Raw genomic sequence first — 72,089 nt, forward strand, 5'->3', positions numbered from 1 at the left:
TGTGAGCCATTTTTAATCTTCATAGAGGTTTAACAAAAGCAAGTGTAGAGTCTTGCACCTGGGAAGGAATAACTGCAAGTATCAGTACAGATTGGGGGATAACCTGCTGTGGAGGAGCTCTGCGGAGAGGGACCTGGGGTCCTCGTGGACGACAGGTTGGCCATGAGCCAGCAGTGTGCCCTGGTGGCCTAGGAGGCCAATGGGATCCTGGGGTGCATTAAAAGGAGCGTGGCCAGCAGATGTGGGGAAAGTGATCCTTCCCCTGTACTCTGCCCTGGTGAAGCCACATCTGGAATACTGCATCTAATTCTGGATTCCTCAGTTCAAAAAAGACAGGGATCTCCTAAAAAGAGTCCAGAGGAGGGCAACAAAGATTTTGAGGGGCCTGGAGCATCTCCCTTATGAGGAAAGCCTGAAAGACACGGGGTTGTTCAGTCTGGAGAAGAAAAGACTGAGAGAGGATCTCATCACTATTTATAAATATCTCAAGTGTGAGGATCAAGTGGATGAGGGCTGACTCTTTCCAGTGGTGAGCAGCAATAGAACAAGGAGCAAGGGGCAGAAACTGGAACACAGAAAGTTCCACACTAACACAAGGAAGAACTTCTTTACTATCAGAGTGACAGAGCACTGGAACAGGCTGCCCACAGAGGTTGTGGAGTCTCCTTCTATGGAGATATTCAAGACATGACCATACACCTACCTGTGCGACCTGCTGTAGGGAACCTGCTTTAGCAGAGAGCTGGACTGGGTGATCTCCAGAGGTCCCTTCCAATCCCTGCAATTCTGCAATTCTGTGAGGGATCAAAGAAGAGGAAGACAGGATGAGTAAAGGAATAAAAGGGGTTAGCCATATGTAAACAAGCTGCTGATCAATTCACTTGTCCAGACACTTCTACTGCCTTTGCCTGTAGTAACTATTTGCCCTTGTCTTCTCATTTAAACCCATTTGTTACTATTTTTTCTGGACAAGAGGACTCTGTGTGCAGGTGTGTCTCTGAAGGTCTGGGTGCCAGCAGCTGCCATAGGATGCACGTCTGGAATGCCAAGAACTGGGGAGAGCAGGGTGCAAGCACATTGGTGGGTGTAAGCCAGTGTGTGCAGGCATAGCGGGCGTCTGTCTTTGGTTTGAGAAGTCCCCTTCTAAGAACTTCGATGAGTGAACAGGTAGTGCACGTATGTATATGCCCTTCATTATCTCTCACATATCTCAAAGGAGCAAATTTCTGAAGAGTTTAAATGCAAGCCCCAGTGCACAAACACACCTCTTCCAAAACTACCAGCCCACCACCCTTGGCAAAGAGTGGCTGGGAAAAGACTGCTGCATCAGGAGCACACAGGCTGGCCACAGAAGTCATGTAAAGCACTGTTCTCAGCTCTGATGAATAGCACTTCTGAATTTAAAGAAAAGTGAAGGCTTACAAGGGCTTCCAGGCTGAAGTGCCATTTCCAAATACACAAACAATTTTCACCTAGTGAGATGTATGTGTCCTTTTATATGCAAAATGCCATGAAAAAATAACACAGGCAGAGTACGTGCAGCCCCTGGGATCCCTTCCAGCATGTGTGCTCTGTTATTTCTGTAAGCCAAAAGGCATTACCTTTCTGATCTATGCCATACTGATTTTGCTCTAGGCTGTTAACTCTCATGTCCCCTGAAAATCAGAAAATTCTGGTCGTTGTATCACACAAAGGTAACCTATTTATTTCTAAAAGCTTGGGGCTAGGTGCTGAACAACACCACGGTGAATTTATAACAGTCCAGTAAAGTTACAGAAGTGAGTCTCGTTTTAAGTTACTGCAAATGTAATTAGAAACTGTTGCAAAGATTTCTGTTTACAGAATGTGTTCTCTTCACACCAATTTTCTATCCATTTCTTTTTTCCAGGCATATGATGAACCAACAATTAGAATATGAAATGATCACGTAAGGATTATTGATTGCCAACTGATCATTCTGAAACATTCCTATTACAGTCAGCAAGAAAAATTATAGTGCTATGTAACTCAGAGACAATGCCTCTGCTCACAGTGGAAGGGAAAGTATAGGAAAACTTTGGGAGTTCCTGTGGAAATGTTCAATATTGCAAGTAAACTATTTATTACATATTTTTTCCTTCTTGGACACTAAGTATCTGTCATATAATGGAAAACCCTGGTGGCAAAATTAACTTGTAATCTGACCTTTCACTTTTACTTCTTCCCTCTTCAGCTTGACCTACTCACAGCCTCAGGATCACTGTATGAATATACACAATTCTAAAAATCCCTTGACATTACAAGCCTGTTCTCTAAATAATATATTTTTTGCATGAATACCTCATGGCTGTGCAGGCTTGTATAGACCTTTACCTTGCAGATCAAAAAATGCAATTAAAAACAAATGCTGTAAGAAAGAAAAAAGAAAAAAAAAAGATCTGTGGCATTTAAAATGTTATCTGTTTATAGAACAGGTATGGGAAAAGAAGTAAGGACTGGCTGATGAGAATTTTGGCAATACTGGGCAGAAAAGGCAGGTGACTAGGAAGGGTATATTACAGCACTCTGTATGAATTAGTAACAGTAGATATGCAGCATGGATTGCGAAGGTTGATAGTGCTGTCTTGGATCTTTGTGTTGTTCTGTCTTAGTCAATGCAGAGCCATCAATTTGATTCCTTTAGAAAAATCCCTCCTTTCTATTAGGCATGAGGTAATTCTTGGAGGCAACAGGAAATGTTACATACATGAAGAACAACCTGTGCTCAAATCCATTATAGATTCCTGGATATTATCAGCTGGTATATTATGCTTGCTTGTGTAAAAGCTGTACCCTTACTCCAACTTAACTATTTCCCTCTACCCTCTTCTTTTATTTATTTTTTTTACTTTCAAATACAAAGATCATACCAAAAAGATATCTTTGTCAGTAATCTGTTGTTGTTTTTTTTTTTTTTAATTGTTTCTGGTAGAGGTCGTGGCGCTTTATTTTGCATATATCCATGTGGTGCAAATACAACATGTGGCTCACTGTTTTCTTCCTATGGTTTCTTCAAGGCATCAAGGACTTAAATCCATTTTCAGACTTTTCTGACATTCTGAGTGATACTGTGTGACTGATAATGCAAAGAAACAAAGAAACAGAAAGAAGTCCTGTGATGCAAACATGCAGGTAGCCAGCGATGCTGCAGATGCGACTTCTGCTATGCTGCCCAGATATTTTGACACCTCAGAATCCTACTTCCTCACTTCTTTTTGGACATAAGCAGGCAATTTCTGATTGTAATTGGTACATAAATACATGTCCCTATGATTTCATTAAGCTCATCACAAGTAAACTAAGATAGAAAATATTTGTTTAGCCTAATAAATTTCAATTTAGACCTTATTTCCTGATACCTATGGGAGGTATGAAGGTAAAGGGAAACAGATATAATGAAATGCAGGAAGCAATCAGTGACATCAAAGAAAAGCCTTCTGGAACCTTCAAACCTTCATGTGCATGTCCAGCTTCACAAGTCTTTTTTAACACATTCTCAGTAGAGAATGTCAAGCTTTAGGACTCACAGATAAATGATATGACAGAGCATAACCTCTGCTTCTGAAATATTCTGCCCCTTCATTAAAAGGAACCTCCTTAAGCTGGAGCAGAGCACAGGAAGGAGATAAATGGGAAGACATGATATGAAGAAAAAGAATAATCAAATTTTTTTATTTGCATTTTGAATGTATTATGCCCTGCAATTCTGATTAGTCATTGTTCAAACAGATTATTGCTATTTTATACTGATTCCTTTAAATACCAAAATTAAAACTGGAAGAAAGCAAAAAAGTACTTATGATCAGTTGAGTAGGTGACCTTATTTTCCTGACTCCTCTCTTTCCATACTCTTCTTTCTAGTTCATTGAAGTTCACAGACTATAGGAAAAAAGAGTCAGACAGTAATTGCAGCTCACATTTTCTTTCCTGATCAAGGCAGTATCAGGAGTTAAGTTACAGAGTTTACTGCTCCCACATCTGCTCATCTTGTAAGAAGGAATAGAAGATGGACAAGTGCTGTGCCAGAAATGGCTCAGATGAATATCAACAGGAAGTTTGTAACCTGTTATGGTTTCTCTTTATTTAATATGCTGAATTAAATATCTATCTCCAACAAATCTCCCAAGGCACGAGTGCTTCCTTTTCTAAATTTGCAATACATTACAACTCTTGTGTCACGTCCTCATCTCTGAAAGTGCAGGGAGATGCGTGAGTGTGTTTGAGCACACTGGCCAGTAAGACACAACCAGCAGTCAGGAGAAACGATAAGAAATTAGGAAGGTTGTTGGTGAAGTCTATATATTTAGCTGTGAGGATCTAATCTCCTAAGGCTCCTTCTGGCACCAAGGGAGAGGTTTCTTTCAGGGATAGCCCTCAGCAGCAGAGCAACTGGTGAGCTGGGAGTAGCCCCCAGGCACTCTGTGAGGGGCAGCTCAGAGGAGAGCCACCACCAAGCAGTTTTCCTTGCAGGACTCAGCTTGCTCAGGTGAGCTCACATGTCCCTCTCCCGCACAAAAAGGGACAATCACAGAGCAGTAGTGCTTCATGTTACAGATTTCTCTGTCAATAGGACTGCAATACATCTTCAAATATAACTTAATTTGTTAACTCAAAACACCGCCTTTGAACATGATTACATGTTAATTTTACTACGTAATCCACTAAATTTTGATAATTAAATGTACTTAAAGACTTTCCTCTATTCCCCATTTTGAATGATTACTATGATTTAATTTTAATTCCTTTTCCAGGGCTAATCTCCTCATGTTTTGAATTATCAGTACCCTCAAACCTTGTTCCTACTCACTAAGTCTGAATTAATACAGTCCTCCCTCCTCTCCATGCAAAACATCACATTCTCAATTTCTCTTTATTCATTTTTCTACTGTTCGGGTTTCCTTTCCGCCCTCCACCACACATGTTCTAACAAACAAGAAAAAAAGCTGCATTCAACTGGAATCCAGGCTGCTGTGATGACAGCAGTGACAGTGACAAATTATGAGCGGCGTTTTGGCTGCATGTCTCAACTTGCCAAAGATGCACCAGCTGAACTGTGCTCCTGACAGCTGCCTTGGCCTCAAAAGGTGAGAAACCACCAACTCGGTAACAGGGTACTTCAGATCTGATTAGTTCTGCAGTGCTGGTGCTTGATTACGCCCATTTTTGCTGGCTGAGCTAAGGAAATCACAATTTCCCTTCTCTTTCACTGTCTCAGCTGTTTGTTGGTGGTCCTGCTGTCAGCTACTGTTTCCTCAGAGTCGCTCATGAAATCACTGCAGTAAAAACAAGGAGAATTATCAAAGAACAGCTATTTAAACTGCCCCCCCTCACGTATGCAGCTCACCACTGGATCTGAGTGAGTAGCAGTCTGCAGTGGAAGGTTGGCGATGAGGACCTGGATTCATGTGAAGGTCTGTGATTGCAACAAAACAAGAAGCAGTGCAATTTGGCCATGTAAATCACAATGCCCATATCCTTCATCTACTGTATCGCCTTTGGAGGTCAAGGTTTCAAACTCAACCTCAGACATTCAGACTGCATTATCTACAAGGACTACTGAAGTCACATAATGGGGCAGGGGAGTTTTAGATGCACAGCAAGGGGTAGATCAGTCAAAATAAATAGTCTGATTGTTAATTTTACCAGAAAAAAAGTTGTGAAAATAAGACTTTAATTGTCATAGCCGTGAAAAAACTCACCCATGACTCATTCACATCAGACATGGCTACACAAGATGGTTGAAAGCTAGGAGAATATCCGTGAGAATTGAACTTCCCCAGTTGTCTCAGCAGGGCTTTATTCAGCTGCTTCAGGATCACTTCAAGTTCATTGTGAATAACAATTGTATTCCTCAAGCTAATAAGTAAAAATAGCAAAAAGCAAAGGGCAATATTTTACATGCCCCAGTAGATACTGGAGGGCAGACACCATTCCTTACAGATAAGAATGAGAGCTCAGAGAAAGGATACTAGGCATAGATGAGAGAAGGCAGAGTTAAATACAGTAGGTCCAAAAAGTTTATACAGCTTAACTTAAATAGCTACCCAATACACCATGAGCTATACCCAATCTGATTCCCCTTCTTCTCTCAAAGGAGTTTAATGTCTGTGTACATTGAAACATCCACTTGCAAGAGGCAATGATAAGTTCAAATTCTATAGAAGAATGACAGTCCTCAGCACCACTGTGTTAGTAATTTTGCATCACTCATTCATATCACTAACGGTCACACTTTTCCTGGACTTCCTGCATACTCTAGTATTACACAGCAAAAACTTCAGGATTGATTCTTGACCATTCCATGGCCTTCCAGTAGCAAATCAGACCAACCACTTATTTTCTCTATGATTCAATTCCCTTTATGAAAAACTCCTGTTATGAAAAATGATGATAATATTACTTTCATGATTTGCAAGCCATGTTGAGACTAAATGAAAGAATGGTAGCACATACACTAATAAAATACGAAGGAAATTGCTTAGTTTAAGGATACTGGGTCTAATTTCACATTTTGATTAAGGGAAAACTTACAGCAAAACTACATAATGCAATAATACTTCTAAAAATTTATGAATTTCTTACTTCAAGCAAGACTTAATGGTTTTCAATGAAATAAAACATTACTAATCCCAATTAAATCTCTGCAATTGCTACTGATTCTATCCAACCATTGTCTATACAACCTCAGCTGTATAAAATACATTTGTCTAAAAAGCCATTATTTTGTGAGAAACATCTCAAATATGTGCTTTCTTTCTAGCAGAAATATACATTACAAAATGATGTATTTTTAGAGTGAACTACATGCTTAGCATAGTAGAATAGCAGTAATGTTGACAAATCATATTCTTTGTGACAAAGAATGCCTGCAGTGTATCTCATAGAATCACAGAATCCTTAGGAAGGGACCTCTGAAGGCCATCTAGTCCAGCTCCCTGGCAATGAACAGGGATACCACATCTAGATCAGGTTGCCCAGGGCCTGATCCAGCCTCACCTTGAAAGTCTCCAGGGACGGGGCATCAACCTCAACACTAGGTAACCTGTTCCAGTGCCTCACCACCCTCACTCTAAACTATTTTTTCCTTATATCCAACCTAACTCTACCCTCTTTGAGCTTGAAATTCTTTCCCCTTGTTCTATCACCCAGACCCTGCTAAAGAGTCTGATCCATTTCTTTCCTGTAGCTCCCCTTTAGATACTGAAAGGCCGCTCTCAGGTCTCCCCAAAGCCTTCTCTTCTTGAGGCTGAACAGCCCCAGCTCTCTCAGCCTGTCCTTATAGGGAGGTGTTCCATCCCTTGGATCATTTTTGTGGCCCTCCTCTGGACGCACACCAACAGGTCCATGTCTCTCCTGTACTGAGGACTCCACATCTGGACGCAGTACTCCAGGTGAGGCCTCACCAGCTCAAAGGGGGAGGACCACCTCCCTCACCCTGCTAGCTATGCTTCTTCAGATGCAGCCCAGGATACGGTTGGCTTTCTGGGCTGCAAGGGTACATTGCTACTCGTGTCCAGCTTGCCATCCACCAGTACCCTCAGGCCTTTTTTGGTGGGGCTGTGCTCTATCCTTTCATCCCCCAGGTTGAATTGGTAATGGGGGTTGCCTCTACCCGGGTGCAAGATCTTGCATTTGCATTTGTTCAGTGTCATTTCTAACTAATCTGCCAGTTTAAAATCTCTCGGATTTTTTTTTTGCTTTTTAAATTTTTTTTTATAACAAAGAACTGCTGTAAAAGCATATATAGTGAATGCAGTTCTGCCCAGAGATGTAGTGGATTCTTTTTTTGTTGTTGTTAGGTCATTCTGAAAATTGATTCAAGTGACGATTTTTCAATAGCTGTCTACAAATTAAGTAACTGCAAGAGACAGATTGTCCAGAACAATCAGGTTAGTGCACTAACAGACACATAGGAGTAGAATATAAGATCGTATCAGCTTTTCTACTTAGAAACATTTTGTCTCTAGCAGTGATCAGCCACTTAATATTAAAATTTATTGAACAATTAACACTGTAATATCCTCACCAAAAGATTTGTCAAATCTCTGCCAGCTGGCATTAGCTGCATCTCTTGTTCTCTCTCAAATACAATACATATTGTTTTTAAACAATATATGTTTAGAAATAGAGTTTTGTTTCAATTGTCATTGCTCTTCTATCCCCCACTAACTTAACTTCTAATTTCTGTTTTTGGACTTATTAAATATCCAATATGGATGTCCATTATTTTACACAAATGAGTTTCCTCGGTTAACTATAAAACATATAAAAAATCATTTGTTCTCACAAAAACTCAATTTGAATTTTCTTTAAATTCAGCAAAACCTTACTGCCCTTCTTATCTTCTTTGTCAGGCTTGATTTCTACCAGCTCTTCTCTCATCACTTTCCCAGGCTAAACAACATGTTGATTTTGTTTTTCTTGATGTTACTTCAACATCCAGACTCCAGATAACAATTCATAACCTGGCTATATTTATTAAGGTCATTTGTTAGCTACATCTTTAAACTCAATTGTGTCATAACAAATATTGTTGTCTTAGTTTAATACAACTTTTAATATGAATTAATACCCTATTTGCAGTTAAAAAAAAAAAAGTAAATTATATCAGAAAACAGAATTTGCTTTAGATTTGGACAAATATTTGCCCTGCATATGGGCAATAGATCAACAAAATTTATTAAAAAAATTTATTAACCTGGTAACCTGGGCTGAGACATATGTGAGCATATATTCACCCTGTATCCAGGGACAAAAGCTTAAGTCCAAGGAAGTGTCATACCATCTGTGTCTTGATGGCACCTTGCTTTTACTCAGCCTAAAACCTATAGAGGAAAGCTTTGCTGAATGCATATAGTTGCGTTTGATGGTTTTTGTTTTCTTTTTTTGCTTTTTTCTTGCAGTATTTTACAGCAGTTGAATTGCATCACACTCCCCCATGTCTGACTTCTTTTGCAGTCCCAGCTTGTAGACACCTGTGTTTGATATTTTGTTGAAGCAGAGCATTAACTGTTTTGCTTCTGGCTGCCATGTGGACTGGCCAGGTGGACATGCATGCATGCTCATCCAGACAGGTGTGGGGCTGTAGGAACAGAGGGTGCTTCCCTTGCATGTAGGTGTGCATAGCACGGAACAGCACTGCTGCCTTCATTTAACTCTATCCTAGTTCTGGAAGTACCATCGTTCCTCATGTGCATTTATTTTTGGTTTATAACTTCACCAGCAACAGTGCTGTCATCTACCCATACTGCCAGAGGGAGAATCAGGTGAAGAGGGTCCAAATGTCCCTGCCTGCACCAACAACACTGGGTGTTTTTGGAAGGTACCTTAGGAAGCCTTCCCTCCTGAACAGAGCTCTGTTGCTCAGCACCACTTCCCCAACCTCCCACAGAGCACTGCAGTTTCAGTTAAGGTTACTGACACACCAATGTGGATGCCCAAAAGGTGAACTTACTCTCACTGTAGTAAAGAGAGATTTTTAGGACTCTATTCAGTTGCCTAAATACGGATATCTTATGCCATTGGAGATGTCCATTGGAGATGACATTCTGCAAAAGTGGAGATGTCCTCTGTGCTTTCAGTCATGTCTGCCAGCCCTGTGTGAACACTTCAGGCACTAAGGAGTACCTCAAATGGTACCAGGCCCTTTGCTTAGGCACCTGAATAGCTCTTATGTACACATGAATTGTAATAAGAGCTTAGATAACAAACTTGCTTGTAAACACATTCATTCTGGGATCTTCAGCCTAGAGATGTAGCCCACAGTTAATCACTGTAAATTCACATTTAATAGTTAAAGGAAACAAAACCAGAAAATAAAGCCAGGAAATGAACCAGTACTCGGTGTTTTCTGCTCTAAGGGCTTTGGCCCCACACTTCCCAGCTCCCTGGGAGCCCACTGCCCCAGCCTGCTGTTGGCTATACTGACATATGTGCAGGAGGAGCTGAGACCAAGCCCTGCTCCCACCCAGGCTGCAATCAGGCTTCTGCCAGGGAAGCAGTCAGGGGGAGATATCTGTCTCAGCACTGCAGGCCTGACAGCTCTTCCACTCACAATAATGGCTCCAGTAGTAAACAACCTCTTGCTAAGCAACAAGAAACAAAATCACTGGAGCATAGACCAGAATACGGTACATCCTGTCTTAAAGGGCGATTTACCTTCTCGGATTCAGTGTTTGTCTCTCACTTGTTCACTGTCCCATCCTTTATACGTCATATTGTGCCCTGTTTTCTCACTGCTCCCACATTCCTTTGTATTTGTTTTTCACATGCATACTCCCTCTATGTACTTCTTTTTGACAGCACAATTGTGTTTGGCATCCCTCAGACAATTTAGCTCTTAACATGCTCCAACTGGCTGAGTCTGGGCTTCTTATCCAATCACCTGAAGAATACAGCAACAATTCCTCCCCTTTGACTAAATACTGGCATCATCTTTTTTTTTCCCTTTTCTTTTTTTTCTTTTTCTTTTTTTTTCTTTAAATGTTCCAGCAGCGCATAATGTCCTTAGGGCCCCACTGTATGAAACCCAATACAGATATCACCAGAAATCACCTAGGTCTATTTATGCTAAGTTATCTAGGGATAAACAGTGTAAGAGAGGAACTCCTTCTGCTTCAATTTTGCAAATGGAGAATAAAGAAAAGAATGAAAATATTCTGGCACATTCAGATAGTCAGCTTGAGGGACTATCAAAACTGACTGACAAGAAATTTGGGATAGATGTTACCTACTTCACTGCCCAAGGAATGAGCCCATGGCACCTCTTGCATTTCTCTTGCTCCACCTCCCCTGAGGTCAATAAGTTATCTGTCTTCCCTGCAGACTCTGCCTCCAAAACTGACTCTGTTGCTAGTATATCCAGATGTAAATATTGATCATAATATAAATATTTCCTCTGAAATGCTAGCTTTAGTCAATTTCAGATATCACCTATTTCCGTGTGTCTGCATGGAGTAAATACTGTTCACAGAGGCAGCACAGGAAAACAAGTGTGACCTTAAAAGTATTAAAACTCTCCCATCCAAAACTTTGAGTTTAGTAAAAAAAATCCAAAGATTCCCATTCTTTTTGGAATTAAAATCAGAGCTGTGGTATAATTTTTTACAATTTATTCACCAGAGGACCAAAGCAAAATCTGGCCTCAAACTTTGCAAACAGTAGCCATTAGCCATTGTTACCTGGAAAATTTTTGGAACAAATTCCTAAACTTACCCAACTATAAATACTTGAGGGATAATAATGTAATAAAAAAATATCAATCTGGATTTTTCAAGATCAGTCATATCACTCCAGTTCCCTATCTCCCTGGAGTAACAAGTTCTAGTGGATGGGATCGGAACAGCAGATAAGGTATATCTTGGCTTTACTAAAGCTTGTAGCACAGTCCCTGCAATATTTTCATATGCAGATTTGGAAAATACTGTTGAAGTGGATTTATCAAGAATTTGCTTTCAAAATGGAAGGCCCTGACAAACTGGAAGACTCTGCAGAGGTCACTCCTCATTAATACTCAAAATAAATATCAACAATGGGATGATGAAATATGGGAGGTAATCCCTTAAAATTTGCAGATAACAGGAAGGTGAGAAATGCAACGTGCACTACAATGGTCAGAAGAAGAATTAAGAACTGTAAGTTAGAGGACTAGACTGAAATCAATACAGTGTACGTAGTTTAATAATGCCAGGTGAAAGGTTCTCAGGAAAGGAAACAAAAATTAAGTTCATAAATAGAAAATGAGAAAAAAATGGAGTGGGTAACTAGCAACACTGCAAGCAAAGCTTGGGGCATGTGGGGGATACACACAAAATGAGTACGGGTTTGAGATTCTGTCACAAGAGACATGCTTCATTCTGAAATCTCATTACACCGAAGACATTGCTAGTTAAATATTAACACAGAGGTAATTATTAATGTCCTGATAGTTATTACACAAATGGTAGAGTCTCAGTGACAACACTGTGTCCCAGTTTGAAAAACATCATTTAAAATATGTAGAAACTAGAGGGAATGTCCTAGAAATGAACAGAAAGGTGATCTAAAATACTTTACAGAAAAAAAATATGAAGAAAACATTCAATTCAAAAAAGAGAAAACTGAGACAGGATATTATAATCATGCTAAGATATTTGAGACTGTTAGAGCAATAATCAACTGTTCTCAATGGTCGTGATCAACAGGATGAGTAATTGGCTTAATTTATTACAAGCGACATTAGATTAGATATTACAAAAACTTCCTTGCTGTCAATATTTTTGAGCACTGGACTTAGTTGTCTCTGAAGGTTACAGAATTCCTGGTACTGGAGATTTTGAAGAAAAGTTTCAGTTAGAGAAATATCTGTCAGGAGTAACCCAGAAACTGGGTTTGACCTTGCTTTCAAAATGGAATCAATGACCCTCCAAGGTCTCCTTCTAGCTTTTTGTTTCAATGGAGTCTACGATTACTTTGAGGGCTTAAAGAAACCTCTCAGTGTAGAATATACAGCTGCCACTTCATCAGTTAAAACAAAATTTTTTAAAAAATCAGATATATTCAGGAAAAATGTTTAACGTCCACTTGCCAATATCTATGACTTGTGTCACAGTTATATCAGTGACTGATATAACTGTTTGTTTTCTCTGGATCAGTTTGCAGCATTTTCCAACCCCACATGCTTATTCCAAGTCCTTACACACAGTCATTTGCATCTTTTAAGGACCACTGGTTCATTGATTTATGTCAGTTCCCATCTGTTCATGTTTAACTGGCCATTGTCTTGAACTGTTTGCCCAGTCACAGTTGCACAATTTATTAAGATATAATTTCAAGTGGACATAGCAGCCATGACACATAATTTTGAATCTGATACCCTTGCATAACCATTTATCACTAATTGTTTCTCCCTAGTGGAAAGCAAACTTAAGAAAATTTGAGCTCATGCTGAACTCCTGAACTCCCCATTTTCATGTGAGCTTGTACTTAGCTGACTACTGAAGACTAAACAATACTTTGTCACTCGCCCTTGACATTTTTTGTATAGGTCAGAACCATGATTCTGGACATTTTGAATAATTACAGCAATGAGAGTGTTCCCCGAAGATTCACACTTAAGTAGTTGAAAAGTTATGGCAGAAATGAAAACAGCTACTCAAAACCACTCGTTTGGAAAAGCTAAAAGAAAAATCTGAAAGAGTTAAATATAGCAGAGGATTAGTGATGGGAGAACATTGAGTGTACTTATTAGTAGAAGAAACACTTGTTGACACCAACTGAGCATTGAAACTGTATTCCTTGGAAATAGATCATTAAAGAGAACTCAACCTAGAACATCTAGAAAAGTCAAGGTAATGTCTCTTGATATTAGTGTTTTGTTTATTGCATACTTGCATATTGCAGAGGTGTTTTTCTGTTACACCTTTTTGTTTTTTTCATTGCAAGATATCACTTGTACTGTCTTACATCCTGAGTTAACAACTCACTGGTTAAAAGTCTGAGAATTCTGGCTTTAAAGAGTGTTTATCTTCATGTGACTTGGCTAGGAGGAGCTGGGCCAGTCTAAGTAAAGATCTGGGTTGCCAGGCATCGTATTGGATGGGAACACAAATCTATAAAGGATATACAGTGTGCTGTGCAAGTTATATTTCCCTGTATGCTCTCACAATTACTCAAATCTCAGTTTTCCAAACTCTGAAAAAAATATAAAGGAATCATGGCATAAGAAAGCTGGCCAGATGATTTTGCTGTTGTGTGAGTACATGTTAGCAGATCCAGATAGCTCCATTGCATTTTATGGAACCAAATGAAAGGAGAAAACAATGTTTTATTTTTAGGAAGCAAGTAACTTGGAACAATATGTAAGCACAAGTTTAACTTCCATTGGAAAGTAGATTTTCATTTGGAAATGAGGGAACAAATCCATTTACATAAGGAACTAATATAAATAGCCCATAAAAATCCAAGAGATGACTGTTTCTCATCACAAGTGTCTATGTATGGATAAATGCTTTTAGCCAAGAAGGTTCAAAATTTGGTATGCCTGAATGTGAAAATGATTGTGCAATGTGTGAATGTGAGAATCTTAATACTATAAAAAGACTATAATCACTGTAATAAAAATGTAAAACAATGCTTATTAGACTTAGACTGTAGACTTAGTAGCTGAGGGCTAAGATCTTTTGAACTTCTCTCTAAGCATCCCAGTGAGATAGCTACAATTCAATATTTGGCTGCTTTAAAACACTGGAAAAGAAGACAAAACTTTCAAAACCTTTCCCTCAAAGTCACTAAGAGAAAAAATACAGAAGACATCAAAGAAAATAACAAGAAGTCAAGTTTTTCTGGATGAAAGTAAAACTGGTTATTCAAAGCGAGGGAACAAAATGAGGTGAGCTAGACTGAAGACAGCAGGATATATTGAGGGTGATCTAGAAGTCTTCTTCTGCTTAGATATCAGTATCTGCTCAGTTTCACTGAGCAGAGTTTGTCAAGTTTAGAGGATAAGAACTGGAAAGAAATTTCATCATTGATAATAGTAGTTGAGGACCTCCATTTTCTGACTGTGACTGCATGTAAATAAAAAATGGCTTCAAAATCTTCAGTATCTGATTGAAAAACTGAGTCCTTTGCTGTTGTTCATTGCTTATCCTTTGATAAGCATTTCTTCCATTTGAAGTGTCAAAATACCAAGTTTCAAAAAGAAAATAACAAAATGCCCCCAAATTCACTGCAACTCTAGAATAAAATGAACATTATAGAGGTAATTCTGAAAGCTACAGGCCTTTACCCTGTTTGCATTACTTTCATCTACCAATATCTGACTGCAGTGTCTACCCAAACATGTGCCCCCTCCAGCAAAGCTGCCTGCCTCCTGTGCTCCCTGCTGCAAGCTCATGCAGCATCTCAACAACCGTATTCCACCTGGTCTCATCCAGAGCTACTGAGCATAGAGAAAAACAGCTAAAATAAGTATTTAAGTCAAAATTTTAAGTTATTTATCTTGAGGCGTTAGGTTACCCTTGCAAAGACATGGTTGCTGATCTCACCAGACTTCTTTCATGGCAAACATGTTAAAATGGAAAGAAAGAAATACTGTGCTTGCATGCAGCTACAAGGGACCTGGCACCCAGCAAGAGACCTGTGGATCTTCTGCACTGCCCAAGTAGGAGATCTTGGGTCTTCATTGTGGGTTTTGGTGCATCAGATGGGAAGCTACAGCATTTTGGCATCCAGAACAATGTCCTGTCTGGCACGTGGCTGCTGATATTATACCTGCAGATGGAATCCCTCAATATTCCTAATCCAGGTTAGCTGGCTTTTGTTCACAGAGTGAAACAACAGAGTGCAAAACTGGGATTCTTAAATTGGCGACTGAAAATAAACCCTCAATCACATACAACAGATGGAGAACAAAGGCCTGACTTCAAAAAGCATTATTAATATCAAATGCCCAATGTGGTTGTCATGTAAATTGCACAGAAATCAGGCATGGAGAACTCTCCTCGCTATTCAGTAGGCATTTGATAAAATAAATCACAGCATACCAGATTTCCTTGTTCTGTCTAACTGAAGCCATCACCTCAGCTAACTGGATTTTCTCTACTTTCCAAGCCTGACTGTGGAAAAAATTGTGTGAAAATTGATTAGGTTAGAAAAACTTGCATAAAATAAATAATAGAGAGAAATAAACTGCATAAGAATGGTAATCACTTAGATACTTTCCCTGTTATGTAGGAAAATGAGAAATCTTGGATATCATTTCCTAAAAGGAATTAACTTTACACACAAAATAGCTATTCCCTGAAGAGCAAATGACACAATGGGCACACTGCAAACTGGTATAAGAAACTGTGGAATCCATAAATAAGGCAGATGCTGTTTTAGGAAAATCGAAGACTCCATTTAAATGTAATTAATAGTTAGCACTAAGTGCTTGCTCTTTTGTAATTTTAAATAATTTATTAAGATAAATTTAATGATTTATTAATGATAATTAGCTATGACATTTATTCCTACCCCACCATATTTTTTCTTTGCTGAAGTGAGATCAATTCATTCTTTTTGAATTTTATATAAGTATTATTAAAAAAAAAAATAAAAAAATCTAATTTACTATATTTGAATTAGAGCAAGTGTGTAGTAATAGAGGGCCTGAACTACAAAGCTGTTGAGGAATGTAGCTGCTGTTGAAATCAGACTCAGTGAAGGCTGCATATAAAATTGAAACTGTGTAGGTCACTTTGGGGAAGTTAACAGAAATTCTAAGTAATGTTAACAACCTTTTTGAAGTGCTAAAAAATCAGTCATTTTTTAAAAAGACATAAAAACAGATAATAACTCATTCTAGTCCTGTCAGCTCCAACTCATTTAATTGGAAAACCTCCCAGACACTAATAGAAATTTTATCCATTCCTAAGATAGGTGCTAGAGCAGAATGACATTTGGGAGCTGCCAAACAACACAAATTTCTGCTGCGGCTGCCATTGAAAAATGCATGAGACTTTATGTATGCAATGGCTCCTGTTAACCAGCAGGAAAACCGTGCCGCTGCTTAACGAACCATTAGCATCTTGTTTCACAAAGAAAATAATTATGACAGAAAAATGACCTACAATATAAACTGTGCTAAGAAAGAAAGCTCTTTGTTCAGCCGATATGTGTGTAAAAAAGATTTGTGTCTTCTAAAAAATTCCAGTTCAAAATCCACATTTTTAACTATGTAAGCACACATGGATGGAGTTGTTTTCCCAAACTATTTTTCAGACTAATTCCCTTTTGTTACTGATGTGAAAAAGATGCATCTCTTACAAAATTTTTATATAGACAAGCAAAACATTAATTTTCTCCATTCTTTTATGCAAGTATCAAAACAATACATTCAGATCACCAGCAGTAGATACATACTGCAGCTATGATTGTTACCTACTATTGCAGGAGCCCAAGACCTAGAGCTGCACTGTATGAATCAGAGTGACTGTCACTATTCCTAAGCCAGACAGTTGTAGAAGGTTGTCTGTCAGAAACCTCAATGTCTGTCTTGTAGGGAAAGCAGCAAGTGGTGGGTTAACATCTGCTAAAGGTAACATGAGTTCTGTCTTCACATTCATGAGAGTAGCAGAGGGACCAGAGTACTCTCCATAAGAAGACTTCTGTTCTGAAGCCAACAGACATTCCCATTAAGTACTTGCTCTGTTGAATTTCTAATTACTGGCAAGAATTTGTTAATATAATGATGATAAGCCATGTCATACAGACAGTGTAATCTATTAAGGAAATACCACCTCTTTGTGACTTTATTACCCTCTCCTAATAATTAATCACTGGAATAGGTTACAAAGTGACAGACTTTAATTTGAATGTAATGTTTAGATGCTTATCATCCAGACTTAAGCACTATTATAAGATTATAGCAAAGCTCCTTAATATTAATTTCTGCAAAATTCGAGTTATCTTTTCATTGCACTTTAGCCACCATCCACTACATGACTTTGGTTACATAGCAGCTATAGTTATTGTTGTATTGTGTCATTTTTATCAAGCTGGAGAAATTTTTTTAACAGTCACTTGTAAAAACATTTCACTTTTTCAGTTTGATGTCCAAACAGTAGTTCATATTTTCTATTTCATAAAAAAAACAACAACAACAACAACAACAACAAAAAAAAACCAACGCTAACACTGCAGTGAGGACTAAACTGAGTTAATGAAAAGATCTCAGCTGTGATAGCTCCAGTGGACTTGGTTAGAAAGATTGGTACAGTCACACGAAGAACACGCCCATTGTTAACTCTTAGAGAGCTCTTCTGAGAAACATCTCTGTGACAACAGTCCAGTCTGGAGTTTTCCACCTGACCCTAAACACTTAAGTTCCACAAACTCCTCCATCACAGGCCCCTGGGCTCAAATGGACAACTTAGTAAGTTCCTCTTCTTTCCCATCCCCAGCGAACTCATACCACGCACACCTTGTGTGCACAAGCATGGGAATCTAGTGGTGTTTGTTAAGTCTCTCAACAATAAATGATTTACACTGCAATGAGCACAGATTTCTCTATATTCTGTGTTAAAAATTCCAGCTTACTGGATATCTTGGATTCTCCAGGACCTCTCCATTGGCATTAGAATTGTACGTGAATTATTTCTTACAACCTTGTCACTGGACCCTCACCATCAACAAAAAAAAAATCCTTTTTCAAGTAAAGGAGCCCAAGAAATGGTGAATACACTGGTTTCTATGCAGATCTGGGCTGCTTGCAAACCCACATCAATATTTAGCCAGCAGGATCAGAAGAACTCACAGAGGTGGAAGCTAAATCCCTGGCATAAGTGCTACAATCATACATCTCCCAGTATAGCCCTGCGTTGGGGATTGGCATGCTTTGGGTGCGTTTCTTGGCTCCAGGCTGACAGCTGACTTTGAGGATGGAAAAATGAGACTCAGAGTGAGACTGGTGGGGGAAGAGCCCCAGCCTTGGATCATGCACATTGCCCAAAGCTTTTCCTGAATAATCTCCCAGAGCTGGAATAAACAGTTATTCCTATTGTATCAATAACTGCTCTATCAAGCACCTAATTCCCTCAAGAATATTCCTGAGGGGAGCCACAAGGTAATCCTGAGCAAATTAGGGCTTCTGAGTGTTGCACTGGGCACTTCGTAATCTGATTGCAGCTATTCTGTCCTGCTTGTTTTTGTAGGGTCTTAGGGTCACAAGAAAAACTGAAGTAAAGGCCAGGACAGCTGTAGCCACGCAGATGGTTTAGCCCATGCATTTGCTGCAAAACAGGAGTCTTTCTGTATTTTATTTTCATGGTTTTTAAAGACAAACACACATCCATTCTTGGTAGGAAAGACGAAAATCAATCCTCACTCCTATGGTTCATCCAGGAGTTTAGGCAGCGAAGGTTTGTGCCACATTCCCACCTAGTGAAATTGTATTTTGAACTGTGTTGGTCTCTGGAAGTAGTGAAATTTCTTCTGATAAATTCTTTACAGTACCAGGCAAAGTGTCATTGGGAATATCAATAGTCATATGTAGGAAAAAGTAGACTCGTCCAACTGGTGACCGGATCTCTAGCTATAGAACACTCCTTGTCAGGACGAGGCCTTCATCCAGGAGGCTCTCTTCCTTTGGAGCTATAGCCCTTAAATGAGCAGGGAGGGTGAGGTGAAGCCAGGGAGGTGAACCCAGGGAGGTGTGGACCCTGGGTTCACCCCTTCTGTTCACGTGGGATGCACAGGTGAATTGCTTGCGCCTGTGCTTCCTGGGGTAGCCATGCCCTGTCACCAGGTGCCCAATCATCAGTTCAGACTGTGACATAACAGTTTCCTTACAAATTGTATTGCTGAAATGATAAAACATGTATATCCAGATGCTTTAACTTGAAAATTGAGTTGAGCCTACTTCCTCAATGAAAGCTCCACAATTCAGGCTACTATAGACAATTTGGGGAAGCAGAAAAGGCAATGTCCCTTTCTCTTGACAGGTTTTAGAAGAAAATGATATGGAAGCCAGTAAGTGCTTTCTGGGGAGTTTGATCTTCGTGGAGTGGTAGGCAGACTTTGAAAGTCTGTCACAAGCTGTAGAACTGGCTGTCAGAAATTGGTTCAGTAGTCACAGTAGAAAGAGGATGACAGGGAATCAGTGGGGAAAGAATGACTAGAGGGAGGGCAAGAGGGACAAGAGGCTGAAGAGAAAAAGGTGGGGAAGGTTCATGGGGTTATGGATAAGTTGGCTGAAGGGAAGAAACTGGAGGACTAAAAATAGCCATGCAGAAAAGCTACTTTTATGATGTGAAGCAGAGGCAAATAGGCTTGTATAAAGCAAACACATACTGAGACTAGGGCAGAGTTACTCTGCCTTCTGTATCCCAACAGAAATGATTGTACAGTGGGAAGAAAGACAGAAGTGTCTGTGCGAACTCCTCCCCAGAGCTGGGACTGAAGCCCAAGAACCTTAGTGTTGACCGCTCCTCCAGTGCTGGATTCACACTCAATGCAAACTACTCCATCTCATCTTTTGCTTATCCCAGTAAAAACGATCCCTTGCTACTATCAGGTGCTCCATAATTTTAAGTAGTGGAGCTCTTTGCAGTGATTACTAAAGCTTTGCCCTGTGGGTTGCTTTTCCTCCAAAAACGTATGATTGTGATTTTCATAAATAAAATACAAGCAGCACTCATGCTGGTGTTGTCTCTGTGTTAAACACTTGACCATGGGATTTAAATTTATTTTTTGTGTGTGTATGTAATAAATATTATATGGATGTAATTAATGTCTATGGAGTTATTAATTGTCTTGTATATCCAAGAAAGTCAATTTGCTCATGGAAAGGTCAGAAAACAGGCTGCAGTGTTATTTCTTCTGCCTTGTGACTGAGCAGAAAATGTTTTGAGATTTCTGCAGATCTCATTAAGCTCCAAATTCAAATCTACATTTTAAAAAGGTGGATTTTCACAGGCAAGGCTACAAACTTTTTAATTAACCCGCACACATACGCACAGAGAAGAGAATGGGTAATGTTTATCAAACTTAATGTGATTAAAGGCCAACTTATGTTGACTTATGTTGACAACTATTATGAAATTGCTTCCATAATCCAGTCACAAATAAACTTCTGCTTACCAATCTTATTGTATGAATTCCAACCAAGGAAAAATAGGGTTTTTTCCTAATAGTAGAATCATAGAATCATAGAATTAGCTAGGTTGGAAAAGATCTACAAGATCATCCAGTCCAACCATCCACCTACCACCAATAACCCCACTAAACCATGTCTCTCAACGCTATATCTAAATGTTTCTTGAACACTCTACTCTTAGTAGATAAGAGTAGCTTTAAGACAAGTTCACCACAGCAAGTGGTGATTGAAAATAATTGTTACTTACTTGTACTATGTCCTTTCATACTGGCAATAAGCATTAATAATGAAAAAAAGTCAAAGTCAAATTTTAATACCTTTACAGATTGAGAGCCATGTGGGGAGAGTTCTCTGGAACTGAGGACACTTGGTACTTCATAGGACTACCAGACTTACCAAGAAAGAAAGATCATTCTTATTTTGATATGGGGAAACTCTTTATTTCTGTGCACACTCTCCTGCCCGGCTCCCACCTTCTTATGGCTTGCACTTCCCAAAACCTCAGTGTTCAGAATCATGAGCTGAGCTGTTGGGCTCCATGTCCATTTGTGAGTGCTGCTGGGAGCCACCTGGCCAGAAGTATAATTTCAAGAAGAGAAAAGAGAAAAGAGAGAACTTAGATCAATGAAATGGTGGAGATAGATGACAGGGGTCCTCTGCTTGAAGTACTCAACAAAAATGCCTTAACTTCAGACCTTTAAATCCTTAACCCATCTGCATAGATAGATTGAGCCAAACTGGCAGCCAAACCGTATGCAACACTGATGGTTGTTGTGGTAAGATTTCTCTTCTCTTCCTGTGCCAGCTAGGAATGTCTGTAGAACTCCCCATCCTTGGAGGCATCTGAGACAAGGTTGGATGCGACCCTGGGTGGCCTGATCTAGTGGATGGCAACCCTGCCCACAGTAGGGAGGCTGATACTAGATGATCTTTATGGTCCCTTCGAACCTAAGCCATTCTATGATTCTATGAATTTCATACAGAAGCTCAGCTAAGACTGGAGGGTACTTACAAGGCTGGGAAGGCAGAACAAGCAAGAGCAGGAGCAGGTGTAGCCAGAGCATGAAGCACCACACTGGGCTTCTCTTTCATAAACCCGAAGGATGTCACTAGAGAGGAGCAGGACGTGCCCAGGCCAGCAACAGCAGATGGCTCCAGAGGTGGTTCTGCTCTCAACACAGTCTTTGCCTCACTGGTATGTGCTGCTGACATACAGAGAGCTCTGTTTCTTCTGCTACATCTCCTAAGGACAGCATCACCTCCCCTGTCAGCCACAGCCACGGGGAAAGCTTTTCCACCCTCTGCCCATGGATAGGTACCACTCGTTCCTAGCATATGCCATGGGAACTGGAAATAGATATCATCAAGAAATTAAGACAAAAAAAATACCCACAAAAAACAACAGATAATTTCCTCTCTACAGCAAATTTACATTTGCTTGGTCACTTCACTACTGGGAATCTTCTGGGCCCCAGCTTGACCTTGGTCTCCAAGCAATTAGTCAGCAGTGAAACAGATTTGCCACTTTACAGACACCAAAGGAGGAAAATTTAGCCACCTTTGGGAAGAGCAGAAGCTCAGTCTCAGATTTGGAAATGCCAGCATTAGCCTTAGGCACCTAAATAGCTGCAGGGATCTGATCCTAAATTGCAGTTTTTTCCGCATAATAATAAATACTGCTTGAGCTTTACCCTGCAGTCATAGGGAATGGTTGTCACTGCGGCACACATGCTCGCAAGCTCCAAGAGAGCTGTGGGTTCCCAGTTACTTTTAAAAGGCCTGTCTTATAACAACACCCTAGCTTTTGAAATCCGAAGTTATTCTGCGGTAATGTATAGCTGTTTTTGAAAGTATAGTTCTTCTGTTTGCCTTGGGGTCTTTGTCAAAGAAGTCATAATACACATTTTTCTTGCAATAGTGGCATACCATGAAATTCAGTATAGTTTCCCAAGGAGAATCAGGTTAAAGATCTACTGTCTGTGGGATTTAAGTTGTACTATAATTATTATGTTAAATTTGATAACAAAGTAGATAGAAAATTAACTAGCAGTGCTTGCAAATAGAAAACAAATCAGGCTTAATTGCATTGCAGTTCCTTGGTGTCAGAACAGCAGAGTAATAACACATTTGCATTTTAGCCAAGGGAATTCACATTTCTTGTTAAAACAGCAGCTTTTTCTCCTCTGTCACGTCCTGGTTCTTCAGAGTTCCAGTCACACTGCTAGTGAGTGAACTTTGTAGCTTTGGAGCATCAATACATATTTTGAGTAAAAAAGAACTCTGTGTCAGTGAGGAAATGACTGTGAAATATTGTACCATGCAAACAAAAAAACTGTCTGGTTTTTTTTTTTTCTGAAAATGTAACATGGTGTAGAAATGATAACAAAATTCAAAACAGATTCTAAGTGGTTTACATAGCTTGTGGGTTTGTTTCCTCATATCAACTGAATATTTTTGAATGTAAATGTCCACTCTGATTTCTCCTTGATTGTTTTTGCACTACATACTCTTCATCAAGACCTAGTTGTAAAATCAGCTATGTATTTATAATTTATCAGTGCACTGAATGAACTAGATTTCTCCATTCCCGGAAATGCAGAGTGCCTTCACTCCATTGTCTCAGTGGGAGTTGTGGAAGTTCAGTGCATCAGTGAATCTCATCCTTAATGCAGTTTGAGAGAGTTTTGTCATTACCGTTAGGTGTGATTTTAATTCTTTATCCCCTTTAGAAGAACACAATAAGGTTCCAAACTCTTTTTCAAACATTGGAGAATGGTAATTTTTGCTATTATTCTTGCTAATAGGGATGCTGATATAGCAGAAGCTGATGTGAAGTCAGACAGTCACACTTTCATAAATCATTCATATAGTAAGCAGCTGGTGGTGCAAAAGTAATAGCACCCTCACTGCTACCCAGCTGATAAAGCCCTTTTGTCTTCATTGCTGAATTCCACCCAACTCTTCAGACCCTCAGATCAGATGCCTATTACCCCAGTGAAAAGGCAAAGAGAAATAAAACAACCCTGAAATACACAGCTAAAACGTCAATAATTAATATATTCATATTCCCTGCTATCTTTTATTGCAGCACAAAGCCCGAGTTGCTGTTTGAGGTCAAAATACAGAGTAGGAAATGGAGTGGGGGTGGAATGAGCCATGGGAAATTCTTAAAAACCATGCTGTTCATGCAAGCGTGACAGCTCCCAGGTGGCAGGTACTTATTGTCTCTTCTGCAGCTTGGGAGAAGCTGCACCAGCTTGGCTTTACAAGCTGGGCACAGCCAATACATATACACTCCCAGGACAAACTTATGACCCAGAAGACTCAAACACCAGCCAGCAAGAATTTAAGAGTAGATTTCCATGTCTACAGAGAAGGAAAGATGTGTTCAGCATCCACACAGAAAGGTGGGGTTAGGAGAGGATAGGTCTTCCACTCTCCTTCCCTGGACATCTTCCTGACAGCAAAGGTTTGACTGAGTGGAGAGAGAATGGACCAGTAGATACAACAACCAGAAAGTAAATAAATACGTAGGTGTGTATGAGTATCAGGAAAACAGAAACAGCAAATGGAACAAGACAGCAGTAAAACATCGGTCTTCTACTTTGTTGGATGCCTCCAAAAAAAGCAGTAACAAGACACTGTGACAATTCCTTCTTTTTCATTTGTTTGAAACGGTCAGTAATTTCAGTTAATTATACATTTTTGTCTCAAAAAAGTATGCTAGTCAAAAGATATAAAAACCCAAGGTAAATGGGTTTGCAGGAACTGTATAGGGAAGCTTCTGGGGGTTATTGAAGCAAATATTGGTACTTCAGATGTCTCTTACACTTCCTCTGAGACCTGACCCTTTTATGAAAATTGAAAGGTTCTTGTCTGTATGGAAAGCACTGACATGCAGGAAGGGAGTGAATAGGTGACCCAGAAGCTTTAGCCATTATCCCTCTTAATTTTGGCAGTGTATCAAATGAAAGGAAAATGCACACATGGAGCACTGTGGTCAACCAAACACCTCTGTAAATGAGCGGCAACGATAGCAGACACCCCTTCTGTCCCTCTCCGGCAGCTCTTTCTTTCTTCCTGTGGTTTCACATTCAGAAACTGCTGACTAAGAAATTCTCCAAAAAATCATGACCCAAAAGAAGAGGAGGAGGACAGGGAGGGGAAAGAACAGGTGATATTTGTGATTAAGAATCTCAATCACTCTAGCATAAACGATGAACTTAAGATCATTGGCAATAGAAATAGCTGACTTAACAGATGGCAGACAGCTCCTGACAGAGGAAGCCATTTTGAGAATGAGCTCAATTGGATGGTTCAGATCTGTATAAATTAACATGTTTTAAAACTGTGTATATTTTCAGGTGGATTTTTGAAATATTTTTCAGTTTTTCAGGTCCTTTCAGTGAAAAACTTGTTAGAGGTTGAGGCCCAAATTTCAGATGGTTATATGCAAGAAAGCTGGATGTACTGTCATCTGTCTTTGGGTATGAGGCAAATGCTTGCTAATGCAAGCTACACTCTGCTTCTGGTGCTCATAGTCTTAAGCGCACTTCTTTCAGAAGTCCTGTGGCTTGAACTGTTCCCAGGGGCAAACATCTGCCCATATGAAATTTTATTAGGTAAATAATTTGAATATTCGATAATTGCTCCCCTTGAAGGTATGCAGTACAATGAGAAGAAAAAAAGAAAAAGGAAATATTTAAACAATTAGTTTGCTCTCTGCTAACACTTTTCTTGAATTTTGTAGTCTGTTGTGGATTGGTGTATTTGTGCAACAGCATATCCGTTCAGTCACAGAAACTGTCTTTTCTAAGAACTGTTGTGAACACCCAAATAATTCTTCACACCAGTCTGAGGCTGTGCTTCAGCATAATTGCTCATGAGAGCTGTAAACAGATGCTGCACATTACACTGACATTTGCAACAGAAGGGTGAGCAGTGGGTTTCCATATATTATGGCGGAAATGGTGTGCTGTTCCTGTGAGATAAAGTGAAAGGAATTCAGTACAGGTAGAAGAGTATGAATGGGGCTTATTTGTTAGAAAATCTAAAGTAGAGAGTGGTCCAGGACTACTTAATTCATCATGTTTATAAAAACACCAGAGGATAGTGTGGTACAATGGTGAACCCTACTCTGCACTACTTCATGCCATGCACAGACAATCTCAAGGCTGAGAAATTCCACCAAAATGAATATGTAATGCAAAAGCAAAGCCAAACTATCTATCAAAATCCTCTAACTTCAATGAGTTGTCTCATTTCAGCACAACATCAGTATGTCATTTCAGACCAAATAAATCTTCAAAATACTCCCTTATTAAGCTTGCTTCCTGGCCTGTCCCTGTGCGTATTTGTGAGCCTTCTCATGAGCTAGATTTCCAGCTGCTCTGCAATCTATTTCTGCTGCTACAACATCCCAGGTACTCTGTTTTCTATTCTTTTTTGCCAAAGTCAAAATGGCTCGAGCTAGGTATGACAGAGCAAGAATACTGGCCTCTTGCCTGTAATTTGACATTAAGCAAAGAACATTTCTGAGTATGAAGAGACTCTTATTTCAAGGTAATTCATGTTAATTGCAGGTGATGGGCCTAATTCCCTACTGGCCTAAGGCATTCCAGTTCCATCAGCCTCAAGGCACTTTTATGCACGTCTATCAGTCATAGAAGTTATTGTGAGTTAAGTGAGGGTATTGATTTACAGCAAATGCTTTGCTCTGCAATAGATGTCTTTGTAGCTTACCCCTTATTTCATCAGTATTTAGTTTGCTTTCAAACGTAACTTTACATTTGCAAAATCTATTATGCCAAAAAATTTGTAAACATCACATAAAAACTCCAGGCCTTATACCTCTGGAAAAGGATTAAAAACTTTTTTTGAGGGTTTTACTGAAATTGAATCAGATTCTGTACTCAGATGTAGCAGAGATCCATGCATATAGGCAACGTGAATGCGGTTATGACATGGCTCACATGAGCCTGAGGTGAAAATACCTTGCTTTTTCCTTAGAGCACACATTCTGAAAGACATCCAAAGACTGCAGTTTTTAAAAGCAAGATTTATCAGAGTGAAAAAAACAATAAATAACTTCTCAATGATATACACTCAACATTGCTGGGGGAGATGGAATAAATTAAAATGCCCCTCCTCAGCAAGACCTTCCATGGGGCAGCTTCTTGTCCAGTTTTTCTTTCCAGTCCAGTAATTTTCAGCATCTTTCTGACCTCCTGTAACTGTCACACAGTATCCTCTGGCTCCCCAGGAAGCCAGAGGCACTGATTTCAGTCTGTCTTTTGCTCTTCAATCCAGTCCCTTGCTCCTCTTGAATCCTACAAGTTATCTCCTGACACCATTCCTTTCTGGAGATGCCAGTAGCTCCTCTCCTACTCCATGCAGCCCCCTGGGAGATGAATTTTCCCGGCTGCTAATGGGAAAGGCTGGTCTTCTCTCCTCTTCTCTGTGGGACCAGCTACTGGACCCTCAGTTCTGTAGTCAGGACAATATAACCAGTCATCCTACCTCCATGCTGCCTTGTTACACCTCCTAGCAAAACATAATATATGGAATATTTACAGTAAACTGTGCCCAAAACCAGTACTGCCATCTGTCATAGTTGTGAATAATGAGTCCTTCATACTTCCACAGGGTTGTACATTCAAAGATCTCCCCATAATTGCAGATATTCATAAATGTGGACACCTGGCATTTCACTGACAGCTGTATTAATCCCAGTTAGCAGATGGCAAAAATAGAGTGTGAAAATATTAAAGGTAGATTTTACCATACCTTATGACAGCTATCTAAATATAAGACACCTTGTCTACTCTTCTTAGCTAGGTTTTGTCTTTAGCCTGTAGAAAGAGACATAGATACCTCCAGAGGGCAATTTATCACACCTCATCTCTCAACCTTTGGGATGAGCTGCCCTCCGGGAATGCTCCTCTGTCTTCACTGGCTGCACAAGATCTTCAGCTATAGATGACCAATCTCACTTTCTGATGTCTAAAATTAGGTAGGATTTTTTCATACATGAGTCCTTTAAAGAACTGAATGGGGACATCAATACCACAGGATCAAAATGGCCTTAGCACCTCTTCTGTAGAGCACATGGGAACAGCACGGGTCCCAGCCACCACCTTGAGCCATGCACAGGGACAAAGCAATGTATGTTGCTTCACTTTTTGTACAGCTGCTGACAGCTGATCATGAAAGCTATAATCTTTGGTGTCTTCTTGGCAGGAGGAAGAAACAAAACTGAAGGCAACAAATCAGAGAAATTGAGTTAAAAGGAAAGAGAGAGCACTAATAGAAGCATGAAAAAGGTTCCTGGTAGCACCAAATGGGCAATCATTGAAAGCCACTTGAAAGCTTTTCTGTCTGCATGTGGAGATTTTTTATAAGGAGGATAGGTAGAGTTGGTCAGGTCAGACCTTACACCTGCCTGTGTGGAGAGAGGCATCCTCCAGCTGAACTGGCACTGGGTTAGAAGTCGGAAGATCTATATTCGGTTCCCAGCTCTGTCAGTGGCTTGAAATACCTTTGCCACAGCCTGATCCTTTCCCCTTTTTATGATTCTCTTTCCTGATTTACTAAGCAAGGATAGTTATTTCATAACCTTCCTTTATAAAATATTTTCAAATTGAGTAAAGGGAAAAACTCGCCCTCCAAGATAAAGGTTTTAAATTATGTTGCTAATATTTTTTGTTACAATCACTTGGGGAAAAAAGTTATGTTTGTTTGTTTGTTTGTTTATTTTCTGTTTTGTTTTGAGTTTCATGTTTTTAGAAATGATATGAGCCAACAGTTATACAGACAATGAATGACTAAATACATACATGTTCATATGTAGATCTTACTACCACAAGGATCTATTGCTATGTGTTAAAGCAGAATTCAGATATTCTCCAGGTGAAGTGCAAATTCCAATTGATCTATCTAGTGCCAAATTTGGACCAAATGTGAACTGTCTGGTTTGCTTCCAAGGGGGGGGCACTGCCAAGGATAACAGTTATTTTTGCACTGTGAATTTCAGTAGAATTAGAAATATCTGCTGTATAGGTAACAAAAAAATTATTGCATTTGGACCTATCTTCTCCTCTGTTCTCCCTTCAGCAATGTGCAAACATTCCTTGGCTGTTCTGTGCACGGATTTATCAAGCAGAGATTGAATGATGGGAGCATAGCACTGAGGCGGTTTCATTCATGCGGTGGGTGTGTTTGAGCAGTTGCTACGGCTCTTAATGTGTTTACCAAGTACATATTTCTCATCCTTCCAAGAAGTCTGTTTCAAAAAGAACATACCAGAGGCAGCTTCTCTGAGGCACAATAGTATCTAAGAACGTTTGTTACCCTGGGACAAAATCATTTCCCTACTGACATCAGCAGGAGTTTTACTGTCAAGAGAAAAGTCTCTACTCTCTATCTTCAGTCCTGATTTCATCTAGTTGTTTATCAGCCCACAGGATTTTCAGGCCCCTTTGCAAACCTGAGGATAAGGGAAAAAAATTATTTTGTGTTGAGTCTTGTGACAAGTCTTGAAATTGTATTACGATGTGATTTATCACTTGCCATAAGGCAGAGCAAAATACATATGAATGACTGATTTGCATCTCACCATTTTCAGGTTATTTTCCGGAAGGCTGTAATGTTGTTTCTGCCTTTTCCTGTGTACAACACTGACTAACCAGGGAATAAATAGGAGTTTTATATGGTCAGCCAGATACAAATTTAAAAACACAAAACATCAGGATGTTAAAAGTATATTTTCACATACAGTAAGGACTGCAAAGAGTGAGAAGCCGTGTGTTCCAGCAGGAATGTGGCAAGAAAGCAGCAGGCCACTTTTAATGACAAATATCTTTTTTTATATATTACCTGATATATTTTCAGTAGGTAAGGCATATGTGAGATACAACAAAGTAATATCAAGCTACTTTCACTGAGGATAAGTAGTAGAAACTTAAAGCTTGTCGCATATTAAATGAAAAGACATTCTTGAAACCACCTTTTCTCAGCTCCTACATGTGTGTCCACATCCATATTGTTACTCCTCATTAATGCTTTGAAGAGTTAGGCTATGTGGAATCATAGAATCCTTAGAGTTGGACAGGACTCTTAAAGGTCATCTGGTCCAACTCCTCTGCAGTGATCAAGGACACCTACAGCTCAATCAGATGTTCAGAGCCCAATCCAGCCTGACCTTGAGTGTCTCCCAGGACAAGGCACCCACCACCTCTCTGTGCAACCAGTGCTAATGCCTCACCACCCTTATTGTAAAAAAACTTCTTCCTTCTATCTCATCTAAAACTCACCTCTTTTAGTTTGAAACTATTTCCTCCTGTCCTATCACAATAGACTCTGTTAAAATGTCTGTCTCATTCTTTCTTATAGTCCCCTTTAGTAAGTATGGTTTCAGTGCATTCATATGCATAGGAGTTACCAGTTTAATGCAGACAAAATTTGAATTTTTAGAAATGTATGGAAATTTTCGTCATTCCATCTCTGATGATACCGGTCATTTCAGTGAGGATGATCTGCAAATTTGCAGTTACATTTAAAATAAATTATTAGAGATATGAGTCAGTGGAATCTGAAATGAATGTTATTAACTAAATGAGGATGTTTACCCTATAGTGAGATCAATAGCCTTGAACAGGCGACAACAGGATCATATCCACTTAGCTCACAGTACCTTTAGCTGCAAAACACTGCATCCAAGACTCACACAGGGCTGTTGGCTATGGCAGAGAGCATGGAGAAGATATGTGCCCTCAGGAACTGCAGACAAGCACAGTCACTACATTTCAAGGTCTACCAAATGGCTATAAATATCTGTGAATGGTAACAGAATGAGATCCCAAATTTAGGAGTCTGGATCTGAATCCCTTTCCTAGTGGGTAGCATTTATATGGGACAATATCACAGAATCAAAACCCAAGCACCATAAAATTATCAGAGCCAAGATTTCTTCCTAGAATTTCAGGAAGGATGCCAATACCTCCCTTATAAATCAAAACAAAAATACAAATTGCACAGACTATGATTGGAGTTCTTAAAAGTTTCTGAAAACCTTCCAAGAACCCAACAGGAGATGGAGAAAGCTGGATCAATTTCCATTAGATGCATATTCATTTTCAATTTTATCTAAAAATAAGCTTTTTAGCATTGCCCTCATGCTTCAAAAACTATTGAAACTAAGGTTTTTTTCTTAATATTGTGTGCCTGTCTTTGTGATGGAGTAGATAGTCATCTTATTTGCTTGAGTGAATCAAATCCTGATGTTATGGGTGCTAAGAAGTATATAACGTGGTTAAACAAGGAGTCCTTGCAGTTTTTTAACTGTAGGCAATTGTTAAATGTAGAGCATCAGTATAGAATATAAGATTAAGTTTCAGTTACTATTAATGTTTTTGGAATCTTTAAAAAAACATGGTGAAATTGCCTTTGAAGTCATGGCATTCAGAGGTTGCAAACCTGGCTGTGATGTGGAATATCTTCTAAGATATTTAATATTAAATTGAAGAGTTGGTGTGAAATAAAATCGTCAGAGGGAAGACAGTGGTTGTGGGAGGGAAGGAAGTGAGTGAGCATTTCCTTGGCCGTACCTGAGCCTGGAATGTTAGATTCAAATTAACACATGCAGTGCCTAACTTCAGTGCCTGGCAAGCTTTCAGGTTGGCCACAAGTTGCCTTTTGATTTTAAGCAGATAAGCATTATAAAATGCTGTGCTTCCATCAAGGCAAAGATGCCTGAATTGCATTTAAATACAACTGTAGCCAGAACTTTTAAAGGTGTGAATCTAATTCTTTGTAATCAAAACTCCATCACGCAGAGATTTTTAAACATCAATATTTGCTTTAAAAAATAAGCTACTGCAAAACAGGTCTTTCGAGTTCCAGAGCAGGAAAATCAACAGAAACAAAGAGAGACCATACGGCTCACTGCCTAGGAGGAAGAGAGCACACCGCAAACACTGCTTGCAAATATTGAATGAAGTACAAAGGAGCATTTTAATGAAGTCAAGCAACATCAGTGAATACTGAATTCTCTGTTTTAATTATTCTTATTGCAAAAAGATCAAACATTTAAAGAGCTGTACACAGAAACAACCATACTGGCAAACACCATGCTGTAACAAGGACTTTATATATATTAGATAAGGTAGTGCAGATATTATCAGTCCCATACAGGCATCACGATCACACCAAACCACTCATGAACAGTGTGTGAGGAAAAGCTGACTAAGTGGAGTCCAAGTTCAGACAGTATCTGTTATGACAGTGGAAATCAGCCATCAAAGTCTGTTAAAAATATGTAATAAGAGTGTTATAAACTTGGCAACTGGAGGTTTCAGTTCTCGAAGAAAGCATACGCAAATGCTGCAGTGTACACGGAATGCGTATTAGATCTTTTAGAAAAAAAAAATGTTCTGCAGTACATAGCATCTGCCGTGTTCCAGTGTGGAGAGATATTATTATGCACATCATTGGCTCCATTTCTTTCCCTGTTGTTGGCAGAGCTACATCTGTCTTAGCAACTCACAGCATTATTAGGTAAACTATGAACACCCTCCAAGGCTGTAGGCTCTCAGAGCATCAATATATCTGTCATGTTTCAAAATCATCAATTAGATGTGAAGAACTGACTCTTCTCAGCACCACAGCAGGGACCCTGCCAGCAGCTGCTTGGGGCTGGCAGCATGGTCCCCACTGCACAAGTCACTGCAGGTCACCTTCCCAGCCTGGCAGAGCAGCTTGCCCACCTTTTCTAACCACCAGCTCTGCTGGTGTAAGGGCTCCCCCTGTATCTGTCTACCCCGTAATCACACTGCAAGGAAGGCATTGCTCCAGAGACTCCTATTTGCTTTGAGAGGTGAAATATAATGGAACATCTGGTGCCATACAAATTCAGGTAGTGCTGTGGGCAAGGCAGGGGCTCGTCATGGCTCCAGATCTGCTGGTCATGGGGATGAATAGTCTCAGTTCAGAGCTTCTTACAATTCACTCACCACCAGCAGCCTTACAACAAGAGCTCAGACAAAGAATGGGCAGAAATGTACAGCGTAGATGCCTAAGGATATTTATGATAATGTCTGCAACACTTAAAGCAACTAAAGTGGTAGATTGCACCTTGTCCCAGGGGACTGCTCAAGGTAGTTCCCTACAGGCGGCAACACCCCTGCTCCTCCTGCCCTCTCTGCGGAGGCCACCGTTGCCTCCCCACAGATCTGCAGTCCCATTCTCAGATCCCAGTTCTCTCTCTTGGGGAACAGAATGCCCAGTCTCTTGGGCCTCAGGATGGAAGTCAGCAGCTCTTGGCCAGCTAAGTCTTGTATTCATCAATAATCAAAATGATGTTCCAAACAAACTGGACTGCTGTTGTCCCACTATGGTAGCAGAGATCCCTTTCTTTGGGAGTCTGTCATTGCAGTAGGTGTTTCCTGGGAAGTGGATTGTCTACAAAGGCCGATTTATCTGCTTATCATCTGAAGATTGGGTCTCTCCAGAGGCAGATACACACGACAATGGCAGCAGACAGCACACACATTCATACACACGAAACCCTTCCCCTTTGCTAACCAGGGAATATCACTGCAGTGTTTACCACTCATAAGCACAGCCAATGACATAGCTATGAAGTTGAGATTTCAAAAGGAGTCCTGGGAACCTCAGTGATTTCTGTAAACTCCTATCATATTACTGATGAAAGGAGCATACATTGTTTTCTGAGTCCAGAGGAGCCTCAGAGTATCCACGCACTTAGTAAAAAAATTTTTTGTCTTGTCAGTCAAACTGACTATATAATTCTTCTTGGATATAACAGGAGAGTAAGTTATAACTTTAATGCTGGCTTTTGTATATATGCATAACAAAATGTTGTCAGACACTCTTCCAACTCATAGAATCATCAAATCACCAAATCATAGAACGGATTGGATTGAAAGAGACCATAAGAATCATTCAGTTCCAATCCCCTGTCGTGGGGCAGGGCCATCATCCACCCCAACAGGCTGCCTAGGGACCCATCCAATCTGGCCTTGAACATCTCCAGGAATGGGGCATCCACAGATTCTTTGAGCAGCCTGTGCCTGTGCCTCACCACATTCTAATTGAAAACTTTCTTCCTAAAATCTAATTTAATCTCACCTGTTTTACTTTAAAACATCACAGATGCCAGTAGGAGCAGTATTACCCTAGAAGTTATGAGCTTTACAGTTGAATATGATGATATTTTTATAAGCAATAAGAAGAAAAATGAATGGAGCAAGGAAAATGAAGGACTGGCATTACCCCACTGATTCATTTTTAGTTATAGGAAAACATGAATTTGCACATCTGTGCAAATACTGGTAATGAGGTGAAAGCTTCAATGGTGCTCTGTCATACATTAAAAAGGCAATTGTGGGCAAGACGAGATTCTCTAGATGATTAGACTACCTGTTATAATGGCTGCAGAACTGAAATTTAGTTCTATCTGCTTCTTATGTTTGTCACCAGACATCATTGTGTTCTCACATAGAGGTTACTTCAGAGTAAAACTGAAGGATAGCATAAAAGAAAGGTTAATAAGGCCTCTTCCTTGAAGAAAAGTATATATTCTCATTATGTACTGGACTTCAGGAGAAGAATACATGCAAAAAGATAAATTTGAAAGTCATTAACCATGCTGAAAATCATAAACTAAACTCAGAATAAAATGGTAAAGTACAAGTACTCACACACAGCATGTAAATCAAATAGCTAAAAAGAAACAGCATCCAAAGTCAAAAACTTTTCCTTTGTTTGTGGAACTGCTCTGAGAACATAAGATATTTCAGCTTTCCATGATAATCAGGCCACAGAGCCCACTTACAAAAATTACCTTACTATCTGACACTTTTTGCATAGTGAGACATTCATATTGTTGAAATACACACAGCAGGAACACATTAATGAGTCTGTTGATAGTTATTAATACTGATAGATGGGTTGCTGAGCTGGATTAGGGCACATTCTTATCAGCAGGCACCACTCTAAAAAAAATTAAAAATCACAGGTATAAAATACAAACCGGAAACTTGCATTTGATTTAATCCTAGATGGAATGCTCAAAAATAGAGACATAATTAAAATCTTTGTTTTTCAGAGTGAACATGTACAATGTCCTTCACATTCATTCCTTGTGCTAAACTGTTATCCCAGAACTGAACCACTTTTATTCTAATAAAATGTAGTGGACTTAAATAATTAATTATTCTTAAAATTTGAACTTAATGAAGTTAATTTTGTGAAATTCAAGGAATCCCACAGAAGACAGCTTGATATTTATAGTTTCCACATTTGCCTTCCATTCTCTGGCATGTTTTTCCCTTGTTTTCTGCCATAAACTAGTTTATTGTCTTCTGTAGAATCCCTTTACAACAGCTGCACTGGGAAAGATTGAGACGGAAGTGAAAGTTCTGCTACATCAGGGATGCCCTGAAACTGATCTGTTTTTGCAAATTATTCTTCCTGGATGGGCACATTCAGACATTGTTTTAACCATACTTACCTCATGTTGTTGTGGGTTTTGTAACTTCATCTTGGTGACAATAATAAGTGCAAAGATTTCATGGGAATAAAAGCATATTCTGATGTTGGCTCCCAGAGACAAAGCTATAGATTTTGCTGAAGGTGACACACCAGACTTGACTGAATTATTTCGTATGAACGTATTCTCAAGTTCATAATCTGATAGAAATAGACTGCTCAAAAGCTCATCAAATTTGTCCTTTTGGATTTACATGGCCAACTATGTGCCAGATTGAAATTTTGTATGATTGAATATACTGCATATTGCATCCATCAGGAAATAAATTTAAGTAATTTGGTCCTGAAGTTATCTGACATAACTGTTTTCATAACTTCAAGAGGCCAATAACTGTAAAATCTACCAAGTGAATGGTATGTAAATACAACCTTTCTCAATCTCTTGGACAAAGGCCATTTTTAAGTGTTGCAATGTCTTTAGACAAAGGAATGTTATGACCACATTTGCAATACTTATTAACTTCCTTGAGAAGGCGTCCCACCAGGAAGAGTGCTATCATTCAAAATCTCACAAACACCATGAAAGAGTGCTAGTCTGATTGTGCATTCAAGAAGGTGCACTATATTAATACATGGACACAGAAAACAACATGTCTCAACTCTTCCTTGTCTCAGCAGAATTTACAAATGTCCAAATATGCTGCTGTCTAGAAGTGCTTTATGTTTGATAGCAAGATCAGTTTTCCTAGATGAGTTGGTTAATTTGGTTAATGACAATCTGGAATGTTCTCTGCTCTGCTGGAAAGCAGAAGAGGTACATTACTCTTTTGCACTTTACTGTAATGGTTTTTTTGCTAGACTCGGCTCTTATATGCTACCTAAACTCACTGACAATGCCTACACTGATAAATAAAAGAGGACTGGGAGCTGAATGAGCTCTCACCCTCTAATGTCTTGGTCCTGCGTGTCTTGCACCAGTGATGCTCTGTATAAGATTACTCAAGAGTAAACATGTCTTGGGCAGAGAGAGTTGTTGTAAGCCATAACACTGGGGAGTGAGATATAACAAATAATCAGTGAACTGTTGGGGCGACTATGCCTGCTGCACAGTCAGACACAGTTACAAAGAATGAGGGAGACAACTGTATTATTTTTCAATGACTGTTTTACCTGTCTCTGTTTATGTGCTTGATACTTTTTTTTGACTGCATGAATTTAAATCTTGCGCATCTGTTAGGAGGAGTACTCACTTTAGTCAAATAGAAGTTATTGAACTCACTACAAGGATAAATGGATGAAATTAAAGGGCCTCTGATATATATAAGATGAGAGTAGCTCCTCTAATGGTCCCTTCTGGGCTTAAACTTTATGAATCTATGTTTCATTTCCTGCTTGCTCAGTGATAGAGATAAGATATCTCCAGGGAAAATACCAAGAGTCCTTCAGAGAACAATGGGCAAGCTATCAATCTAGAAGTGCCTACCTACCTGGTTCAGGCTCAGGTTAACAAGCTTATTGTCCCACTTCTATGACTTGAGATCAAAGCACACCCATCTCTTAAAAAACCTTCCCAGAGAGAAGTGGAGAGCAAAGCTACTTGGGGAAGGGCAACATGTGTGGAGAGTGAGGCAGTAACTGCAGGAGATCCTGTTCACCTCAGTCCAAACAGCACGGATGCCCAAACAAAACAAAACATTATAAAATCTATAAGGTAAGCCAAGGTGTGAGCAAATTTCCATGCTATTTTAACTCTGTTAAAAGTAATAAGCTGTCCTTTAGAAGGTTGTTGGGAGTCACTATTAGCAGCATCTGCTTGGATCTCCAGAGGCCAAGCCCAATTGGATCAGTCAGAAACAAGAAGCCAGTGCTCATAAAAAGAGTGTTTGAAACAGTCAGACCAAAAGCAGCTAAACTGCATTGTTTCAGTGAGGACCTAAAGAGCCAAAGTGACCCAAAGCTTGTTAACTTGCAATTGAAACATTCAAAGGCTGCAAAGAGCATACGAAAATTAGTTTTACCAGTGCCTTCCCAAGTCGCAGGGAAAGGCTGATCAATGTGCTTAGAGATTTCCTACCCTATTCCCTGTCATCATGACTCACAATACATTGCAACCCATTTGGTCCTACTGTTTCACAGTGTACCACTTCTTTAAATAGTTGAGCCCATCTGGAAACCAGACCTAGGGTCTAAATATTGATATCAGGAGGTGAGGTTATGTTCATGCCTTTGCTGGAAGAGGGTCTACAGTGTGGTATGATGCCATCTACCATATTCTGTCTTCTCATAAACAGAGAGAAAAGTGCTTGCAACACCCAAATTAAATGTCCAAGATACATGTTATCCAAGATATATAGGCTAAGTACCTAACTAGTGTACATACTGACAATACTTCAATGCAGTAACATGGCATTCAGCACAGATTATAATCTTTTCCTGGATCTTGGATGCTTATAATTACTAATCAAGTCCACTGTTACCAAGACACGAGTGAGTTAATTTACAGCTAGCTCAAGTATACCTAGATTAGCTGCCAAAATCTTTTATTAAATCATAGATAACACACAAACCATCATTGCCTCTCCTGTGATTTCACACGTGGATTCAAAAGCCATTTGGGTGATCTTTCTGGAAAGTGAGCACAGGCAAACACTTTCTCTTCCTGATATGCTGTTTCTTCATACATATTTTTGCCCTTCCCCATGGAAAAAATATACAGGTCCCATGCTATCTTCTTTAATTTTGTCAGTGGCCAGTCCTGCAATTGAACTTTCACCTGGAGCCATTCTGCATCTCCCTCTTCTCTTGTTCCTTAGGAAACAGCAGTGAGACATAGCCTCAAAAGTAAAGCCTCAGTAGCCTCCACAAGCTCACAGTGGCTGGTTCCTTTCATCATAGTGTACATGAGCCATCCTCCCTTTAAAGAGTGCAAGTTAGTAAAAAGCTGTACTTTTTAAGCAGTAAAACTTTTTGTAGCATTTGCAGGGATGCCTGCCAAGCTGGGTTATACTGATATGTCAGCAGCTCTGTTATGAGAGCAGGCTGTGGATATTTCAGTTCAAAGGTCACAATATCCTGCCAAAAAATGAGAGATAAACTTACATTATGTGTGGAGTGTCTTTGAACAACCTATCTATAAAAGAGAATGGAGGCAGAGAGTGTGCTAGGTAAGTACTGCCAAAGTAAATGAACTTTTATTTAACCTTTGCCAGGATAGTTCAAGAGGCGGGGACTGCCTATGGGTGTAACAGGGCAACTTGAGCAGGTCCTTGCTTCCATCCAACTTTGTACCATTGCTTCACAATTCCATCTACGGGGTTCCAGTTATGCCTACAATGTACTGATGGCCTCCAGTATGGCTGTGGGTAGTTAAATAACACCATCTCCAGTGTCAAGATTAGATCATTCAACCCTTTCAGGCCCATAGAAGTACCAGCTTTTTATAATTTTTGCCCAGCATTTCCACAGATGATTCATTTGTATGAGTAGTGTGAGCCAAAATTAAGTTCAAATTCAGCACTTATATCAATAGTGTAGGAGGTTGGGGATTTTTTAGGATCCTGTCTAAGTGATGTCTTATGTAGTTTGGAAAGGATGAATTTTTAAGCGTTTAATGTAGCTCTCATCTATCTTAGCTACAACCTATCCCTAAACCACCACCCTCGTCTTTAGTATGCAGCACTGCTTAGGTTTCTTACAGCCCAAATGCTGACAGTTATGCTCAGCCAGTGAGGGAAAAAAGAGACAGAACCATTTTACTTATATAACCAGTTGTCACTTAAAGATGTTGAAAATTGTCTTGCATACCTTGCATACCTTTCAGAAAACTCATAATCTCATACATATGTACACTGATAAAATGGGATTCATTTTTGATAATTACAGTATGAAAGGAAACCTTCATGTGATTACAAATGAATAATAAAGAGACGGTTTATTTAATTCATTAAAATATTCACTTCCCATTGTCAGTTCAGTTCTAAATGCGGGCATCTTCCAAGCTACCAAGTGACTAAGAAAGCAGAGCTGCTGGTGGAGGATTAATCACTATGTTGTGATGTGTTTCTGTACATGCCTTATGGATAGAACCCTGTGGGTTGAGATAAACTGCATGTTGCTGACACACTCTTCAGCATGAATATGTGTGAAGTGAGTGAATATATTTGGGTCTTCTTTTGTCATTATCCACAGGGCTTGGGAATAATCTCTGATACTGGTTTTGTCATAGTATAATGCTACCAGCTACATTGGAATGGCTTAATTCCAGTGTGAGCTTTAATTTGCTTATGTCTGTTTTGGCCAATAGTCAGAGACCTTCAGATAATAGGACACCTGGATTGGGAGGCTGTCTCTGAGGACGCAGCTCTGGAGTTCACAGTCTCAGCCCTGTCTTTGCCTTCATCCAGGAACCTGATCTCACATCTCCTTGCATTACCTGCAGAACCCCCAAATTAATGCTAGAACTATATTTCTGCATGAAAGTACCATGACACAGGATTGATCAGGTTATCCTTTTTCATAGTAAAATATGTCAGGACTATTTTGTAGCATTTCCTCTGACTCATTCTTTTAGATAGAAGAATGTCCGTGTTTTTAATGGCAAAGAGGGTCCACTCTGCCTTCAAGGTGTCCAGCACCAGACAGAGCTCCCTACCTTGGTTGTGTGCAGGAGCTGTATAATGTGGCAGTCTTCCAGACAAGATCTTTCTCTTCCAGTTCTTCCTACTTCTCCTCTCAAATGCAGCACTGCTCCTACACCATGGCTTTAGTGCAATGCTCAGTGCATCATTCCAACAGGAGCTACAGTTCAGCAATAGTATAACTCAAATACAGATAATGTTGAATGCTGATTACATCTTCCTTCTCTGGACATCAAGGCATTTAATAGTCAATTCAGATCTTACTTCACCCACAAGTAGAGCACAATTACAGTGCAGGATTACTCTGAACTCTAAGCCTGGAACTATAGTTCTCTATTCTCTCAGTAACTCCTAACAGCAATATGATGGATAAGAATAGTTTTGTTGTTCCCAAATGGCACTCTTGAAAATTAAGTCTGAGGTACAACCATGAATTTGACTTTTTTGCTGTTTTTGCAGTAGAAAGAGTAGTACAAATTTGTCAGGACATTACTAGGCCTGAGTTATCCTGCCTACTTTAGCGGCTTCACCCAGGGTGTTAGGGACTCTTCTTTGTTTTTTGCAATGCTAGAAATGCAGTGTATGACAAGCACTAGCACTTCATATACAAGAGGGAATCCACATTACACTCATTTATCTGTGCTGCCTCAGAGGAGTTAACACCAGAAACATGTTTTTTTTCCTTTCAAACACAAGCAGATGCAATTATGAATACATGTACAAAATTGATATGTGAAGTAAGATTGTGCTAGCATTACTTTCCAGGGTTGAATAATCCACTAAGTGATTTAGTCAGAGTCACATGCAGCATGTGAAATAGAATCCCCAATTTCCAGAATCTCAGTTTGGCATTTTTATCATGCAATACCTCTACTAATAGATTATGGCTGCTGGTTTTGTGTTGTTACTGGTTATTAACAAAGGTGTCTGGACATCTCAGCTATATTTGAAATGCCAAAATGACACTGAGACGAAAGAAATCAGTTTGATCAGATTAATGTGGGGTTCAAGTCAATATAGATGTGGCTGACTTTTTTTTTTTTTTTTTTGAAAGAATGACGTGAAAGAAAATAATTTCTGGTAAATTACCATATTTTAGAATTTTATATCTACAAAACAATAATCACTGTTTTCTGCTCCCGTTCCTAAAACAAAATATTTATTTCTTGTCATCTTGACCACTTCAGTGCATTTAAAGTAAATAATTTTTTGAGGAAATCTCATGTCTAACGTTCATTGATGAAATGGATTTAATATGAAGACCCAGATACATGACTCATAAGTCCTTTTCAAAATTATTTTGATGGAAACCCTCTATTGTTATATCCATCACAAAGAACTTAAATGTGGAGTAGGAACTGAAGGCATTGATCTCTCAGGCTAGGCCAGATAATTGAACTGAAGGGATTTTATTATTTGTGCTGTGGTTGATAATTTACTCTAAAGTTCTAAGTGAATCTGATGATCTATACACGGTCCTGTAGGGCTGTGGTTCGTCATTATGTCAATACAAAGTACTACACATTGCCTCAATGGAATCCAAAATGTCTGTTCTTCAGATAAGAGATAGATCATAGCACATTAGGACACAATCCAATGTTGTCATGAGTGTTATTTCAAAGTCTTGAGGGTATTGTAACTTGGATTTCTTTTTCACTGGACCTGTTAATGCTTTTCAGGCACAAAATAAGCCTTCTTTCCGCACTCCTTTGGTTTGGATATCATCAGCCTACCTTTAAACTATTGGCAGTGAACTCCAGCATTCCTGCTGGGAGGAAAATAGATGCCACTGATATCAAAGGCAGTACGCAACTCTGGCTCCGGACTGGAGATTTTATGATGTAGGTTTGCATGTTAGCAAATGGAGATCTGGAAGTCTTAAAACAAAGAGCTGTTTATGAAAACTTTTATAACGTAAAATATGTGCATGCATTTTTTGTTCTATGAAAGCTTGCTTTTTTAAATCTTATTCATTTATTGATTGTCAACTGTGAAAATCTGTCCCTGCACATTTAAGTCACAGACAGACTACACAGTGGTAGTCCAGCTTTCATGTACACGCTAGTAGTTTATCTATTAGGTTGATAACATGAATAAGTATGGAGCAACTGCAGTTACAAGATGAAAGATTTCATTTTTGTCATTGCTGTTGAAATTACACAGACATACTGCAAAGGCAACTAATTACTTATTTGCTAGCATGTCTACTTTTAGTCTTGTGCAATGTGTCTTGGTCTATCCAGCATACCTCCAGTATTACTCTGGGTGTTATTCTCCAGCCCATATCTTTTACAGATTATTCTAACTTGTCACTTGCTATGAAAAGACGTCTTTTAATACAACCAGTCTACCTATTCACGCAGATCACAGTTGGCCTGAGTTCTGAAGAAACAAGCAGGAAAGAAGAGGCAGACAAGCTGAAAATGCTGAAGGGGAAGAGAAAAGTCCTGAGAGAACATGTTTAAAACTGTCTGTTAACCTAGATATTGCTTCCCTCAGACTCTGTAGTGGCTGGCCCACATTGAAATTTCATTTTCTAACACAGAGGATTAACTGAAAAGAACTTCTTAATAGAAAATGGAAGTTTTACATTTGAAAGCTGAAGGAGAAGTGCATAATTAAAAATAACCTGACCTGGTGTAGATGAGAATATGCAAAAAAAAAAAATCACCGAATGGGCTCAGAATTTTTATGAAGACAACCACAGCATATCCACAATACTGCTATCTACTAAATCCTAGAGTGCTTGGCATATGTTTTTTTCTGACCTTCTTCAGGGTTTTGGAGCATACTTTCCTCCTTCATCATCAATAATTTTTTTTTCAAAATGACAATCTTACTATCCTCAAAAACAAAACAGAGTTTCACTGACACAGCCAGCTGTAGTACAGGAAAGATTAATTGCATGAGTGCTGGGTTTAGAGGCAATGTGGGCATATCATTCATGTCAGGACTAAGGCAGATTTAGATTTCCAAACATGAATATGAGGTACTTGCTTTAGATAAAGAGTTGCTCTCAACCCTCTTTATTAAATCAATAACAACAGACGAGGACATCAACAGATGGCCCTGTGTCCCTGCTTCTGAACCTCAGAAGAGATACATCTATGCTATTAAAAGCATCCTTTCCAATGAACAGTCTGTCATTCTAAGGTCAAATGATGGAGAAAGTGGAGAGGACCTCTACAACATTCAGGGCTGTCCTGACCTACAGCAGGCTGGTCACATTGACATTGTTTAGCAGTTATTCTTCAGGTAGGGTTTAGATCATAGTACATCAGAATGCAATGCTGTCATGAGTGTCATAGCAACTGGTTCGGGATCTAGAACATTATAATTCCTGTATAATTATTCCTTTGAGCTGCTTTTTTCAGCTCAAAGTTGAGAATTAATGTAAGTTCCATGTTGCAACCTATTAAAAAGAAGCTGAGGCTCATGTTGCATGGCCTGAGAGGCACATTCATGCTGGTTTATGAAAACAAAGAGACTTCTGGGATCCCTGGGACTGTGCGAGATTAAAAAAGCCAATTCTGGTACAGTCTTACTAATAATGATTTTTGTATTTGTCCCTGCACTGAAGTATCTCCTCATTTGTAAGTGAGCACTGGTCTTCATAGAATCACAGTATGGTTTGAGTTGGAAGACACCTTAGTGATCAACCAGTTCCAACCCCTTGTCATGGGCAGGGTTGCCACCCATGAGATCAGGCTGCCCAGCATCCGATCCAGCCTGGCACTGAACACCTCCAAGGATGGGGCATCCACAGCTTCTGTGGGCAGCCTGTGCCAGTGCCTCACCGTCTTCACAGTGAAGAATTTCTTCCTCGTATCTAAATCTCCAATCTTCCTAAATCTCTTTTCTTTTGGTTTGAAACGGTTCCCCCTTTTCCTATCTCCAAGTGTTACTTGGAGTGGTCCAAATGAAGAACAGGGAATAAAACAGCAGTTTTCAGGTGTGGGCACTCAGAAGTCTTTCTGCAAGGTCCGCTCTTGATTTAGTAGTGTGGCTGTATCAACAAGACCTCTTTGTAGAACTGTGCAAGAGTGTCTCATTACATTGGCCTACACTGGCGAAGAAGATAACAGATTTAAGAAAGCAGTTATGGCCATTAGAGATTGTTTTATTCCCTCCCTCATTTTTATGTAAAAGTGTGAAATGATTTGATCCATTCCAACACTAGAATAGATTGCATACTTGTACAAAATGACTGCTCCTCCAGAGGTAATACATATCTGTACCATCTCAAGAAAATAAAGATAGAGGTGAAGGCAGCAATAACTTTATAATCTTATTGGGAAATTGTATGTAGAACTGGACATATTTTGGATAAAAACGATCACAGTGACTCATATTTCTGGTTCTTCATCTAAAAACTTCTTGAATGACAGCTGATGAGATTAAAATAGTTAATAATGAATGAGAACTAAAATATTTTATTCTCCAGAAGGAAGATGAGATAAGCAAGCGCCTTTTGATACAAGTGCATTTTTTTACAGCTAGTGAAGAACAAAGATGCAGCAACTGAGGAAGAAGAAGGAAGAGAAAGAGATTAATGCAGCTTTTTCAGTTAATTGCATACAAGACTCAGGTCCAAGTGAGAATGAGAGATTATACCATGTAAAACATTTGCCATGATCCAAAATTATATATATGTGACAAGACCTTATTTGTAGTGTAGCAACTATTGTTTTTAACCTCATAATAAACAAAAGAACAAAAGGATTACGAGAGTTACACTGAAAGCTTTTCTAAACTGTTATTGAACTTACTTTTGGGAGTGGATAGTGTCATGGCGTGAAAATATCAGTGTTTCCTGAGCCTATCCTTCTAACAGTCCTAAGAAATTCATTTACACAGGCTCTGCTCTGAGGATGATGGAAATTAGTTTCCTATTCTTTCACAGAAAGAAAATATGGAAAAATGCAGTTCTTGTTGCTGGAGTGGATTTCCAGAGGTATAGAAAACAATATTATTAGTTACTTTAACATTCAAAAAGGTTTTACCAAAGTCATGTCATCCTTAAAGCAGAGGCTCTTAATGTCTCTTGTCTCTTGGTATCCACCAAGGACTTTATGAGCAGCTGCCACATGAGAACTTATTATTACAAGGTTGTATTTTGACTGTGACTGTGAAAGTCTTGAGATTATTTTGCCTGTGCTCAGAGCTGGTCCAGAAGTGTGGTGCTATGCCTGAGCTAATATGCCCTGCTGAAGAGTCAAGTTATGAATCCACAGTCTGTAAGCTGGGCTTGAGACCATGACTTCTGAGTATCCAGGCTGATAAATCTTTGTAGAAATTATGCTGGGACTTCATTCTCTGGTGCAGTTGAGCTCATGGGTTCAGAGCCTGGACTTCCACCACAATAGGGAACTAAGCTGATGGCTTCCACCTACAGGGATTCCCTCCTTCAGTTCTCTAATGTATCTTGGTATCACCCTGTGAATTTTCAGAGTTCTAAACCTTTCCCTTTTTTCCCCCTTTTCTTAATACGTTTTGTATATTAATCTCCACAATAACGTATATTATTTTACATTCACGACAGCAATAACTGTCAAGTAAATCATAATTACTTCTATATGCTTTGGTACTCAGGCATTCAAGGATTTGTTACTGGCAATTTAATATCCCTACTGGACAGCAATATCGTATTAATTCAATGTTTATGAAATATATCTAAAATACTTAATATATATAAATTATATATATAAATACACATGAAAGGAAACAAAGATACTTCATCCTGTAGCCTCTTTTGATCTCATCCAACCTGTTTTAATTTTTTGTTTTCACAGCACACATTTAAAACCTTAGACATCTGCTGTCACACAAAGTAAAAAACTTATAAAAAGGCAATGAGATTTGCTCTATTACATTCCACATGACAGACTGTGGATAGCTCACATGAGTGAAACTGGAATTGTTGATAGTGGACACCCATGGAGGTAAGTGGTAATTACCCATGTTCTCATAAATCCCTCTGCTACTGCCAAAGAAGAGCACACAGCATAGATGCAGTTCATAGCAAGAGCAATCATCGCAGTGTGCTTGCAAGTACATTGTTTGTAGCACAGAATAATCCCTCTGAATGTACATTACCTGAAAAACATTTTTAAAACCACTTATCCTTGCCCGAGATTACTTTTCTTGTCATTCTCCTGTGTATTCTTCTTACTTCTAAGTGATACTGCCATCAGAGAAATAGTCATGAAGCTTGTGCTAAAGTACATGACAAAAAATATTTGACAGTGTCATTGACACTATCTCTTCTGACAGCAGCCAAATTACACTAGTGTGTATATATCAATAGCATTGGGTCTTTGTTACAATCACTGAAATATGAGAAAAGCAAGATAAAAAAATGTAGGCCCAAATCAAAGTCTTCACTGGCTGCTAGAGCAGCTCTACACCTGAACAGTAGGAGCTTTTCATATGTGCTAACAATGTCATGTGATTAGCCCAAATGGCAGCAACTTCTCCTTCTGGTTCCACAGGGAGGGTTTCCTATCCTGAGGTGATCTCTGTTGGAAAGAACTGCTACTTATGGCCTTATAGCCAAGGTACTTCTGACATTAAGTCCTTGGACTCAGAAATTAAAACTCTTCCACAGTATCATACTCTTCTCATCATAATGTCCCATTTCTTCATTTCTTCTCCCCAGTGTGAATTAGTCAACCTGAGGCAGAAAATTGAAATTGGCACTAGATTTCAGTAAAGCTGGAAAAGTACAAACTTTCTGAAAGTTTCAAATCCAATTCTTTTCTGAAAAAGACCAAAAAATTCCTAAAACAAACAAAAAAAAGAATCAGAGAGAAGTAGGAAGAGAGTTTTTCAAGAACAGCCAATAATCCAGGGTTACAACTATCCCCTGGGGTGGGAAAGATCCCATTTCTAGTCTCACTTCCTGGAGCAAGCTAGAGCTAGTGAGTGTGTTGATTACGGGCCCTTGCAATTTTCTCTAAACCACAGTCCAACTGTCTGCATGAATCACAGTACAGTCCCTAAGCAGGAAATGAGCAGGACAGTCCAAGTCTTATTATATTCATGCTCCATAGTTCTTCTTTTTCTTAATTAAATTTTAATTTCCTTTCTTGACCAAATCATTCTACATTGACCAACACTGTTTTCAGCTTTGTGGGACACTAGAAAGTAATTACCAAAGCTACTTCCTGACAGCCTTTTTGTAGGACAAGCTCTTTTTTTGTAGGAAAGGCTTTTTTTCCTTCTTCAAGTTCCATGAAGCCATTGTTCTTCAAACTCCTTTGTTTCTTGACATCTCCTTTCTAATCTCACATTTTTCATTGGTTTGTTTTTTGAAATCTCCTAGATTTGCACCTCTGTGGGTTCAAACTCTCCCCCACAGTCCTTCTTATGTTCCTGATCTGATTCTTCACATGCCAGCAACTAAGTACCAGCTCCAGTCCTACAATGAATACAGCCACCATGCACCCAAAATCTTGCTATGCGCAGAAATAAATGCAACTTTCAAACAAAGCCAAGAATTTATTGCCAGTATAATTTAAATCTTAACTATCTAATCAATGAATTATTTTTAGTCACAATCTAATTATTGCAGGGAAAAACAAACAAACAAAAAACATCACAGAAAGGTGTAGCATTATAAAAAGTACTTCAGTAACAATAAAGGTATAATTGCTTTTCACTCACTTCCTGATACCCCCACCTTTTTTCCACTTTTATGCATCACCTTCCACTTTTTCCCAAACTACAAAGCTTCTGTGCATCAATGTTGCAGGTCATTGGCATACCAGCTCATTTGCCAAGAGGAGTATGATACTGCCTTGCTCCACACATGGGGCTATTGCTATATATCTTCCATCACACCGTACGCTTTGCTCCCTGTTCACAGGATGACACTTCTTTCACTATTGGTAAGTTGACCAGTGATGAGCTGTTTACAGTTCTGGGGTCTCCAGTATCATGTTGTGCACTTCCACTGCCAGTACTCCTCAATACTTCACACTCTGTCGTTCCCTGTTGAAACCTCTGCTGAGATACCATTCCTATTCATCACATCATTTTGCTAGCATCGAGTATTTATTTACACACAAAACAGCTTGTTAATGCTATCTATTCAAAAATTATAGTTATTCCAGATGATTATCCAAAGCTAAACGACAATAAAACAAATTAAGCAATGGCCACCTTGTCATTATGAAATTGCTGCTAACAGCTAAACAAGCCAAAGCAAAGCTGCCAGCAGCCCAAGACAAACCCAGCCAAAGCCTGACAACTCCAAAGTCTTCTGAGAGTCAGTGTGAAGCCTCTGGTCTGTTACTAGCAATGTCAGTCTGCATCTGCTGGGTTACAGAGCTACTTTTATCTGCTCAGGATGCTGACTTTTGTTCATCTACCTGGAAGGCCTTACAGCATTCATCAGGGTGTATAAGACAGATTTGAAACTTCTTGTGGTGTTTCAGATTTGTGACTTGTGTGACTAGTGACTTTGCTGCTGCCCCAGATTTCCATCAGGTTCAGTGGAGAGAGGTGGGTGCCACACTTGGATCTGCCACAGCTGACCTCCAGCAGGAGAAAAGCATGCTCTCTCCTCACAGTATGGTGAACAAAATACTGCAAGTTTCATGGTTTGCTTCCACCTGAGTACATGATTTATGACTGATACCTATTTAACTTTTACAGCCATTCTCATTGGGATCATCGGTTTCAGCAGCACCTTTAGAGAGCTTACTAGCAAGCTGCCTAACTTGGGACATTGCTCTGAGCTTGATTAAATTCAGCTGGCATTAGAAAACTTTATCCCAGATGTTTATTTGACAAATGCTTAACTACATCTCACTTCTTCAACAATGTCTTCAAAAGCCACAGGACCTGCATGCAACTTTCTGATGTGGACATTTTGTAGAGTAACCTCATCAATTCTGTTCAGTGTTAACACCAATTTGCGGCTTCTTTCTCCAGCAACTGTGTTCAGAAGAAGTCCACAGATTTTACTTCAAATACTGTACTTGATTGTAACTATACATGAAGATTGCATTTTCTTTGTTTTCCTATGTGCACAATTTTATCTTTTTTTGCAGGAGTACCTGCAACTGGAATATACATTTTGCTATGGAAGTGAGATAGTTTTTATTTGTCTTATATTCTTCAATGAGAAAATACAAAATCAAATTGAAACAGCGGGCAAAATAGTATATATGCAGAAAGCAACATGCAGTCATGCCTCCTCCAGGCTGGAGCTGTCGTCTGTAACAATAAAGCCAACAGACAGGCTGTGTAAAATAAGCCAATAACCTATCTCTATTTTCAGTTCATATAGAGCTTCACATGAGGTGTGATCGAAGGGAAGTACAGTTTCTGGGAGGGAGCCAATATCTGGGAATATTTTTCTCTCCATCTGATGTGAAAGAGCCTCAGTATGGTGCTGCAAACACCGAAGGTTCTGGCTGACAGCGAGTCCAGATGTCTGAGGTCACACGTAGCACCACACCACCAACTGTATCTCAAAGAGAAACGTGGAGTCTGAAAGCCAGTGCTTCAAACACATCAGAAGCCCTTAAGGCTGAAAAATATTCTCTGGGTGGAAAGAGGTGATTTGATGCCAAGTAGTTTAAAAGCTATCCTAAGCATATGTGTTTGCTTTGCTCTGAGGCACCAAGTCCACTTCGATCACTGTAGAAATCAGATCTATAAAGGCAATTCATTCAAGGGGATGGAAACAATTTTCCCTTTTTTCATACGTCTTTGAAATGGTTTGTTGTCATCTGACAGGTTATTTTGCCAGTGTAGGAGTCTGGGAATCTGCTGAGAAAGACAATGGAACAGAAAAATTTAGAAAAATTTTAGATTAGGAAGCTACTAGAAGGAGCACATTTAAAGGAGAAAGTAGGTAATGGCAGAGATGCTCCTGTGGCCATTTCTTCCCAAGCTGTCCCACTTATATATTTGATTGGTGCTGTTTCATGTGAGTAGAGCTACGGAAAACTAAGTTCTTAACCTATAGCATGTTTTGCAAACAGAATGTGTGTGTCATGATGCATATAAATGCTGATTTTCAGCATTTATATGGAAGAAGAAGATAACATAGAAGGTGGTGGTCTTGAGCTCTATCAGCAGTTGCAGATAAGGTGAACACTTGCTAGTGAGTTTCTGTTTACCTTGGTGAGATTCTGTTTGTATTGATACTGAAGCAGACTTATGTGTGTTGAAAGCATCACCTTTTGTAATACCAGTACGACCTCTCAAGCCCTTCTGTAACTTAGCGGTGCTGCCCTACTGTTAGGGCAACGCTGGGTGCACAGGGACACAGGAATATCAGCCATGTTTTTGGGAGGCAGGATGAGGAGAGGCAGCAAGTGTGGAAGCTGCTCCAGGAGCCAGCGAAAGACCCTGGTGGGGCATGTGGAACTGTTCAATGGATGAAGAACCGGCTGTGGGATCGACTCCACAGAGTGGTGGTCAATGGCTCAGTGTCAAGATGGAGATCAGTGATGAGTGGTGTCTCACAGGGGTCAGCGCTGGGACTGATACTCTTTATTATCTTCATCAGTGACACTGACAGTGGAGTCGAGTGCACCCTCAGCAAGCTTGCTGATGACACCAAGTTGTGCAGCATGGTCGACACACCAGAGGGACAGGATGCCATCCAGAGGGACCTAAACAGGCCTGAACAGTGGTCCCAGGTGAACTTCAGCAAGTTTCAACAAATCCAAATGCAAGATCTTGCACCTGGGTCAAGGCAACCCTCACTACTAATACAAGCTGGGGGATGAAAGGATTAAGCACAGCCTTGCCAAAAAAGACCTGGGGGTACTGGTGGTTGGGAAGCTGGACTTGAGCCAGCAATATGCCCTTGTAGCCCAGAAAGCCAACCGTATCCCGGGCTGCATCAAAAGAAGCATGGCTAGTAGGTCAAGGGAGGTGATCCTGCCCCTCTGCTCTGAGCAAGTGAGGCCTCACCTGGAGTACTGCATCCAGATGTGGAGTCCTCAGCACAGGAGAGACATGGACCTGTTGGAGCGCATCCAGAGGAGAGTCACAAAAATGATCCACAGAATGGAACACCTCTCCTATGAGGACAGACTGAAAGAGCTGGGGCTCTTCAGCATGGACAAGGCTCCAAGGTGACCTGAGAATGGCCTTTCGGTATCTGAAGGGGAGCTACAGGAAAGGAGGGGACAGACTCTTTAGCAGGGTCTGTGGTGACAGGACAAGGGGAAATGGTTTCAAACTAAAAGAGAGGAGATTTAGATTGGACATAAGGAAAAAGTCTTTTAGAGTGAGAGTGGTGAGGGAGTAGAACAGGTTGCCTAGAGACGTTGCTGATGCCCCACCCCTGGAGATTTTCAAGGCAAGGTGGATCAGGCCCTGGGCAACCTGATCTAGCTGTGCATGTCCCTGTTCATTGCAGGGGAGGTGGACTAGATGGCCTTTAAAGGTCGCTTCTTACTCTAAGGATTCTATGATTCTGTGATTCTATTTCCTTCCACCATGGGAGAGGACTTATGAGCCTAGGCTGGAGGAGGAATTGGGAAGTGGAGGGGCAGTCCAGTGGGCCATGCAGTGTGATACAGCCCCTCAGCCATCAAGAGGGAGCAGAAGTGGCTACAGACTACCTTACAGGATCTTTGGGTAATACACTTGCTTCATTGTGCACATTTCAATCATTTGCACCTCGTGATTTCCTTCAGAAACATCTTAACTCCATTTTCCACCACCATTCCCACTTTTGGCCCTCTGTAGCTCTCAGTGCATCACAGAGCTCACACCAGTGACACAAAGCATTAGGGAACAGCAACACTGAGCTCCTGGTGAGAGTCCCAGGCAGCAGGTTTTCTCCTTATGGAGTTCGTGGAGGTTCTTCTCTGGTTATCTGCTTTCACTGTGTAGAAAACTCAAGGTTTCACAGTGACTAAGGCTGTTCCCATCCCCCACTCACTCATTATACATTTGGCATCAGTTAGTTACACTGGTGTTAACCATACTGAGGATCTGGATGAGCTGGACAGCTGTGACTGCTTGCATAATGTATGATGTGCCTCCAGCAGTGCCTTTCTCCTTTGCTAACTCACAGCATTAGAAAGGATGCCTGGTTTTTATTCTTTTTCCCCTTTCTCTCTCTTCACCTGGTCTTATTAGCCTCTCTGGTGGTCACCAGTATGACATGAAGATCACCCACCCACACACCTCACCCATTGCTGTCTGTCAGGTCTGCTAGTGCTCGAGGCTATCCTGTGGACTTTTTCTCTGACAGAGTGTCTAATGCAATTTTCTTTCTTTCTCGTTTTTTAAAAAAGAAACCCTGCTTTATTCTTCCTTTCTCCAGGAGCACTGTGACCTCTTTCTGCTATTTTCATGTTAAATTGACCCTTTTAAGAGTTCTGCTTTTAAGCAAGAACTTTTATAAAGGCTGTTAAATATATACATATATTGCAACCAGTGTTACTAATGCTGCCTGTGGCCACCTCTGGGGCTTCTTCTTTCCAAGGCTGGGACCTCTGACAAATTCCTACCACAGTAGGTGCTGCTATCTTTAGCTTTCAAAAAGACCACTGTTGCTGCTTTGTGGCAACAGCAGTGACAATTTTCTCTATTGTTAAAAGTGCTCAGTATTTCAAAGGTTATTTTTAGGATGATAACCTTTGAGATGAATTTTCCCACTTAATCTCACCATGTCTCCTGAGTACATAAATTACTGCTGGGAATAATCAGGTCTATGAAAGTTTAAAGTGACCCATCTTCATCTCTCATCTTCAGCTCTCTCATACAAATGGGGGACAAAAAGCTGGACATGAGCCAGCATTGTGCTCTTGCAGCCTGGAAGGCCTACAGTATCCTGGGCTGCATCAAAAGAGGGTTGACAAGCAGGGAGAGGGAGGGGATTTATCCCCTCTACAGGTCTGGGGCCCCCAGCACAGGAGGCATGTGCGACTGTTGCAAGATCCAGAGGAGGGCCACAAAGATGCCTGGAGGGCTGGAGAACCTCTCCTGTGAAGACAGGTTGAAGGAGTTGGGCTTGTTTAGCTTGGAGTTAAGAAGGATCCAGGGAGACCTCATCGCAGCCTTCCAGTTCTTGAAGGGAGCTTATAAGCAGGAAGGGAAGGAGCTTTCTACGTGATTTGATAGTGACTGGACATGGGGGAATGGCTTTAAACTAAAAGAGGGGAAATTTAGGTTAGATGTTAGGAAAAGAATCTTAACTCAGAGGTGTGCCACTGGCACAGGCTGCCCAGAGAAGCTGTGAATATCCCATCCCTAGAGGCACTCAAGGCCAGGTTGGATGTAGCCCTGGGCAGCCTAATCTGCTGAGTGGCAACAAGTCCACAGCAGTGGGACTGGAACTGGATAATCTTTAAGGTCCTTTCCAATCTAAGCCATTCTCTGATTCTATGATTTTAAGAATGTGTATACATGTATGTTATGGTTTTGTGATTTTTATTGTCGGTATTCCACATCATTACATCATGTAAGGTACGGGCAGTTAAAGAGTTAATTCCCTGGTTACTGCAAACTGCCTTTTTTTGGTGTGGCTCTCCGAGGGGGAGGGGAGGAGGTGCACTCCCCAGTGGTCTTTGTGTTGGAGGGGGTGGTGAAGCCGCCTGGGAGACGCGGGGTCTGTTCCTTCCTGCCTGGCGGAGAAAGCACATGGTCCTCCCACAGTTTACTGTGTAAGATTTTCAGCCTGTAAACCCTCTATTATAATTCTACTAGCCTCATTTTGATATATTTAGTAAAATTAGTTGTTCCTCCTCAGATTGGTGCCGCTGTTTTTGTGTTAGATCCGCCTACGAGTCCCCTGCCTTTCCCCTCTTCCCTTTGTTTCCCCAGGGTGCGGGTCCGCAGCTTCCCTGCCGCTTTAGCCGCCGGACTGCCCGGGGCTGGCCCCTACCCGCCGACAATTTTTTTTTCTTTCTCTTTTTCTCGTTTTTTTTCTTTCGGGCCTGTCCCCCTTGTCACGGACACAGACCCTTAGATAATACCGTGACAATGTACTTCAATGGATCGGATGGTGTTGATAAGATGTCCTTGAACATCTGAAAGTCAAATGCACTTTACTGCATTAAAGCAGCCACATATAAGTAGTTGCTTTAAGTTCTGTCATGCAAAAGAAAATTATTGAAACCAAATAAAAGAAATGAGAAAATAAGTGTTAAAATATGTTAACAACAAAACTCAAGCTGGTCTCACACTGGGGTAGCTCTGCTGGCTTCAGACACTCAAACTTACATTACTATGAATTAAAAACACATGAAAAACAGAAGTTAAATATTAATCAAAATTTATTCCATCTTTATCTCTTGGGAGATATTTTAAAACTTCCTTTGTTGTTCAAAGAGGCAGGCTCTGGTTCTCATTGGTACAGCAGAAGACTTTATTGTGCTATCTAACATTTTATTTACATTTAAGAAGAACACGACATTGTCAGATAGGTCCCTCAGACTACTTTTTTTGCAGCACCAATGGCTCTCTGAATGGTGGATATAGTTTCAAGCATTCAGCAAAGGCTGGGGAAGTTCTGCAAGGTAACTTACAGTTTTTGAAAGAGCAACTCAAAATCTCAAGAAAAAAATAATCTGTTGTTAGTAGTGTATTTTTATTGTCACAGGTACCAATTTCTTGCCATAGTATTTCCATGTATTTCTCTGTGCATTAAGCATAGTTTTGACCTTCTATTTCAGAAGATTTGCACAGTATGTTAAATGAGGTATACATAAAAATTGTTGAAATGGCTGTCCTTTTTAATTTTCAGTCTTTTTAGAACTGTGTTCCTACGTTCACTGTTATTTTTCCTTGTAACCTGCAGCTGATATAAAGCTTATTCTCTGTTTTTGTCTTATACTAGTCATTCTGCATTTCTGCAGAGCATGTTTGTATAACGTGAGCAGTAAAGACAATGTAAAAATAGAGAAATGAATGAGTGCATATAAGGGAAATGACATTCATTCTGCTCTGTCATAATACTAGTAATTCAGAAACATTAAGATATTTGCCTTTTTAAAGAAAATGTTTGTAAAATTAAAAAAAAATCCGGAAATCCAATATAGATTGCTTTTGTCATTGTTGTATATTAGCTACCTTCCTCTTTATAAGATCTTTTGTTCAAACTGAAAACATAAGTATTATTCAGTACCTCACCTAGTCAGTAAGTATTAGTGAGTGTGAAAGTAAGCAAAATCCAGCATAACTTTAAGAATACCAACATGGAAATGTCTCTGTATTACTTCAGTAAATATTTGTTCATGATGAATTATTATGAAATAAAGTGTATTTTCATAGGTTGAGGCCATATTCTTACTCAAGGTTTTGCACATTCCCAAGGAAAACCAAATCAAACCAAACCGAAAAAAAAACAACAAAAAACAATGCAAAGCACAACAGTGTTGCTCTCATCCACTTTAGTCTACAAGACTATCTGTACCACCCTGCTTTGTCCCTGTTCTTTTTTACGTGACAGCAAAAATAGATATAAGTCCATTTAGTATCACTGATGCCTTACAAATTCCTTTTATCTTTTCTTTAAAACCTTTTGTCTTGTTAAGATATTCCAGTTCAAGGATCATGTAGCTACTTTATTAAAACACATTATTTGTCTGGAGTATTTTGTTGACAGGAAGTGTAAGCTTCACCATCTCCTCTTACAGAGATTTTGCTGAGCTTTCAAATTGTTATTCAGTGAAGTGAAGTGGTAAATCTGTCCTATCCGTGGTGTGTTCAGACTACTGAATGGAACATTTTTTTGACTGACATTATTAAAAAGAAATAAAGCTCCAATTTCTTATTTTCAGTTTTCTTTGTCTGCAGTGATGTATGAAATTTCTTTTAGGTTATTACAAATCTCTATCTTTTTTTTTCACTTGTCATATGACCTCAGTTTTGTATTTCAGTTTTCACTAGTGAAAGAGCATGACTTGAAGTTCAGACTGGCATAAATCTTTCCTTGGCTTTGGAAGCAACACATGCAGTGGAACACTACCTACTTGGTCACTCCAAAGCCAATGGGATAAATTACAGCAGGGATTTAGTCTCTGAGATCTTTGAGACAAAATGCCAGCTACTGACTTCTGTGGATATGTTTTTGATTTCTGAACACATAGTTTCTACTGTTTAGGATGGCAAAGTTGTACATTAGCCTAAGAAAAAAAATCCTAAAATGTCTGTTATTAGATGGAGGAGAGGAACAACTTGTTGCTCTAACTGCAGGAGAGGTTTTCTGATGAATGAAAACAATGGGACAAGGATTTGTAACCACTGTTGGGTAAGGAAAAAAAGGCTTGATATAAGTAGTTTTGGGAAGCAGTTCTTCAAGCACATGTTCCCAGCTAGTTTTACCAGGCTCTACATAACTAACATTGTCTCATGTCTCATGTACATGTGAAAGTCTCATGTGAAAGTCTTGCAACATTTCTTCTAAATTCAACCATTTCACATGGCATGATGGCTAACTAGAGAGACATTAGCTGTCCTGAAGGCTACTAAATAATTATATCGATGTGAAAGGCAAGTGTAGTTCATTGCTTGAATTTAAGAAAATTACAGATACAGGAAGAAGGTGTTTTTCTTTCTCGGAGGACAAAGTATGAATAAATTCTATTATCCACGATTGAATTGTTTGAACACTCTTTGCTGGAGTATTTAACTAGTCTATTATTTATTATTTTCAGCAGATAAATGAACATTTTATTGTGTACTGCTCAAAGTCATCTGACAGTGTAACTACGTTTTTTCCCCTCCATTCTCTCTATTATTTCATGCCCATCAAGACCTTCACAAATTTACTTAGTTTTCTCAGAGTAATCACTCTACATGTTAACTTAAGGATTTAATAAGGACAAAATATGTATGGTCAAATTAACATTTTCAAGTAGAATTTTGCACATTAGGTTCAGCAGATGTTACAGAAAGAGACCAAAATAGTTGTCAGGGGGTCCAGAGTACTTAACATGGTGGAAAAGAAAGGCAGTGAATGCTGATGTGATCTGAACTGAACAAAAATAAAAACCCATCGCTGAGTCACAGAATCACAATCAAACAAATACAAGCATATACAGTTCAACAGACTAAGATTTTTTAAGGGAACCTTCTTCTCGTTTTTGGTTAATGTATCTTCCATACTGTGTACTATTTTATATGGTCCTTTTCATAAGGATGTTTATGCTTTATTTCAGAACAAAAATAATGTTAAAACATCAATATTTCCCATGCATAGATAAGACTTGTGCTATTTTAGCATGGACTTATGAAACAAGTTTTACAAATATTAGGCATTATTTGAAATACTGGAAATGTGATGGCTTCACACCAGGTGGTTAGAGAAGAGAGTTTGATTCAGTTGCCTACAGTGAAATAAATATCTACTGTCATCTGAGATGTCCTGCTTCTGGAAGACATCTACCACAACACAGGAGCCACAACAATGATTCTCTTCAACAGATGCTAGAGACAAGTAGGGATACCTGGTGGCATTTCAAAAGAATCAGAAGTGTGGTATAGTCTCAAAGTTACCTCTGAAATACAGAGCCGAGACCACGCAATTTACACCACATCATTTTAGACACTCATCAGAGATTCTGATATATGGTAAGAGATTGGTCCCATTAGACTCCCTAGGGAAAAGTTAGATTGCCAAAATAAAACCTTCTAATGACTCTTCAGAGGGTTTGAGGAGACTCAGACTTCTTCCCGGCCTTTGCAGACTAGGCATAGGTTCTATGGGACATCAATTTTCCTTCATTAGAACTAGAAGATAGACTTGATATTTAAGGGCAGATAAAATGGTAAAGGGCAGCTCCACTCAGGCAGTTTAGTCCCACTTTTTTTGCTGTAGGTGCAAGAAGACATGGTTTGATTCTAGACACAGAACTTGAGAAACCTCTTGAGATATCTTTGGAGATATCATTTGGCCCTAAATTGCTGATTCTGAGGGCACATCTCTTCCTAAAAGACTAGTGTAAGAAATACTTACACTCTCTAGATACTCTGGATCGTAGAATCATGGAATCACCAAGGTTGGAAAAGACCTCCAAGGTCATCCAGTCCAACCATCCACCTACCACCAATATTTCCCACTAAACCATGTCCCTCAATAAAACATCTAAACATTTCCTGAGCACCTCCAGGGATGGTGAGTCAACCACCTCACTGGGCAGCCCATTCCAGCACCTGACTACCCTTCCAGAGAAGATGTACTATGGATGTACTATGACATTTCACAATCCATCTATGTAAGGGCAAACAGGTAAAATCTGAGACTCTGAGGATGGGATTCTGTTGCCTTTAGTATTACAAGAGGTCAACCGTAGCTTACTTACCCTGTATGAAACTTTGGTGGAACCCAACCAGTTTTCTTAAGAAATCAATAAGGAAAGCAAGCAAATTGTAGGGAAAGATAGAATAATTCGGTTCCCTTATGATTTTTTTTTTCTTTAACTATTTTCTTCACTTGGAATGTGACAGAGAAGGAAAAAAGGCTGGCTTGTCCTCCAGTTTATATTCATAACTTTCTCTGATAATGAGATTATGGATCAAACAACTAAAATGAGGACAAAATAAATAATGAGATGTTATGAATAAAGAAACAGGAGCAAGGAGGTGGGGCATAACTAAAGCTCAAATTCTAGTGCCTATGGAACAAGTAATATAATAAAATGTAAGTAATGTCCATTTAATCCCTAACTGAATGTTTCTGATAGTTATTGAAAACTTACAGCTGAATGATGCAAAATATCTCCAACTGAGAATTCATAATGTACTTACCCTGGTGACAATGACACTCAGTTTGTACAGATTCTAATACAACTGCCAAATTAGAATTCTAGTAGTCCTGAAGCCTATTCATCTTGCAACCTGTGCCTGGAAAACATCATCACATACCTTTGATCTGTGGAGAACTGTTGTTATGACACACTAGCCATATGACAGATCATCCCACTATGGCCACCACTTAAATAATGTACAAGGTGTAAAATTGTGTAAGATCAAATCTTCCATGTCTATAGCTTTGGCACATTCAAATTAACCTAGAGACACTGCAGAAAAAAAAAAGAAAAGTGCACAGAATCTTGTATTTCATTATCCTAACTGCCAGAAGTGTGTCCTGAAATATTCTGTCTCCTGACTAATAAATGCCCTCAGGAAATGTTATTTATTTATGTGATTTTGCAAAGAAAAACATTTCAAGTTTATGTAGGATAATCCTAAATAGAAGGAAATGCATCAATAAATTTCTAATTAGGGCACTGACATTTTTCCCTTGTGGTGATAGAAATATATCCAATAGTATTTCGAAGCTCATAAATGTGTAATTAGGACCCCATATAAAATAGGAAAGTGGGTAATAAAATGGATGAGAAAACAGAAGCTGGAATTACTTTCTTCTCCGCTGGTAAAATGCCCTTTTGTATTGTAACACTGTGCTCAGAAGAGCAAAAGAAAATAATTTAAAAAAAAAATCAAGAAAAAAAGCTGGGAGGAGGCAGAACTGATCGGGGAGATTCTGCCTGTGATTGACCTATCTGCATGCAAGGAATGATTATGGTAAATTTCCAACACTGTCTCTCCTTAAGGATAGTCTGAAATATATGGAGCATGATAACCATGTAAAGTACAACTGACAATTAAAGAATATATTAAGAGATGGTCCTCAGGTAGCAAAAGAAGTATTTATGTGAAAGAATATTTGGAGATTATATATCACTATAGTCAAGGAAAGTTTAAAAATGTTGTTGAGGATGTCTCAAATTCTTGTTTCTGGTAAGCTACCACCATGAAGAGGGAAGATGTGCATGGTAGGAGACATATCCAGAGATTTTCAGAAGTGCAGTACGTGAAAAGGGTAGTGAGAAGGCTAAATAAATACAAAGGGAGAAGTAAAGCATGTGAATAGCACAACCTTCAGCCTGAAGTATATTGCATTGATAGAACGTATATTTTAGCTATTATCTCTTGCACCAATACTCAACATACTACAAGAATCAGACACAAAGACAAAATACTGTCAAATATTTTCCTTTAAATTAACACATACGCATTTTGACGTTAGAGTGAGCATTTGGTTGGGAATATTGCTGCACTTCATGATTCTAAAATAGGTAGTGACCTTGTCATTTTTTGAACTTAGTGCTGCTCTGTTCTCAGAATATTAGTGAGACAAAAGAGAAAGTTTTCTACAGAAGTGCAGTGCAACACTCAGCACTATTAGTTTTGTCCACTTGGCTTCCTTCACGTATCACACGGGCATTCTCCTCACTTGCCATTTTTTTTTTAAATAGACCTGTAGATGTGATTCATTATTTAAACTTTATTTTTCCATCCATTTTAAAGCTAATAAGCCTGGAGGCCCACATCACACTGTCCTTCATCCCCACAAAATGCTACTCAGGAATTAAAGATTAGCATGAATATTCATGACAGTTTAGTAGTTTCTCATCCCTGCTTGAAGATATACAATATATCAAGTCTTTTTCAGAGTGGAGAGGCACAGCTCTTTATTGTTCCCTGCTTTCTCTTTCAGGAAGAAGACAGCCATTACCTCTGTTGTTGACAGACAGATTCCTCTGTAGTGTCTTATGACTTGTTTGCTTCTGTGACTCCTTTGGGATAAAGACCTTTTGAGTCCTGACCACACTGTGACCCAGTCAAGCAGCATTTTGAAACAAATGCTTCACTTCGGATGCCCTGTAGAGTTAGGATCTTTCCCCTGTCTCTGATTTATGTTACCCCCCAGCATTTTCTCGACAGTTTTTACAGCCTTTATTGCACTGCTTTGAACATGCCTCTGGTTCCTAAAGCTGAAAGCAATGATTGTACCAATCATTTCCTAACATCATGAGTCAGCAGAGCCTCAAGAACTATTCAGCTGTCCAAATGCAGGACTCCAGTCAAAGATGTCAAGACTCTATTGAATGTAGAGGCTAAATCTTCATTCACTGTAATGGAAATTTAGATGAATGTCTCACATTTAGACATCTACATTTCACCACGTCTGGAGCTGAACACTACTCCCTGTGTAATGCTTCTGAATGCATAAGCCAAGATCATGCAGGTTCATTGCTGTCACATTGAACATCAAGTCAATATCTCATTTGGTACATGAACCAGCGATGGGAAAGGCCTCAGCTGGATAATAGAAAAAAGAAGAAGTAAGGTAAATAGCTACAACATGGATCTGGATAGATGACAGAACTCCCATGTCATTGTGTCCAAAAGTATGTGGTCATGTGTGTGTACATGTCTACGTGATCATCAGGGTCTGACTGAATACACTGGCTTCATACAATGAAGAACAATTTTTTCAAGCCCATTTAATAAACAAACAATGAAAAGTCATTCTTGACCTTATTTTACCACCATTAACAACTAGTTTTCTTCTTTCAGACTGAAATCTACATCTGAGGCATTTTCATCCCATTTTCTTCTGAAGTAGATCCTATGTTACTATATTCTATTTTATCCTGAGTTGTTCAAGACATGACTTTTTACAATCACTCAAGTATGCTGAAGTTCTTAAAGTATCATGTTTGCTTCATTAGTGCTGTTTATTTTCTCTTCTAGCTCTTACCTCACCAAATAATTAGCCCTGAATATACTTGATGTTCCTTTTTCCAATGGTGTTTAGTTAGCTTTCTTTTCACATGGTAACCCAATCACATGGATTGTGAGTCCTGAGAGTGTGAATACATTTTAAAGAATAAATTTTAATGAAATGCAGCAAGAAGCATGCATGACTCAGATCCACATATCTGCAGCTTTTCTGTGCTTGGATTATTTTCACTTTGTCCCCCCCAAAAAACAAGTCTGCCTGGTAAATGTGCTCATAAACTTATGCTTGGTGCTGTAGTATGCTTTGGGGGCATAATTCACCTCCATGTTAGTGCACACTGGCCCACTGAAGTAACATAATGAGAAATCAGGCCTGCTAGCCCACATTTAGTTTCTGTAATTGGTTAGACATTGTTTCTGTTTCAAAATATCAATTTGCCATTGGGGAGAATGAGAATCCAGAGCTCCAGCAGCAGGTAATAGTTCTGAAGTCTTCAGATATCCTTTGATATCCTTGGCTGATGTAAATTGGACTTGCTCCGGAAGAGCTTATGCAGCTGAGATGATTTGTTTCACAGGAAGTTTGGCCTGTGAAGTACATTTCTGATCAGATCATGAACAGCCATGGTACCCACGAGCACATGACATTAGACCTCTTTTTCCTGCAGATATATTGTGTATGAAATAGACAGTTTCTAGGAAAAGCACTTTGCTTCCTGTGTCTTGATTTACGGTCCCTATCAGCAGTATTATTGTCACAGAGACGGTAAACTGGATTTTTCCCTGTGGGTATCTACTGGTAATTCTGTCTTGAACATCCTTAGCTACCTTTATGATGGCTGTACATAAACTGTGTTCAGCCTTCCTGCTCCAGCTTTTGTACAAATGTTGCGTGTGAGATGCTAAAACAAATTTTGTCTTGGTTCTATTCAGCATGTCTGGATATATTTGAGGTAGAACAGGAGTTGTCATCAATTCCTTCAAGTGGAGAGGCATTTTAGCTGCTGAAAACTTTCAGCTTTTGCCTTCATCTTCTCCAAAATTAAATTTAAAGTACTCATGTGATTTCAAAGCATTATTTCAATGACTTTCAAAGCATTACTTCAATGACTTTTATAGTGACCTTCGATTCCTTACTCCATTTATGTGCTAAGTGGGCACATATGTAAATTCTCTTGTGGCAAAACAAAGAGATTAGGAGGTTGGAGGGCTGGCTGCAGCAGCAACGTGAGGCAGAGGAAGGGGGGGCTTTCTTTGGTGTTGCAGCCCATACCTTAGGGGCAGTATGATGCAAGGCAATGGATGTTAATTGGGAGGGGAGAGGAGTACAGTACAACACCAGGCATTCACACATGGAGATGTATTTCCAGCATCACACACTATAAATTCACAACACTAAGCTTGCTCCCTCCTGCCTCACAAAAAAAATCACCCATGAATCACATGTAAACAATTTCTTAATACTTCTGAGTACTTTAGTTTCTCTGGATGCTACAGTCCTGCCATGATAACGGGAGGGAAAAATGCCCTTCCAGTGGTGTTCTTAGCAGAGCTGCTGTTGGTTTCATATCAAAATAGGAAAGCATTGTTTTTGTTATCCAGGGAACTGAGTAAAACAAGTAAAACAAGTACAATGAACACTGAGCTGGGCAAGTCAAAAGCAGAATGAGTCCAGAAATACACCCAGCAGGGAGCCAGAGCCACAATCCTCTGTAAGAGGAACATCCATCTGTATGGAGCAGCCTCCAGCTCATCTTGCAGTCACGACATGGCTGCTGGTGCACCAGGCCCATATACCCTGCATCATGCGGCTCTAAATCTCACCTTGTTCCAGTCTGTGGGTAATCCCTTGCCAGACCAGCTCACGCACAGATGAGAGGTTTTGTACTCATAAAGGCAAATGACACTCATTGGCTTCCTTCATCCTCTTCGCATTGTGTCTGTGGCTGCACATTCTTCTTGGATGAAATATGCTCCTGATCAGCACAAGCAACCTTGCCTTTTAACATTGTGTTTAATAGTGCAGCTTTATTCTGAAAAGTGACAAAGTAAAAATGTCACCTTCTAACTCATCAGATTTGTCACTTTAATGTATTCAGAAGTAGATCTGTTCATTTTAATGACAGAAGTAAGTTTTTACTACTTTTTGCCTGTGTTAACTCTATGGAGCCAATAGTGCTAAAACATTGGACTAGATCTTATCTCTTCTCAGCTATGCGGGAACTATTTATTAACATTCAGCCACAAAGCCAATTATAAATTATAATTTGCAAATTCTAATTACAGTCTCAGATCCACAAATCAGCAAATGATGAACAAATTCAGGGTAGCTTTTATTTACTGACAATGGTTTCCTCAATGAAGTCATAATTTGAACAGTCTAAGTTGTAAGGAAGTGGTAAAAAGAAGGCTAGCTTTCCAGAATTAGGTTGGATTTACAAGGCTGGTAACTGTCAGAAATTTTTATCAGTAGAACATTGGGAAGACTTTACGATAAAAGATGGAGCACTATCAAAGAATCATAGAATTATTAAGGCTAGAAAAGACCTCAAATATCAAGTCCAGCTGCCCACCCATCACCACCATGCTCACTAACCACTTCCCTCAGTGCCACATTATCATAGCAGTTCACACATTTGGTGGTTTTATTTCCACAAGAACTGAAACTTAGACTTGCATTACAAGTAAAGCACTTAAAATCCCATGTAAACAGAGAATGTGAATTGGTGCTTTTCACTGGGGATTCACTGATTTCACTGAGAGGAAGTTTTATATTTAAAAATGAGGTTGAATCTTCTCTTCTCTGTGCAGTATGGCCTCTTTTTTTTTTTTTTTTTTTTTCCCAAGGTCTTTCTGAACCTCTTTTTTCCCTTCTCCATTTTGGTGAGCTCACGAAGACATACTTGTGTCAATTTCCAGTTGCTCCAGATCCAGGAGCAACTGGAAATCAGTCACATCTCTGACATTGCTTTTGCTCTTCCACTCATTTTCCTAGCAACTTTCCTTCAATCATTGCATTAGGAGAATGTGAACGGCACAGGTTAGGTGAATATTGTTGTGAGCTTACACGACAAATACAGGGGAAAATTCCTTTAATGGAGCAGGAAGACTAAAAACTACAAAGAGACTGCAAGAAGTAATGGATGAGAGGGCTAGCTGAACACAATAAACCCAGAATCACACAGGCCAATCTCCCTTAAATCTGTCTGCCTTTTGTTTTGTGCCTACTGGCTAGCTTTGGGCCTCAAGAGGACTTTGGATTATGAAACAAAGCCTCAAAAACCACAGTGTTCATGCTATTTCCTTTCAATGCCTGTGGACATTCATAAAAAGGGTACTGTTAAAATTTCGCTGTGCTGAGATACTCCTGTCTTTTCCACAAAATATGAGAAATTCTCCTTGGGAAGACCAAGATTGAGAGTAGCAAATGAATGCTTTAATTGACAACTTTGTACCTGCTAATACTCTCCTAATGCTGACATGGTTGTATTTTGTCGTAAAACAGAAGGCTGGGCAAAAGTGCATTTACTCTGGGGAGGAATTTTTCTTCTTACATGCAGTATAACTTTCCTTTCTCCATTCAACTCTTTTCCTGATGCTAAGCTGTGATTTCCTTTTGAATCATATCAGCAGACAAAGATATGAACACTGCAAAATAACTCAATGTTATTAAAAAGCATGGAGTCTGAAAGTCCCATTTATTTTTTTCTTACATTTTTTATTTCCAATATTATTTTAATGCTACTTATATTAAAGTGTCAAGCTAGTGATGCTGTAAACAAGTGATTGTCAAGTCCTGTTTTATGATTTTTTTTCTGTACAAATGTGTATCATTTTAAGAACAATAAAGATCTTCTGTACAAAAAAAAAAAAAAAAAAAAAAAAAGTCATCGTCTGGGAAACTCTCCACTTTGTACAGGGACTTATTTTCCTCCAGTTAAAAGAAGACTCTGTTCTAAGGTTTTGGAGCTCTAAGCAACCTTAAAGGTGCTACAATTACAATGAACTTCTGCACTTGTAGAATGTAAAAGTGATATGATTCATAATCTCTTTCACTTTGATGAAACAATTGGGAAGTGCTTTTCAGAGGAAATCATAACTCAGGTAGTTAAAAAGCCAGAGAATGTGGGAGACTGGACTAACACAAAGAAAAGGAGAGAGGGTCTAAAAATCTCATACTGAATGAGACAGGGCCCTTTGCTGAAGTTGATTCTTGTCATGACTTGGGGTTAAGCATCTGCTGAATCTTATAATGGGATGGCTTGAAAAGCCCAATAAGCTATGGCTATCTTTTCATTTAATTCTATGGGTGATGGATTACATTCTTATCAAAGACAGGGTATGATTTATTGGGGGCCATGATATTTTTAGGACCCCAGGTTCGTACATTCATTATTTGAACTACATGAGCAATGAAAATAACTCTCCTGTGTTTACAGCTATTACAAAGTAGAAATGAACAAACCTTGAAAAACTCTTCCATACCTCCTTCCTTGTCCACGAAAACCAAGCTTCTATGTGCCTTGGCAGAATTCTCCTGCCCATGTATTATAACTGATTGGGACAGTTCTTACTGAGACTTTAGAGGACATACAAAGCAAAACATTCACTACTGAAATTCTTTGTTTGCTAAAAACATGATTTTGGTGTTAATGCTTTGTCTCTGTGAAAATGTAGTGATAATTTGAGAAACATTTTTATTAAAAAATAAAAAAAATACAAACACAGTTGCTTACAAATATTGAGAATATTAGTAATCATGGAAATCAGGGTCTTCCCTTTTACTATCTGGACATACTCGTGATGAGGCTATGAAATGAATTTTCACTTGTCTTTTCTTCCAGCCTAGAGCTCTTGCACCTGTAACAGCAAAATGGCCTGGCTTCACTAGCAAAGAGAGTTGTTGTCTCATGCCATGCTTTCCCAGAAACAGGATTTCCTGGAGTACCTGGCAGTCACCAGCTGTGATGGCTATGTATCAGCTATCTCAAGTACTTTTCTAGAACTCTCCCAAATACATGACTTTGCAACACTGGCGTTCAGAACAGCCAGAAGGGTTGGTGAATTGCAGCAGCAACAAAAAAAATCTCCCAACCTTTAGCACTATTTCTAATCCCCCTCTCCTAGGCAGCACAGTCATTTCATGCAGGGTTTTTGACACTACTATAAGGACTGTGAGAATGTTTACAGAGACACAAGGGAGCCCATACTCAAAACTACTCAACAAAAGTCCAATTAAATTTCCTGACAGTTGTTAAACCTGCTCAGAACAATTTCCAATACACTTGTCATTCATTTGGGAATCAACTGATACAATGATGAAGGAAAAATTGTAACAATACATTTGTTTTCCAGGTCATGTGCTTAACAGCGAATGACAAAGCCGAGCAACAGTGTTACTATTGCATGAATTGATTAGAGTTAGGTGCTGACGGCAGGTGGAAAAGCAGAGAGAGTACAAGCCTCATTTGCAGCAAACTTGGCTGAGCCTGCAAGGACAAATATCAGATTGTTTTTATTCAGTCAACATCCAGCAGTAGCCAGGAATTGAATTCCAGAAAAGATATCTTTAGAGTGCATAGGTACCTGAGGGTGCTGCATTTACAAGTTAACCACAGAGGAAAAGGTCTGCCAAAAATAGAAAAGAAAAAAAAAGAGAGAGAGAGAGAGAGAGAGAGAGAGAGAGAGAAGGACATGACAAGTCACCTTCTCAGGGTGAAGATATTTGTGTTTATTGGCCTAGTTGGATACATCCTCATTATGGTAATAAATGTAAAATCATTAACAAGTTCTATCAATTTGAATGGGAGCTTTGAACTTTAGAAAAACAAACAAACAAACAAACAACACTTTTACATATCTAACATCACATTTCCCTCTTTGACTACCTGTCCTGATTTTGTCTAAGCTCTCTACTACCTCCACAGCTAAGTAACTTTATTACCACCAAGCCATATGAGCAATATTTATGACCACAACCAACAGACCATAGAGTAGCTAGTGGATTGGTCAAGTGAGTATTTCACTCTCATGGAAGTGAGGTTACCAAAGGAGATATTTCTATTTCTAGAGTGGACTGCATCATGAAATGTTTGGCTGCATCATTCATTCTAACGTCCCAACAACTGCTCTACTTCATTGCACAATTCATTTAGAAGAGGGAGAAATCTAACCTTCTAACTCTCTCTGCTATGATGCTTTCTCATCCTTCTCATGTACTCTTCCACTTCAGTGGCTGAGGCTGAGAGGCTGAACAGGACTTCATCCACTGATGGGGATGCGCAAAGTTGTGGTCTCCCTTTCTATTCCTAATCTAGTAAAAAAAGGTCATTCTCTCCTATTTCCGATACAGAGGGGCTGCCAAAACCTGAAATTGATTTGATACCTGGGCTCTTATTCAATGGCATTCTACTGAAACGCTTTCTTACATGAAGCAGCAACCAGCTGGTGGGAGCTCTGGGCATTAGTGGGTACCTGGGCTCTCACATCCTGTGACTGCAAGGACGTGAGGTCAAGAGTGGGAGTGCAGTTCTCCACTTTGTTTTTGCTTCAAAAAAGGTGTTATACAAGAAAATATTTTGAGAATAACACTAGATGAAGCAGAAGTTGTGATGCAATGAGCTTTTTAAAGTCTGATTGGCAGACTATGAGTACCTATATGTAAAGAAAATATACTTGCCATTTTCCAGGAATGCCTCCATCTTACCATAGCACTCAATTTCTGTCTACAAGAAATTCCTTTGTGAGTCATGCGTATTTCAATATTTGCCTCTTTATTCTGATTCTCAATGAAGACACAAATTCATGACATTGTTTTTGGTTTTTTTCCAGTAAAGGTACTTCACAGCTGGAAATTGGACTGACACCAGCAGATAGTAGTGATGATTTCCAAGCACTTCAGTTCTGAGCAGCGTTCAAATTGGTGACACAAAATGAAAGGCTCAGTCATCCATTAGAAATCACCTAAAACATGCAGACTCCCTGAATACATTTAATTCTTCAATGCTGATTAAAATAGCTTCGTTAAAAAATGTATTCAAGGGCCCTGGAGTTTTAGCCTCTGATGCTTTTTATGTAGGCCAAAGAGTACTTGTTCTATGGGATTGAACAAGGATTAATCAGCAAATTGGCTGCAACTTCCTTCTAAAACAGAATGTTGATTTTTAACTAGAGTATTTTAATGGTATCTCTGAGCCTGAGACCTGATTTTGTGGCATTCAGCATGTGACTCATGTTCTCTTATAACTTTGAATCATGCATTTTATCTTTTCTTCTTATTTCAGTTTTTAACCACCACAAATCATAGAATCCTTAGAGTAAGAAGGAATCTTTAAAGGCCATCTAGTCCAACTCCTCTGCAATGAACAGGGACATGCACAGATAAATCAGGTTGCTCAGAGACTCATCCAGCCTGGCCTTGAAAGTCTACAAGGATGAGGCATCCACCAAATCTCTGTGCTATCTGATCCAGTGCCTCACCAGTCTCACTCTAAAAGACATTTTCTTTATATCTAACCTAAATCTCCTCTCTTTTAGTTTGAAACCATTTCCCCTTGTCCTGTCACCACAGACCCTGCTAAAGAGTCTGTCCCCTTCTTTCCTGTAGCTTCCCTTCAGATACTGAAAGGCCACTCTCAGGTCTCCCTGGAGCCTTCTCTTCTCCAGGCTGAACAGCCCCAGCTCTCTCAGCCTTTCTTCATAGGAGAGATGTTTCATTACTTAAATCATTTTTGTGACCCTCCTCTGGATGTGCTCCAGCAGCTCCATGTCTCTCTTGTACTGAGGAGCTCAGTACTCTTCTTTACTGAGAGCTCAGTCACTTCTGCATAAAACCAACCAGAGTGCTTTTAAGGTTTGGTTTGGTTTCATTTCTTCTTGTATGTAAATGAGCCTCAATTCATCTATTTATCAGGACTCAGAAACCCAGAGCCCAGCTCCAGTCTGACAACCTGTCCTTGCTGAGCATCTTCCATAGTCTCACAAGCACAGTTTTCACTGTCTTTTAAGATTCCACATGCTTTGCTTTCTTCCCAGGGTGAGATGGCAGCATTTTTTGAGTGCTTATCCATTAGGCAATCTATCTGCTGTCACACTATGTCACCTCTTTGTGCTGCCAAAACTGGTGCATAGAAAGCAATTGTGATCCAGACCAGGACAAACATTTCTGCATGTGAATCTCTGGCAGATAAATTGCTCTAGTATTTTTATTTGATTAAATCTTGTTTCAGTGGTCTGACTTATTTCTCTATCTTGCTATTTATAGAACCAGTTTGCAAGAGACCTCATTTTTCTAGCACAACCACTTGCCTTAGCAGGATCAGCCATGAGTTCAGCAACCTCTCACCAGATGCCACTTTGATGTCTGGCTTCATATTCACTGTAGGTTCTGAGGGTGTTACTGGGTGCCATCACATCTGTCCGTTCTCTGAACTGAAAAAGCCCAGCTCCCTCAGGTTTTCCATGCAGAGCAAATGCTCCAGCCCCCCACCATTTTAGTAACATCTGATGAACTCCCTCCAGTTCATCAATGTCCTTCTTGAACTGGGTGGCCCAAAGCTGGATGCAGTGTCCTAAATATGGTCTGATGAGTACTGAGCAGAGATGGTGATTGCTTCCAGGCCCACTGCTGGCTCATGTCTACCTCCTCATCTACCAACACCCAGGGCAGCTTCAGCAGAGCTGCTCAACAGCAGTCACTCTCTTCCAGGCCTGTATTACTGCCAGCAGTCCTCCCTGCCCAAGGGAAGAGCTTTCCATTTTTCCTTGTTTAATGTCAGGATGCTGCTGTTGACCCATTCCCCCAGGCTGCCCATGCCCCTCTAGCAGCCCAGCCCCTGAGCACGTTGTCTGCACCCACACTTGGCGGTGAGCTGAAAACGTACCCCCACTTTCCCCCAGCAGTCTCTGCTTTCTCCTCACCTCCTCCCTTTTCTTAGATCCTGTTTGTTTTTAGGTTACTGCTTACTAAGCACAAGGTAAATTGAACTCTGCCCTGCTGTTAGAGCTGACAAGCAGAAATCTGCATGTTTTAATCCAGATCACATTCCTTCTGATTCAGTTTTCTCATTCACAGCATCCAGCCACATGGACCTGGAGAATGTAAATTTTCTCCCTGCTGCAACAAGGCTTTTTTCTAACTGCTATGTAAAACCTTAATCAAAGCTTACAGGAGCAGGGAATGCAACAGTGCACTTTTGTAATGCATCAGTAAGACCAAATGCCAGCTCCTTCAGTGCCAACTGATTAGTTTAATCTCAGGCAAACCAGCTAGTAAACTGTGCTATAAGAGTGTTTCAAAACTGGATTCCTTTCTCTGATATGCAAATAGTTCTTAAAGACTTCCAAAATGCTATTTTTATTTTAATGAGTAGATTTTTCATAATGATCAGGGTTTTTTTAATCATAAAATCAAAAAATAACTATTTTTTAATGTTCATTAATATGTATTTTTAGTATCGATAATACTCAAATCAGCATGGTTCACAGTTGCTGATACTTTCAAAGGAAGAAAGAGCTGGTCATTCTCTATGTGCTTTAGTTTTATTTTACAAACTAATGAATTATTAACTCTGAACATATTTATTTACATAAAGCTGCCTGAAAATATAAAGCCCAATGCTCAATTATTGTTCAATATTTTGTTGTTCCTCTAAAGGAAAGAAAAGAATTAGGGTCACTTAGTTATAAAAATACATGCAGAGTATATTTTGCATATCAAACACGTGTCAGCAAGTATTTATGAATCAAAATAGGATTACATGAAATAGATTATACCAAAAATGTCAATGAAAACATTCGAATGGAAATACACTTCCTCTTTGTTTGTCAGCCAAATACTAAACAAGGTCTAATGTTTTTCATTTGCCAACCTTGTCTGGCTTTTTCAAGCCTATGATTAGCATTAAGGAGAAAATTATGTGTTCTATATGACTGTAAATATTCACATTTTCCATTCCCCTGAACTGCTCTTTTGTCCCCTGACTGAGATGTATGGATGTTCACCTGAAAAGCAAATGCCTGACTGTCATTACTCATGTCTGGATGCCAGCTGCAAAACCAGAGAAGCAGAGGCTGTTGAAAAAAGCAGCAGTCAAGACAAGTTTTGGCAAGGGGCAGATATTGCAACTCTGGCATCAGCCTTTGGATGACAGGCCTGTTCCCTTCCTGAAGACATCATCTGAAGAGAGAGTTCAATATCAGGCTCAAGAACTGTGTCCTTCCTCAAACACCACTTAATAGTTGTTTTGGTAATGTTCAAATCAAAACCAAAGAGAGAGAATAATATTAGCTAAAGGATACTGAGGATAGTACTAAAGGTATTATATAGAAATATAATTCCCCTTTATTTCTCAGCCACATCCAAACCCAGGTTTACAACTTCCTTTTTCTAGGCATCACTCAACATCACACATATTTGGAGTTCCCTGGGGCAATCAAGTTGCTGGAAGCTTTGTGCCTGTCCTCTCCAGTAGATAAGGAATTGCAGACTGACAGTTTTTAAGCTGAGTATGCTTTACTGGAGCATGTATAGTTTCACAAGGCTTCATTCACGACCTCACATTAGGATAATTTAGGATTATTGGTCATAGGTGTATTAGGACTCCCAGCCAACAGATAGAGACGGACTGGGAGATGTTCTTTTAATTGGTATCACAGCAGTACTGAACTGAACAGATGTAACTAAGCAAGGTTTTGTATGGAGACAACTACAGAAGGATACAAGAGGTCCCAAGGGACAGAACTACTGACTGGTTTTCTCTTGTTGTGAGTAGTTTGTTCACTATAGAGCAAACCTG

At 39.5% G+C, this 72,089-nt stretch overlaps 1 long non-coding RNA gene across 2 annotated transcripts; it reads left to right on the plus strand.

Annotated features, from left to right (window-relative positions):
- Positions 13,225 to 47,720, plus strand: LOC110393937. 2 transcript variants are annotated; one of them, XR_002435274.1, is made up of 3 exons: positions 13,225 to 13,346; positions 45,573 to 45,722; positions 47,534 to 47,720. It is a non-coding gene; the product is annotated as an uncharacterized LOC110393937 (long non-coding RNA). The 2 variants fall into 2 exon arrangements; XR_002435273.1 differs by lacking the exon at positions 13,225 to 13,346 and adding an exon at positions 36,723 to 36,854.

The sequence above is a fragment of the Numida meleagris genome, chromosome 1, assembly GCF_002078875.1.
Source record: "Numida meleagris isolate 19003 breed g44 Domestic line chromosome 1, NumMel1.0, whole genome shotgun sequence".
Taxonomy (NCBI): Eukaryota; Metazoa; Chordata; class Aves; order Galliformes; family Numididae; genus Numida; species Numida meleagris.